The sequence below is a fragment of the Physeter macrocephalus genome, chromosome 4, assembly GCF_002837175.3.
Source record: "Physeter macrocephalus isolate SW-GA chromosome 4, ASM283717v5, whole genome shotgun sequence".
NCBI lineage: Eukaryota > Metazoa > Chordata > Mammalia > Artiodactyla > Physeteridae > Physeter > Physeter macrocephalus.
Genome location: NC_041217.1, coordinates 28,660,127 through 28,732,215, shown reverse-complemented (window position 1 = coordinate 28,732,215; position 72,089 = coordinate 28,660,127). Strand labels below are relative to the sequence as shown.

Genomic DNA, 72,089 nt, shown 5'->3' with positions numbered 1-72,089 from the left:
AAAAGGCATTGGTGGCCAAAAGATAAGGTCAGGAAAGGGGATTTGGAAGAGCCTTGGTTTGAGACAAAAGACAAAACAAAGTAGAAAGTGTATGCTCTGAAGTGAGTCAAGTCATATATGAGCCAGGCTGGCAGAATAAATCAAGTCTACACGAAGCTGAAAATGAATCAATTTCATTTGTAAGCACAGCTGCAAGGCTAACTCTTTCATATTTACTTATTTATTAAGCATATTAAATGCCCCCTTTTCTTTCTTCTTCTACTGTCCATAAGTGATTATAATAGAGTTTGTTGTAAGTTTTTAGGTTTAATTTCTAATAACGAACGACTATAGAGCTTCAGAAATAGTATAGCTGAAGGTCAACACGGCAGAATGAACCGAACAGCAAAATCACCTATCCCAATATCTGAGAAAACAAAAATCAAAAACATATATCAATAATAGTTACAATTTGAATAGTACTTAATATGTGCCAGGCATTATTCTTAGAACTTTATACATAATATCTCATTCAACAGTATAATGCATTTATGAAAAAATACTATTATTATCCCATTTTACAGATGTAGAAACTGAAGCACAGGTTTTAACTAGTAATTGGTAGGCCTCAGATATGACCCCAAGCAGTCAAAACCCAGAGCTTGTATCTTTAACCACCATACTATTCTGCTCACAAGCAGACAAAACAGGCAAACGAGCAACGTGAACAGCATGAAGAAAAAGAAGTCCTCAGTTACCATTCAAGGAAAGAGTCTAAGCTTAATGCCATAAACTTTAAAAAGAGGCATCTAAAAAAATAAGAAATAAATAAAAGGGATTGAGAACATCTATTAATCCTATTCTCACTTTCCAGAAACAATACTGAATTAACATTTTGAGTCAAACAAATCCAGAAAATTATTGCTAACACCACCACCACCCCCAAAAAACTTGGAGATAAGTGAAATAAAGGAGTGCATTGGCAACGTCAGGAGGAGTTAATACTCCAGACTTTACCATTTTCCAGGGCTTCGTGAAGAATGGAAAAATGAACAAAAGCCTGAGAGAATCTGTCCAAAAATAAAATACACTCCCAACTACTTTGATTGCTCTTTGTTATAGAATATTTCAGGTAATCTCAGATCAAAGCACAGAGCTCAGGTCTTCCAATAAAGACTGCATGTAGCTCCCATCTCAATATGCAGCCTATAAACCATACTGAATGGAAGAGAAACAAATCTCAGATAAGGTGGAAAGTGTCCAGAAGAATTTACCTGCATCAGAGCAAACTGAAGTTCAGTCCACATTAAAAATGAGCGAGATAAAAATGAAACACATAGCAATGGCAAACACACACACATACACAAACACGCACACACACACAGAGGATGAAACAATGAAAAAAGAATTTGCAGAGTTAAGAAAACTAATTGAGCACGAAAACCACACCACTGGCGTAGGGGGTCTACAAACTATGATCCCTGGGACAAATCCAGGACACCCCTTTTTTTTAAAAATTTTACTGGCACACAGTTACATCCATTCATTTATGTATTATCTGTGGTTGCTTTTGCACTGCAACAGCAAAGTTGAGTAGTTGCAACAAAAACCATATGGTCAAAAAGCCCCAAATATTTAGCAAAGGGCCTTTTACAGAAAAAGTTTGCCAATACCTGCATGAGAAAATTGATACATTATAAACAAGCTGGCCCTCCTGTCCTGGGCTCTACACCACCTCTGTGCTGCTGTTTTCTGGTTACACCCTGCAATTGAATGTGCACTAGTGTAAATGCTGTATGAGCTGGCAGGTCACACTTTGAACCACAGTATTATTATATGCCTTGAAAAATGTACACTTCTCACCCTCAACATAAGCCAAGCATCTTTGATAATATACAATTATAACTGCTAACATTTATTCAGCACTATGCTAGGTACTATTGCGCTTTTATAAGAATACAGAAAAAATGGTAAAAGTGGTATATAAATAAATAAATTGTAGGCAATATTACCTCAGTCAAAAATACTTCCCTGTTGTATAATAATTCTCCTTTATAGCTCAATCTAAACATGAAACAATGAGGAAGGAGAAAAATCAGGCTCAAAGTTTCCAACACTTTATTCTACTTCTATAAACATGTTTTATTGGAAGCATCTTTGTAGTAAACATTTTAGAGATTTATTTACTTTATTAATTTTCAGAAAAAATATCAGGCTGCAACCCTGATTATTGAGGATGTATAATTCTTTCAAAAGTTTACAAAGTACAGTGCAGAATTATACGCTACTACTTTAACCTTGGCTAGGAATAAAAAGAAAGCGCGTTTTATTCTCACTGGCCGTTGAATTGCATTTTATAACTTTGAGGAAAATATCCCACTGGATTAGCTTGCTACCAACTCCTCAAACCCCAAATGAAACTTCCACAGTTCCCTTGGGTGTTTCTCATTATTGAGCAGCTATTAAGTTTACATTTTTGAAAATAATTATAAAGTCTTGTATAAAAAGTAAGTTTTGTTCAGAAATAAAATTTCTCAAAATTTACATATCTCGGGGCTTCCCTGGTGGTTGAGAATCCACCTGCCAGTGCAGGGGACACGGGTTTTGAGCACTGGTCTGGGAAGATCCCACACGCTGCGGAGCAACTAGGCCCGTGAGCCACAACTACTGAGCCTGCGCGTCTGGAGCCTGTGCTCCGCAACAAGAAAGGCCGCGATAGTGAGAGGCCCGCGCACCGCGATAAAGAGTGGCCCCCGTTTGCCACAACTAGAGAAAGCCCTCGCACAGAAACGAAGACCCAACACAGCCAAAAATTAATTAATTGATTATTTTAAAAATGCACATACCTCGGGCTTGCCTGGTGCTTGAGAATCCACCTGCCAATGCAGGGGACACAGGTTCGAGCCCTGGTCTGGGAGGATCCCCCATGCCGCAGAGCAACTAGGCCCGTGAACCACAGCTACTGAGCCTGCGCGTCTGGAGCCTGTGCTCCGCAACAGGAAAGACCGCGATAGTGAGAGGCCCGGGCACCGCGATGAAGAGTGGCCCCCGCTCGCCGCAACTAGAGAAAGACGTCGCACAGAAACGAAGACCCAACACAGCCAAAAATGAATAAATAAATATTTTTAAAAATGTACATACCTCATTGTGATATTGTCACTATGTTGTATATACTCTAGGACCACTACATTTCAATTTTAATTATATTCAAGCACCCAAGACATGTCAGGACATACTTAGATATTGTTAGTTCATCGAACATTTTAACATCTGTGCTTCAAATATTTATCCAACCTAAACCATGCTCTGCAGGCACTATGCAAGGTTCTGAAAACACTAATGAGTAAGCCGCAGGATTTTTGGAATTTAAAGTCATGATTACAGATGAGCTCTTCCAAGATGGGTATGTAAAACAGGAGTGGAAAAAAAGTTTCTTCTCGTCTGCAAACTCTGATCATTTGATTGTTGCCTGAAACGTTTTTGAGAATTCTAAGATAGCATCGGGGATCAGAGAAAACTGCCAAAATCAAATACCAATGTCTGCTATGGGCATGCATGATTTGGTTCATATTGTATGTTCATAATTTTTTAGAGTACTAAAAGGAAAAAGGACTAAGTATGGAATATTGGACATCAATATTTAAGGAACAGGTGAAGAAAGGGGAGGAGCAACAGAAAACTTTTCAATGGCAACATCATGGAAGCTGAAAAGAAGAGAAGGTCCAGGAGGAAGTAGACAATAGTGTCAACTATCATATTCCTTGAGAAAGGAAATTTGGCAAATTGTAATTCTTTGGAGACTTTCCTGAAAGCAGTTTCAGCAGAATGGTGGAGAAGAAACTTAAGCACAGAGACTAAGGAAATAAGGAAGTAGATACAATCTACAGTTTTCTAGAAATCTAAGATTCCTCACACTTCACACTGCTCCCTAATATATAATAATGCATATTTGGTTCTGGGATTATTTCTTTGTATATTTATAAACACACTTATAAAAGGAAAACTAGTGAAGTAGTGAAGACCTGGAGCTTCACTGCTTGGGTTCAAATCCCAGCTCTCTGTTGCTCTCTATATGTATAACTTTGAGCAAGTTACGTAACTTCTCTGAGATTCTTTCCTTATCTGCCAAATGGAGAATGCTAATGTGACTAAACACACATGATCTTAGAACAGTGACCAGCACCTCATAAACGTCCAGCAACTACTAGCAATTTTAATTTTCATTGTAAAGAATACAGAGGAAAAAGCAAACGGTCATTTCCCCATGGTGCTCACTACTGCTTGGGGTATGTCCTCCTAGGGCATCAAATGTGTAGTTTTAACCAAGAGAGCAGTACTGCAACAGAAATGTGAATGCTACATTAGCAATGACTTGGTTCAACAAAACCTAAGTGTACACTCCACCAATAATTTTTCTAAGGAAATCTGCTTCAAAACTCTAGTTTCTATATTACTTGCTGGTTTTTCAGTAATGAGGAAGATACAAGATGATATAGTTACTTTAGAATTCATGGATCACATGTATTCGGAATTCACACACTGTCATTATGAATTCAATATTCATGACAAGCATTCTGGGTGAACAGCCAGACTGTGGGGCTGGGTTTCTCTTTAATTTTATATGTTACATATGTATATAATATTTTATAAATTAGCCTTCTATATATTCTATTTCTGGTCGTTGAGAGGAAAGCTGTTGCTTAGCAACCAGTCTTTTCTGCTTGACTGATGCTTAAAACGGAAAGTTGTGCAAATCAGAGGCAAATAATTGTGTCCATTAGGAGAGATGAGTTACATGTTTTAACGACTAAGTTGGCAACCAACTTAGTTTATGGTTCTCTGTGCGGAAAAGATAAAATATGAGACAGCTGTATCATGGTATTTACTAATTATTTTTAAGGAATAGATTAATTCACAAGAAGTAAATTAGTATATAAAAAGGGAATAATTCAAGGATATTAAAAAATTACCTAAGTTTTGAAGTATATGGTTAAATTTTCAGATAGAAAATATTTACATCTTAGAATGAAAAGCGAGAACACTAAAACCCATATGCTGAATTCTCAAGTTGTAGCCAACAAAAAACTATGTTTATACCCTGTAAAACTTTGAAACATGATTTTACATATATTTGCTTTGTCCATTTAGGTTTTAAGCAAAGATTATTCGCTAGGGAAAGAGAGGTTAGGTCATATGGTGGTAAGAGATTTTGTGGCAGTGAGAGTCCCTTGGCTGCTGCTAACAAAAACTGACCTGGCCAAGTGAAGCTAAAGCATATTTATTGGAGCAAAGGGTTTGGTGGTGCTGATGGTGTGCTCAGAACTGATGTGATATTGCAGAGCAGGGCTTGGAAACAGGCTGGGCACTCTGGAAAACTTCCTGTGGTCAGAGCCATTGCTGTTTCCTTGTGTCACTCAAGTTTCAAAAGCCCATGGGAAAGCAACTGCCTGGCTGATTCTTCATGTGCCTGCCCCTTGGCTGGGGTGAGTGGAGGGGCCAGGAAGGATCTGGTCTTCTCAACTTCCATGGAGGCATGCACCCGGATTTATAGGATGGTCACTGCTCAGTGAGCTTTTCCACAAGAGGAAATCCGGGTGCCACTCAGAAGAAAGAAATGGTTACTGGAGATGTATATATGGATACACACACACACACACACACACACACACACACACACACACACACACACACACACACACAGTATAAGACTTACAGTAAGTCTCTTGGGTCTTCACGAAACTCGTCTGTGACATAATTGCTTCTTTCTTCTCATGTTCCTTACCTCTAAAGTGGTTATAGAAATAATCAACTTCATGTATTTACTAGGTAATGTAAAATTTATTGTTTAGTTGGTGATCTCTAGATCATTTTAGAAAGGTAATATGTAAATACAGTTATAATTTATAAAACAGTGGTGTTTGCATATATTTATATGCAATTTACATGGAGTTAATTTTTATAATTTGAAGCTTTATTCATCTTTTTTTTCATCTTTATAAAATCCCTGAACATCAAGGAAGAAATCTATATATCACAAAGATTAAATAAAAATAAAATTAAAGCAAAGTCATTGAGTCTAACTTTTTATATAGTGTGGAAGCAAGCCAAAAAGACAATAAGCCAAATCATTCCTTTTACATAACTGGATTTTTTTTTTTTTTTTTTTTTTTTTTTTTTTTTGTAGTACACGGGCCTCTCACTGTTGCGGCCTCTCTGGTTGCGGAGCACAGGCTCCGGACCCGCAGGCTCAGCGGCCATGGCTCACGGGCCCAGCCGCTCCACAGCATGTGGGATCTTCTCAGACCGGGGCACGAACCCATGTCCCCTGCATTGGCAGGCAGACTCTCAACCACTGCGCCACCAGGGAAGCCCACATAACTGGATTTTTGACTCAGAGTAAAAGCTCATTAGATGTTGAAAGAGTTTGACATATTTCTATGGTAACATATCTTGGCTTCGACTTACTTGACTGTCAACATAGTCTTTGTCCTTTAACCTAAAAAAGTCTCTGTTACAATTTTAATCTGCCACTGGGACTATTTTATTAGTGGCCAGTGAAAATAAATGGCCAAGCTCCCCACATCTTCCCTCTGTGTTAGCTCCTGAAACAAAGGTCAAAATAACAGTCTTAAACAAGATAGAAGTTTCTTTCTTTCTCACAGAATAGTCAAGCTTAAGTAGACTGCGGCAGACTTGGCAGTTTCACGCTGAGAGGGACTAGGTTTTTCTATCTAGCTGCTCCGCCACCCTCAAAGTGAAGTTTCCATCTAGTGGTCTAATATGACTGCTCCTGCAGCAGCTACTGCCATGTCTGCATTCCAGCCAGTGGGAAGTTGAGAAGGGTAGAGGGGAGGGCATACATCCCTTCAGCTTACTTATCATTGGCCAGAAACTTGTCACATGGTCACACCTAGCTGCAAGAAAAGTGGGAAACATAGCTCTTAGTTGGGTGGCTGAGCTCTATTGTTATAGAAGGGTAGAGTGTAAGTTTTCTGTCATGCCATCTCATTCACAAACTCATTACTGTCTTGCGTTAAAACAGAAAATGTCTATATTGAAAAGTAACAATAGCAACCCAAATGTCTATCCAAAGAAACAAACCCTGGAGCAAATTAAATAATACTATAAAATGATGAATAAAATTCTTATAATGTACATTCTCTACATATAAATTAAACTGTTGTCTTTCAAACTATCAGGTTAATATATATTGTACTAAAGAAGTAATTAACCTACTAGCACCCCAGAGTTCTAATATCCTCAGAAGGTGGGTGATTAAGGGCAACTTTAGGTGTAGTTCTGCCACATTTAGACTCCTTATACCATTGGCACATTGCTGAAATCCTATACAAGTTTTCCAAATGATCCTCAGAAAAATATATGGTCTTATATCAAAACCCTTAAAACTATACATTCCCTTTGACTCAGGAATTTTGGGAGTTTGTTCTAAAGAGAACAATGAGGATGCAGAAAAAGATTCATCTATAAGGATACTTATTGCAAATTTTTTTGTTGTAGAGAAAGATTAGAAATAACCTAAATGTGCCAAAAAAGGGAAGCGTGTACATAAATTGTTATATCCATACAAGAGAATAGCACGCTGCCTTCAAAAATGATAGATGCAGAAATTTATTTATTGACATGGAAAGTTGCTCACAATATATTGTTAAATGAAATATGAAGATTAGAAAACAGTATGTACAGTGTTATCCAAAGTTTATAAATTAAAACTAAAATATTCTTTAAGAAGGCACACCAAAATATGAAAAGCGGTTAGGTGTTTCTGGGCGGTGGTATTAGAGGTCATTGTTATTTTATTCTTTTGCTTCTTTGTAGTTTTGAAATTAGAAAAAATAAAAAGAACACATATCATTTGTATAATCACAGGTTTTTGTTTGTTTTGTTTTGTTTTTTTAACAGAGGAAGAAATTAAAAGCTGTGTTCTCTTAACTCCCAGCCAGATTCAGAATGGCGCTGGAAGGGGCTTCCTTGGTGGTGCAGTGGTTAAGAACCCGCCTGCCAATGCAGGGGACATGGGTTCCAGCCCTGGGCCGGGAAGATCGCACATGCCGTGGAGCAACTAAGACTGTGAGCCACAACGACTGAAGCCCGCGTGCCACAGCTACTGAAGCCTGCACACCTAGAGCCCGTGCTCCACAACAAGAGAAGCCACCGCAATGAGAAGCCCGCGCACCACAACGAACCCCCACTTGCCGCAACTAGAGAAAGCCCGTGTGCAGCAATGAAGACCAAATGCAGTCAAAAATAAAAATAAATAAATAAATAAATTTATTTAAAAAAAGAAAAAGGAAAGAAAGTCATGGGAAGACAGAGATTCTCCTAGCCTGACTTCTGACTTCTAAGGAGGCTCTTGCTCTGGAAACAGTCCTTCCCCAAAGCCTCTTTGAAAGTTTCATCACCCCAGCAGCAGTCACATCTCCCACACACAGGGCCAGATTTTAGACCTTAAAGACTAACAGCATGGGTTTTATTCTGTAAGTAATGGGAAAGGCTGTAAGTTTTTAAGCCATGATAAAGGACAAGGATGTATTTCTTCCTTCAGTCCATCTCAAGATTTTCTATATTAATAGATGCTTAGAAAACCATTGTGGAATGAATACAAGAATGACCAGATGGATAAGATAATAAAGAGAAGAGAAACTTTTGTGATGCCCTAGAATGCAGATCTGTGGAAGTAAATTGACAGGATATGGCCAAAGATTGGGTGGAAGAGAGGTAGTGTCAAAGATAACGCTGGATTTTGTGCTCAGGGACGAGGAATGAATGACCAAGGGAAATTGGAAGTTGGAAGGATTAGCTTTTAGTTTTGAAAAGTAATGTTACTGTTTAGATGTTGGTTGTCCATGAATAAGGAGACATCTAACATGTAGGTGGAAACAAGAGTTTGGAAAACCAGAAAAAGGACAGATATATTTATAGAGAATTAAGAATTATGCCAGGGCTTCCCTGGTGGCGCAGTGGTTGAGAGTCTGCCTGCTGATGCAGGGGACACGGGTTCGTGCCCCGGTCCGGGAAGATCCCACATGCCGCGGAGCGGCTGGGCCCGTGAGCCATGGCCGCTGAGCCTGCGCCTCCGGAGCCTGGGCTCCGCAATGGGAGAGGCCACAACAGTGAGAGGCCTGCGTACCGCAAAAAAAAAAAAAAAAAAAAAAAAAAGAATTATGCCATAGTCTGTTTGAAATTTGGGGGCGGATGCTTAGGGAGAAGGATTAAGAGGATTAAACTGAGCTGCATCTAGGAGGAAGGAGCACAAAAGGAAGCTGGGGAAGCAAAGGGAGAGATCGGCTGTGAGGAGGAGACTTTGGCTCCTCCCTCATATGCTGGAGACGGCTCCCCTCAGGTGATTCCATAGCATCTTATACAGTCTCTATTGCCAAACTCTTCCATAGTGAATTTAAAATAAAGTACTAATGGGAAAAATTTCAAACATATCCAAAAAATTGAAAATAATATAAAGAGTATAATGTACCCATCACCCACTGTATCAGTCAGTGTTCAAAAAGTTAAGTGGAACCTACTAGGACATGTGTGAATATGTGTGTGTGTCTAAATATACATATATGTGTGTATGCTTTTACATATACAATTGTGCCTTTGTGGAACTTGGTTTAACAGTCGCTGTAAGGCTGTTGCCCTCGAATCGATTGCTGGAATTTGACGTGCACAGGGCAGGCAGTCAGGAGGGGAAGATGAGTATAAAGTGAGAGACAAGAAGAACATGCTGGAGTTGGAAACTTCGAGGACAGACTGAAACTCATCTTGCCTTAGACCTTGGTTTGTGGCTGTCTTACAGAAGTCAGGGCCCTTCATCACAGAGCTAGGCACACGTGCCTCGCTGTGGAGTTGGAGAGGCTGAAGGAAGTTCCAGGAGTAGGTGGAGCAGTTTCAGGCCTGTCCACTGTCTCATGCCAATGTGGGGAACCGACAGATAAAGACAATATGCATGGTTATAACAATGGCTGGAGCTTTACTTCCAGACCCCAAATTCCAAACAAGAATGTCTCTTATGGCCCACTCTCACCAGAAACATAGAGGCAACAGAATTCTGGGAAATGTAGCTCAGCCTAGCCAAGTTATCACATTGCAAAGCACTTATACCTAACTTCAACCATTTCTATCCCATGGCAAGCCTTGTTTCATCTATTCCTCCACCCACTTCCTGTCGCCCACTTTTTTTTTTTTGGAAAAATATCTTAGGCAGCATATCATTTTATCTTCTAACCATGTTGTACTTTAAAAGTTGAGGGGTTTTTTTGTGTCATTCTGTGAGCTTCTTGAGAAAAGAATCCTTACCTTATTTAACTTGCACCTCATATATATAGGTATCTCACAAATACTTGTTGACCTAATGATGTATGACTTTTATGCGAATGAGTAGAAGACTAGGAAGAGCTGACATTGTAAGGCAGTCTTTGCCCCAAGGAACTGGGTTCAAGAGTTGCCACCTCCCTAAAGTCATTTTTGAGTCCTTTCTCTCTCTTGCTTCTAGGTAGAAATACCCACTCCTTCTTTGTGGCGTACTCTTCCACTGGCGTATTGTGTGTATACTTCTACCACTGTACCTATACATTTTATTTTTAATTTATTTACATGTCTTTCCCCTTCCATTAGCTATTTTAAATGAGAGAACTGAGCTATTTGACCTTTCTGGGCTTTACCTTTTTGAACTATCAAAAGTAAAACTAAGAAGATTGGACTCCCACACCAAGACTCCTGTGAAAATTTCTCCTGAAGAGAAAGAGTTGGATTCTTCTGTTTTTCTTTTTCTACTGCCTTGGGTTCATAACAATGAGTTATATATAATTTTCCATTATACCCAGTGTCTTCAAGGACAGTGCATGGTCTAATATACACAGGGGGTTAGAAATTCTCATCAGGACAATGGAGGTGCCACTTTTCTTACAAGAGTTACTAAAGGATTATGAGTCATACCCTTCACATAGGTTATTAGTCGGGACTCTTGACTACAAGAGACAGAATCTGACCTGAAGCAGAGTAGGCAAAAATGGCAACCATATAAGCTCATATAATGAAACTGTCAGAAAGGCAGGAACCACAGAGTGTGGAAGTCTCCTACGTGGGAGAAATGTTCAGAGGGTGTTTGGGGAGCTGCAAAGAATCTGGCTGTGGACTGTAGGCATGATTTAAAGTCATATTTTGGAGGCCCTTGAATGCCAGGCTAAGGAATAGGCACTAATAAACCCTATATTTTCTCTTGCTGAAACCAACGGGAGCATCAAATGAGTCCATAGAAGAAACATTTTGATCTCTAGAAATGTCTAACTGCAGAGCTCTGATACAGAGAAGAAAGCACGGCAGAATCCACAGGAGAAAAAAAGTGTCAGTTGCACTGTTTCTGTCAACATCTCTGATGTTAGAACATGCACAAAAGACATATAAAAAGTTGATAAAAACATTGAGGTGGGAAAATTGACATGAATGTAATTTTTTTTTTTTTTTTTTTTTTTTTTTTGCGGTGCGCGGGCCTCTCACTGCTGTGGCCTTTCCCGTTGCGGAGCACAGGCTCCGGACGCGCAGGCTCAGCGGCCATGGCTCACGGGTCCAGCCGCTCCGCGGCATGTGGGATCTTCCCGGACCGGGGCACGAACCCGCGTTCCCTGCATCGGCAGGCGGACTCTCAACCACTGCGCCACCAGGGAAGCCCAATGAATGTAATTTTTAAAGCATTGGATAACGTAAGTTAGTGGTTCTTAAAGTGTGAACTTGGGACCAGCAGTACCAGCATCACCTGGGCATTTGTTAATAGTTCAAAATCTTGAAGCCCACTCCAGACTTACTGAATCTGAAACTCTGGGAGTGGGCGCCAGCGCTCTGTTTTAACAAACCTCCCAGGTGATTCTGATAAATGATTGAGAATTACTATGTGGTAGGCCGAAAATAGCACCCAAAGATATTCTTGTTCTAATCCCTGGAACCCAGAAGAGGAGGAGAAACATGACCACGAGGCAGAGATTCAAGCGATGCAGCCTTGAGCCAGGGAGTGCTGACAACTACACAGAAGCTGGAAGAGGCAAGGAATGGATTCTCCCTCAGAACCCATGGAAGGAGTGCAGGGTGGCCTGGCTGATACCTTGATTTCAGCCCAATGAAACTGATTTCAAAACATCTGCTCTCTGCAACTGTTGTTTTAAGTCAAGTTTGTGGTAATTTGTTAGAGCAGCCACAGGAAACTAATATACACTGAAATAAAGAAGAATTATAGGCTAAAGTACCTAAAAATTAATTAGATTCTTTTCATAAAAAAATATGCTTGCTATTATTTAACAACTCTAAAAATAGTCTTTTGTGTTAAGTAAAATTTGCCACATCTAAAAGCATTTTCCTAACATAGTTCACCATTGAGTGTTAAAGTGTAATAATTTTCATAATATTAGCATCAAAGATGGCTTTTATATACCTTGATTTTCCTATGATAGCTAATCCTGCAGGAAATGAAACAAATTATCTTGGGTAGAAGAGAAAAAATGAGAGACATTTTGCTTATAGCTAAGATTTGCATAGGTTAGAGAGCTGTCATACATCTTCCTTTATGGAGAAGAAAATGTTCTTGGAAAATAATAGTGGCGTTTATTTATAGGAAAATGCTTCATAATAAATACGAGAAGACTTTTAATCGATAATCTATGCTACTTGCTAAAATATTCAAGCTCTTTTTAAGATATCTGGAACACCTTAATAGTTATAATAATTTATTTCTCTTGTGCACAGTTCTCAGATCACTTTCATATGTATATATTTCCATTTAATCCTTACAACTGCTATGTGAGCTGAGCAGGTAGGTGTTTTTATTTTTCTTATTTTACAAATTTAAAAAAATGATGCTCAGAAAAGTTAAATGACTGGCCCAAGGTTACAAAAAAGGTAGATATTGGATTTGAGATTAGAAACTACCCAAATCTGCTGTACGACATCATTTCCAGGGATCCAAGTTTTCTTAGCTGCCCTCAAGAAGGTGTATTAGCGTGTGTGGTTAATTATGCTATGGATAATTACACTGGGGTTCAGAGGTCCTGTGATCTGTTTAATTCAACCCAGTAGGCAGTTGCTGAGCATCTATCACATGTCTTGAACTGTGCTAGTCAATGTGGGGAACACAAAGAAAGGGCCAGACACAGTCCTTGCACTCAAGAGAATTTACGTCTCTATTAGGGAGAAAATGTCTACGTAAATGAAATGAGTAAGGAGAAGAAAAGAATAAAATCAAATGCCACAATCTGGGTGACTTCATACAAAAAAAACTTTGAAGAATAGATCTGATTCAGAGCATTCTAGGTGGCAAAGGGTGTGTGTGGTGGTGTGCCGTGCAGAGAGAATGAACCAGAGCGCAGAGGCTGAAGCAGGCTGTGAAACCTACGGGGGCTTGGGCCGGTAGAGAGGGATCACCTGAGCTACCAGAAGCACCATGGATGTGGCCTGAGGAATAGAAGCTGGGCTTCTTGGTGCCATCTGGTTTCAGACAGTTAAACAGCAGTGAGCATCTTTAATATTTCTAGTGAACACTGTACCCTAGAAAAGTAAGGGAGAAGCAGTATTCATACGTTAAAAAAAAAAACAAACCAAAAAACCCACAACTTGAAAATCCTCCCATTCTCTCCAATTTTTCTATTCCAGTCCTATGGACACAGCTCCTGAGAACTTACAGCTCTGTCTGTGCAAGTGTTTTCTGACAGTCATAGGTGTGTGTGTGCACGCGTGCTCATCTATGTGTGTAGGTGTGTGTAAATGTAGTATATGAACACCTGGCATAAAGTTCCTCTTAGGAAAAGGGGTGTGTTTGTTTAGGAAAATATTTAGAGGGTATAAGGTGAGGATACTGTTTGCAAGGAAACAGGGAAATCAAAGCAACATTTACATAATAAAGTGGCAGGAATTTGGGAGAGGGGCTTAGCTGGAGAAAGAGGGGAGGGCATAGCCAGAGGAGGCCAGTGCTTGAGGAAAGGACAATGGGTAAGAAATTTCTGGGGTCAGGATGGATGAAGGATTTTTAAGAATAGGGATATTTAATTTTTCCTTTTTTTTGTAAATAAGTTAATTTGTTTTATTATTTATTTATTTATTATTTTATTTTATTTTTTTGGTCACGCCACACGGCATGTGGAATCTTAGTTCCTGGACCAGAGATCAAACCTGTGCCTGCTGCAGTGGAAGTGTGAAGTATTAACCACTGGACCACCAGGGAAGTCCCTGTATCATTTTTTTAGATTCCACATATAAGTGATATCATATGATGTTTGTCTTTCTCTGACTTACTTCACTTAGTATCCTAATCTCCAGGTCCATCCACATTGCTGCAAATGTCATTATTTCACCCTTTTTAATGGCTGAGTAACATTCCATTGTATATATGTACCACATCTTCTTATATTTGGTGCTTCCATGTAAACTTTCTCCATTGCCTTGACTCTTCCATAAAAGTAGTTAACACCCAGAGTCTTGAGTCAGTGGTATTTGGGGAAGTACATAAAGTGAGTGCAGAGAGCAGGGCTATGTCCAACAAGGGGCAACAGCAAGGGTAGCTTTCATGCACTGGCAAGATGATCACAGACCAAACTAAGTTAGAGCCGTAGGTGACAAAGAAAAATCTAGGTACATTGTCTTCCTTCCCCCCAGTCCCTGGAGAAATTGTGAAGGATACTGAGTTTTCCATTTCATGTAGCCTGGGGGTCTAGCCAATTTCATTTGAATAATCTAGGACATGGTAACCCCTGCATGTATCTGGGTTACACCAGCTTGTGGTCAGTCACTTACAGTGACATTTTAGTCTCTGCTTCACTGGGCTCCTCTGTCACCACAGAAAGGCCTTTCTGTTTGCTGAAAATCGCCAGCTCCTGGAGGAGGAGGTGGTAGAGTTAGATTGGCTGAGAGTAGAGTCTCCAGAGAGTGACTCAGGTTTGGCTTCTCCTGGCTCCAGAGCCTATTTTCTGTTTACCAGGGGATTAATCATGGTTTCCAAATTGGTCTGCCAAGACGCCAGCAGGACTGATTTAAAAAAAAAAACAGAGGTGCTGGGTTTGGGATTTTTTCCATGCCCTAGTCAGTGATTTTCAACAGGAAAAGGAAGGGATATGATTCCTTGTTTATAGTCTCGCAATAAATTATGGAGCGCCCTGTAACTAATCTGATTCTGATCACTTGTCCCTGTATAAACACACCAGATTTATAGCAGCTGAGGTGAGATGCCTCAATTCTTTCTTTTCTGGTCAGCAGAAGAGTGAATTCAATGTTTGATTAACCAGATTTGGTGGGCATTTGATTTAATTCAATCTAACAACTATTTAATGTGTAACCAACATGTGCTAGACTACAGAAACCTAAATGTGATATTTACAAGAAAATCAGGAAGGGTTTGGAAACATGTAGAAAACAAACAAATAAATAAATATTTGTTTTTAGTCCTTAAAACAGAGGTTTGAGCCTTTTTACTGGATTCATTACAACACTGTTAGGATATACATTATCCAATATATTCATATACAAGCAATGAATCAACACAGTATCTTCTTGAGCCTGACAGTGATATCATGGAGAAATCTTTTTAGAAGCTGAAGCAGTAATGGTTTTGCTGTCATTTGTTGGGTTGTTTACCATAGGAGGTGGTTTGATTATTTTGCATTGTAAATATTGATACTTCCACAGATACCCAGACAGCTCATATTTCCTCAGTGAGGGCAAAGAAGCTCTTGAAAGCATCACAGATCATTTTAGAATGGACAACTTGTTTTTCAATTAGGTGGAATTACTTTAAGTAACTTGTGATACTTTAGAGTTTAATATATGGGTATTTACCCTTATATTGATAAGAATAGTCTCTAGCTTGGGAAAGTTGTATTAATCACACAAAAAGATTTATTTTGTGAAGCAGATTGGTAAAAAGAAACATGTGACAGTTCTGTTATGGTTTTTTTTTTTTTTTTTTTTTTGTGGTAGGCGGGCCTCTCACTGCTGCGTCCCCTCCCGTTGCGGAGCACAGGCTCCGGACGCGCAGGCTCAGCGGCCATGGCTCACGGGCCCAGCCGCTCCTGCATCGGCAGGCGGATGCGCAACCGCTGCGCCACCAGGGAAGCCCTGTTATGGTATTTTTTGCTTTATCAATCTTTCTTTTAAAGTATCGATAGTAGAACAATTAGAATAGAGAAACAGCTTACCATATTATAACATAGCTGTCTTTAGGTCCTGGTTAATTTTCATCCCTTCAACTGTTTGCTCTACATAAATCTGCATTTACAACACATAGGAACTAGCATTATTATGATATATTTTGTGATTAGAAGATAGATAGATACATACATACATACATAGATTGATAGATAGATAGATAGGCAGGCAGAGAGACGGACAGACAACAATGAAACATTCTTCCTAACTTAGTCTCCAAACCCACTGGTGCCTGAAATCCCACTTACTCTGTAGAGTGTTAGGCATAGTCTGCTTCAGCAGTGTTTTGTTCCTGTGCTTCAGAGAGTGATGATGCTATCTCGAGGAACATCAATGATCAGGAAGTATGGCATGTTCAAGGGGCATGTTTTCAACTTTTCTGACCCTTTTTTTTTTTTCTGTGGCATTAATCTGGCACTTAAAATTATTGGGAAAGAATGGCAGTACCCCAAAGTCCATTCAGTGTTCCCCACTGATGACACAGAGAAGAAAGAGCAACACTGATGGGTATTCGAATAATCATTCTCAGACTCTCTTCTGGATCTGGGTTAGGCTTGGAGAGATCAAACACACAGAACAAGTGAGTACAAAGTGGGCACTTAAACTTGAACTTCTGAATCTGGGGTTGAGAGTTAAGAGTCCAGGTTCTAACTACTCTGTGGACCTCCTGAACCATGGGCCTCCATGATACCTAAGTAAAGTGAAGGTGGGATTACATCAAGGTTCGGAGGCGTCTATGATGCATTCCTTAGAAGCTGTAAACTGAGGTGTTTTAATCAGGTGGTTTGGAAAAAAAGCTTCTAGAGTTGCCTGCTGTAGGGGCAGTGTCCTTGGGGGCAATAGTGCAACAAGATTATTCACCTAAGGCAAACCCTTCTAAAAAGTCATTTTGAAATTTACAGTTGGAAAAAGCTTTAGAGGTCATATGATTTACCTCCTTACCTGCTATATAAATTCCTCTACAGCATCTCTTAAGTTTTATTATCCACTTTCTGCCTACACACCTGCAATGACATGGAATGCACTTAAATACCCATTTAGGTAGTAACCTTTCTAGGACTTTTTACGTAGCCCTGCACTTATCTATAATCTTCTAGGAACATTCCCTTCAGCGTGGTAGCCAAGTAACCTTTTATTTCTAGCTATAATTATTTGAGATTCCTCTATTTTTATACAAAAGTGCTATGTTGGGTACTATAGAGAGAGTATAGGATTGAGTGATACAGACTTAGAATACTGGGTTAGCTTTAAGGACATTTCAGTCTAATGGAGGAATGTAAACACAACACACACACACACACACACACACACACACACACACACACACACACTGCCTGGGAGGAATAATCAGGGAACTTTCAGCAAAGAGATTGTTTGTGAGCTTGACCTTAAATTGTGAGTAGAATTTGGAAAGACTTTTCCAGAATGGCCTAGAATATAAGCAAAGTTCTATCACATGGGAAAATAATTCAATAGAATTCAGGTCTCTTGCTTAAGGACCCTACTTCCCAGAAGGCAACAGTGGGGAACTTTCCATTAAAGGACTAAAGGACTTGCTTTGGGAATTTAGATTATTGTACTCTTTGATTTTTCAAAGATGATGTTAGTAGTTCTCTTTTTCAACAGAACGTTCCTATTAAACCATATTTTCTGTCCCGGGAATAATCTTATACTGAACAGAAGAAAGGAAGTAAATAGAGTTCCAGAAAGCAATCTTAAACCATACCCACTTTGCAAATAATATCCAAAGGAGATATTTTTAAAGGTACTTTTATTCAGAAAATTTTAAAAAGCAATGGGCAAAAAGGCAAGCAACCCAGATTTTGTCATATAGAACACAAATGCTCTCTAAGAGGGAAAACCTTGGCATACCGGAAGAGCAGAGGTCTGAAATCTGAGATTTTTTGATTCGCATTTCCTGGTTGTGCCATACGTGTTACTCCCTGCCTGAATGTAAGCTCTCTTGTTCCTCTCCCCCTACGCTGGGCTCAACCAGACCCAGATCCGCTCTGTCTCTCCGGGTTTGCTTACCAGGCACAGAGGAGGCATATAGTTCGGTGGCTAAACCACAGGATAGAATGCAGCCTCTTCCACCACTGACTCACAAGATGACAGGGCCAGCTCACTTCCCCTTCTGATGTTTCTGTTCCTTTGTGTATAGTGGAGCCCTAGCAATCCTCAGCACCTTTCTTCATTCCACAGAAATAAACGAGTATATTTGCGAGTGTGCTTTGAGACAGGGATCAAAAGAGATTAGTTCTTGTTCCCTGCAGGCAAAGCACAGAATCACTTTCCCTCCTATTACTGTTGCACCAACAATACCCATGGGATATTTCATCAGGGATAAATAGCGGCTTTTTTCAATGTTGGCTTGTTTATTACAGGGTAAGAACAAAATCTTGGGCTACCCAAGTTACATCCCCATGTTGACTCACTTCCTTACCTTCCTCCTAGCTGCTAGAGCACCAGGGTCAGTTGCTTATTTTACCTTCCCTTGGTGTTTCATCCTTGCATTTAGTACACAGGATTGAATCTTATTCTTCTGCAGATACCGAGGTGCATTGCTTTATGCTACAGGCTGTCTATAGGATGAGTTTTGTGGATATCAAATATTTGTAAACAAATCAAAATTCTCCCCCAACTGAAATCATTATCTCAGAAGAGTTTTTTGTTTTGAGTTGACTTCTCAGCGTGATAAAGTGGAAAGAGCATCAAAATAAGAAATAGAAGATTAAGCTTCCTATTCTGGCTATGCCCCTAATTCGCCATGTGACTTTGGGCAAATGACACTCTGAAGTCCCACTAGTCTATGCCCTGGCCATGTGGGGCCTCAATTTTGTCATCTCTAATATTTTGGATTCAGATTAGATGATGTTTATGGTCCAATTATGGAATTCTTTAAACAATCCCAGTAATCCATGATACCATTACTTTAAATACCTTATTTTTAGCCTTTCCTTAAGGAATTTGTAGTAATAATTATCAACTCTTGAGAATTAATGTGAAAGATGAATATATGAAGGTTAAACAGCAGTAATACATTTTATAAGCAGGTTTCCAATTTATAATTATAACTGGTTTTTTCTAGCAAAGTATTTGATGATATATTTTCAGCAGTTTGATAAATATTCTACACATTCTGGACCCACCCTGCTTAGCTTTCGAGTCCTGAGACACACTTCTTAGTGAGTTTTACACCTGTGGCTTTAGATATCATCTGTTGTTGTTGTTGTTGTTTAATTTTCAGATTTAAAAAAAAATTTTATTTATTTTTTGTCTGCGTTGGGTCTTCGTTGCTGCGCACAGGCTTTCTCTAGTTGCGGCGAGCGGGGGCTACTCTTCATTGCGGCGCGTGGGCTTCTCATTGTGGTGGCTTCTCTTGTTGCGGAGCACAGGCTCCAGGCACTCAGGCTTCAGTAGTTGCAGCACACGGGCTCAGTAGTTGCGGCACGCGGGCCCTAGAGTACGCGGGCTTCAGTAGTTGTGGCACACGGGCTTAGTTGCTCCGTGGCATGTGGGATCTTCCCGGGCCAGGGATCGAACCTGTGTCCCCTGCATTGGCAGGTGGATTCTTAACCACTGAGCCACCAGGCAAGTCCTGATACCATCTACTGTTGACTTTAATAAATTTATATATTTAGCCCAGACTTCTCTCCTAAACCCCAGACTCATATTCTGCAGTCTGTGACATCTCCATTTGGATTTCTAGTAGATGTCTCAAACTCAGCAGGTCCAACATGGAATGCCTGATCTCCACTGCCTCCCAAACTGCTTCCCCCATTGTTCTCCCATCTCCGTGCACCGCAACTCAGACCTTCCGTTGCTCACGCCAGGAGCTTGGTTGTCATCCTCACTGCCTCTCTTGCTCTCCCCATCCACTTAATGCCACCTAATTGGTCTCCCTGCTTTCTGCCCTCATTCTTTTATGAATCATTTCCCAAACAACAGCCAGAGCGATCCCTTTAAAAATGAAGTCAGAAATCATGTCTGAACAAACCTCCTTAATTGATCTGAGTTAGTAATTAATTCCTCCTCACTCAGAGCACAAGCCAAAACTCAGAGCCCTTGTAACCTTGTCATTTTTTTTTTTTTTTTTTTTTTTGTTACGCGGGCCTCTCACTGTTGTGGCCTCTCCCGTTGCGGAGCACAGGCTCCGGACGCGCAGGCTCAGTGGCCACGGCTCACGGGCCCCGCCGCTCCGCGGCACATGGGATCTTCCCGGCCCGGGGCACGAACCCGCGTCCCCTGCATCGGCAGGCGGACTCTCAACCACGGCGCCACCAGGGAAGCCCCGACCTTGTCATTTTTATCTCTGCTCCTCTCCCTTTTTCTCACTCTGCCCTTGCCACATTGATCTCCTTGCTCTCCTGGGTCTTGCCAAACATGGTCATTCCTGAGGCCTTTGCATTTGCTATTCCCTGTCCTACAATGATCTTCCTGTAGATATCCACATGACTCATTCCCTTGCCTCCTTCTGGTTTTTGTTCAAATGTCATATTCCTACTGTGTTCTTCCCTGAACAGCTTCCTGCCCTCCTATGCCCTGCCCCTGGTATTCCCTATCATCTTTCTTTTTTTTTTCTCTATAACTTTTATCATCTAATACAGGGTTTCTTGACTTTGGCATGATTGACATTTGGGGATAATTCTTTGTTTTGGGGGATTGCCCTGGGCAGTGCAGGATGTTTAGCAACGTAGGGATGTTGCTACCTTCTACCCACTAAATACTAAAAACCCACCTCCTCCTCCCCAGTGTGACAACCAAAAATAGCTCCAGACACTGCCAAATGTCTCCTGAGGGGCAAAGTCATCCCTGGTGGAGAATCATGATCTAATATCTGTTTTACCTATTTATTTGTTTATTGTTCCTCTCTTCCCCACCACCAGAATATAACCTCCAGGAGAACAGGAATTTTTTGTCTCTATCATTCACTGCTGTAGTGCAAGCACCCAGAACAGAGCCTGGTGCATAGTAAGTGCTCAATAAATATTTAATGAGTGAATAAATGAAATGGACTCCTACCTTTGTTCCTCTGAGCTCATCACGCTCTAGTCACACAGGCCTTTTTTCTGCCTGTACATCCTGAGCTCATTCTCACCTTTCTGCCTCTTTCTTTTAGCTCCCGCTCCTGTAAAGTTCTAACCACAGGTCATCACATGGTGGACCCCAGCTTTTTACTCAGGTCACTACTTAAATGTCACTTCCTCCCTGATCACACTATCCAATATGACCCTCCCTGCCTGCCAGAGTTACTCTCTATCATTTACTCTGATTTCCTTTCTTCATTACATCCATCTCTGACATGAGCTTATTTGTTTACATGGTGAGTTTCTGTCTTTCCCTCTTAAATGAATGTTCTCTGAGCACTTGACATATGTTTATTTATCATGGCAACCCCACAGTCTAGAACACTTCCAGGCCCAAGTTTGTGTACTGACTGAACAAATAAGCCTACCTCCTAGTTGATTTCAGAGTGGAAGAGATTTCAATGGTTAGGAATTAAAGGTGTGTCTGTCAAGGTTCAGTTGCAAAGAAGAGAATCCATTTTAGCTAGTTTAAGCTGAAAGGGCTTAATCACAGCATTAATTCTGTGGCTCACAGAATCATTGAGAAGGCTGAAGAAACAGCCTCCACACTGAGCTCTCACGGACCACTTTGAAAGCCACACACTGACTGTCCCACCATGGGAGAGAATGCTCTTCAATCAGGAAACCTCTAGCTGAACCGGAAGCTGAGGTTCCAGCGGCTGGCTCTGAGACCAGACCACCACTGTCAGGATCAGGCAGCTAGCATGAGAAGGAGGTCAGCACTTTTCAGGAGCTGTCAAGATCAGAAAACCACCCCCAGAAAAACCAGATACCACCATGCCAGTGTTGGCCAGCAGAAAGAGCAAAACAGCGAAGCTTGCCCTCCAGCGAGCTTGATCTTCCAGCTCTCGTGGCAGTACTTCTGATTAATGGAACAAATTCAAATGAACACCATGGCTTCTAGGAAGTCTGGGATGATGTGGCTTTTAGCTTTCCAGTCTCTGCAGCACAGGCAGGCACATTGGAAGGAGATTAGAATGAATGTGGAGGGCCAGTTTACCATATGCAGGTGTGGTGGTAAGACAGGATGGAGAGATAAGAGATAAAGAAAAACAAATGAATCTTCAACTTCATATCTGCAAGGCAAAAAGTTTGCCCCCAATACAAGTCAAATAGTCAAGAGTCTCTTATACACAGTACTGATGGGTAGCATTCATACAATTTCAGGAAATGATTACTTTTTCTCAAAGATGCAACAGCATATGATGAATAGTTGTCACCATTCCTAAAGATCAGTCCCAGTAAAACAAGCTCAATAAAGCCATGATCTGAGCTCTCCTGCATAGTGGAACTGTTTATACCTTATAGCCCTACAAGAAAAGTGTGAGTTCCGTCAGCCTGAGCACTGTTTTTCATAGCTGGTCATGTACATTTATTTCCAACTTAGGGCAGTGTTCAAACTCAAGTCTTTGGAAAGGCTTAAATTGGACAGAATCTCAGATTTGTACTGGCTAAGAAAGAAATTCATTACTAGATTTCATTTTTATTATTTGAAATCTATGAAAGGTTATTTGAATGAATCTATTTTCATAAAATATACTGTCTACACTTACATCAGTCACATAATGCAGTGTGTATATGTATTTTACTTAATTCATTTTTTGCAAGGATAAAATTCACAGTCTTTTTATTCTTAACCTTATATTTGCATGCTTTTCAATATTTAAAAAGTTCATTGCAATTATAGATGCTGTTGGTTTATCTGTTTTACACACTTAAAATCTAACTTTAAATAGAATCAATATGAAATGATAATTGGGGAGCCCCTGCTCAACTAAAAATATAGAGATAGAGAAAAACCTAAACAAAATTTTAGAATGTACTTTTAAGAATGCGATTTTATCAAATTTAGGAAATGCAAAACTCTCTACAACTTTTAAATTCTTCCTTTTAAGTACTTCATGCTTAAAATAGCTTAAGGATTTCTTCCATTCTTTCTCTCCGATATTCTTTGCAAAGGACTTTTTAAATAGCTACTCTTTTTTGAGTACCTTCTGTGTGCTAGACCTGGAACATTCTCTCTTTTAATCCTCATAGCTTCCCTCTTAGGTATAGGTATTATTTCTGCTATGCTGATGCAGACACTGAAGCTCAGAGAAATTGCTCGTAAGAGGCAGAACTGGGGTTAGAAATTGGGATTTGACCTCAAGTCCTCTCAACTTCAGAGCTTACTCTTTCTCCTGTAACGTTTAGTTATTCACTCACTCATTCATTCATTTATTCAGTTAACGCTACTCAAGGACTCCCTATGGGCTAGGTGTGTATTGTTTTCTGGAATTAAAACAATGAGTCCAAAAGAGGGCATCATCCCTGCCTGTATGGAGCTGAGAATCTCTACACCCTCCAGCTGGTTGCTTATTCAGGATTTATAGATGAGGATTAACTTCCTGCAAACACAGACAAGAATGTGAAGATTGCCATTTTTTTTAAACGTCAGAGGTGGCCATTTTACAAATATTCCCATGTGAGAGAATATTAAAATTGACTACCTGCCCTAGGTTACATGTGTTTGCTTAGAGTCCTTGATGACTTCAAGATTAATGAAGCCCAGAAGTTAATTAGAGAGGCTGAAACTCAAGAAATCCCTGGTGAGGAAAATAAGGGTTATCTAATTTTTACATAAGGCAGAAGCAATGACAGAAATTGAGCTCCTGTCAGGAAGGATCAAGCATTTAAGACATAGTTTAATAATGTTTTGGGGTGCTAGTAGTTTTGGCACATTGGCTAACACTGCCAAATTCCTGAGTCAAGGTACTAACCAGTCATCAACTATAAATGACAGAACCCATTATGTGTACCAGGACTTCAATGCCTGGAGGGGCCAGTAGGCTGTGTACCAGGTGTGGAGGGTCAGGTCTATTAACAGATAGGAATATTCTTCACTTCCACACCCAAAAATATGTTTTCGCCTATTGGTAGATCTTTCATTTTTTGCCCCTTCTGATAGAGATATAGATATAGGAACTATTTCACTTTCCACTTTACCATAGGAAAAACAACAGCCTGAGGGCATTGATGAGTATCTGGCATTCAGCCTCACTCTGGGGGAGTCCTATGGAGTGGCAGGGCCTATGGGACCCTGGAAATAACATGCCTTGTCTATTGGGGCAGCAGTTATTATAACAACAATCAGTTATTCCTGCTGATTGTTGCTGTGAAAGAGGGCCCAGTAGTGCCAGATATTTCATTTTTTAAAGAGAAGCCAGAAATCAGGATTTTTCTGTGAAATCATCTGATATTTAAATCTTGGCAACTAATTCAAAAATTTTAAAAAAAGAACAAAAAACTCTTGCACCAACATTTTTAATAGGGTGATCAATCATCCTTGGTTGGTCCAGGACCAAGGTGTTTCCTAGGGCATGGGTCTTTCAGTACTAAAACAGAGAGAGTCCCAGGAAAACTGAGATGGTTGGCCCTTCTAGAATGTGGAGGATAAGGAAAATATCTCTATAAGCCACAGAAAGCCTGTAGGTGGTCAGTTTGTAACCGCTGATGATTAGGACAGCAAACTAGAATAGGATTCACAATGTCACATTTTCAAAGGAGAGGGAAGATATTTGATGAACAGAGAATGACTATGTATATCCAATTACTCACTTCTGCTCTCCCCACAGTCCACATCTGATGGCCACAGTCAGGTTAGAAACTACTGTAGTAAACTGATTGCAGTCCTATACTGTTCTTTTTTTTCAACTGCTTATCCAAAATTTGTTCAACCAAGGAACATACTTAGAGAGAGGGAGATCCAGAGGGTAAAAGAAAAGGCTGACTTCTCTGAAAAGATACAAATAATCAAAGAAAATGTTTAGAAGTGTATTGGGAAGTATCTTGGGCCAGACTATTTTTATTCTACCTAAATTTTATAACTAAAAATAAATGTTAATTTGTCACAAGTTTTTCTTAAAAAAATTTTTTTTTGATTTACAGAATATTATCATGGGAAAGCAACTTTAACACCATGTAGTCCAGGACTTCCAATATAAAGTTGGGGAAATTGAGGCCCAGCATCCCATAGCTAGTTAGTAGCAAAATGGTTCAACCTGCACCTGTTTGGAATGGTGTAGATGGGTGTCAATGACGTGATAAGGGAAGGCAACAGGGCTCCTCTAAGATCCAGTTCTAGCAATTAAGAAAGTTTTATGGCAAAAAGAAAAATAACCATTAAAATGTAAAAACAACAGAAGTTATTTCAAACTCTGACTTTTGTTTATGAAATTAAAAGATAATGAATCACTAAATGCTCATATTGTTGAAACTCAATGCAAATTGCATAAAATGAAGGACAGTGAAATGGAAAAAGGAGAATTCTCTATCAAAAAGACTACTATATTGTATCTGGGTCATTTCATGTGCACAGTACACATTTCAAACTAAAAACCGATGATTTGCAAAACAGACAAGAAAGTTTAAAAAAATTCTTTCCAACCATCATTATATACTGGCATAGTTTAGTTTCATTAAGTTCTAAATGCATCACTTCTTCACAAAAGAATTCTCTTTGAAGTCAGAGAATGAACTCTGCGGTGAGGATATGCCCCCAGGCCCATATGAGCAAGTAAAAACAAGGCTGATCTTTATCTTATTACATTGGCATGCTGCCCCAGCCAAAGAACTTGCTGGTATTATTTACAGTCACAAAGAGGTATCATTAGGGTCCAAAGATTCACAAATCCCTTGTTTGAATAAGTAGAATCCCCCTCGCTTCTTTTTGAGACAATATGAAATACACAGTTCATCTCTGACACCTGTTTGTATTAATTCCTAGGAATCTCACAGAATAGAATACAGACAATGGCCCAGTAGCTTGAATGTCACACCAAAAGACCACAAGGCCAACCTATGTTTCTTGCAGCCTCTAAGAAGCTCCTACAGCCCGGAGGTCAGTGGTCACAATGTCTTTATTGTGGGTAGAGTGCATGTAGCTGTAGCCCACTTAAGCACAAGCTTGGTGAATAGTTCAAGGTCAGAATGATCCTGGTCAGAGTGAAAGGCCAACACTTGATGAGTTTATGGTTAATGACCAGACCCACAGCTGGCCCAACACTTACCATTCCCCTCCTGATTAGATCCAGGAATGCAGTGAGAAGGGAGGGGTATGTTAATTCTTGATAACCATTTGGAGGTTGACATATAGGAAGAGGAATCAACAAAACACAATTATAAAACATTGTTTTGGTGTTCAGGCCAGACTCCCTTCCAGGATAAATCTCTAAGGGGGTGATTTAGGCACTCTATTTCAGAGGCGCATCCTAGGAGCGTTGTTGCTGTGTGTGTGTGTGTGTGTGTGTGTGTGTGTGTGTGTGTGTGTGTGTTTAAGCTTAAAAAAACAAATATTTATTATCATACATAATTTCTGAGGGTCAGGAATCTGGAAGTGGCTTAGCTGGGTGGTTTTCTCCTATGGTCTCTCATGAGCTTGCAGTCAAAATGTCTGCCAGGACTGCAGTCACCTGAAGGCTTGACTGGGGCTCAAGGGTCTACTTCCAAGATGGTGTACCATTGGCTCAAGATGGCTCATTCACATGGCAACTGGCTGGAGGCCTCAGTTCCTTCCATTTTGCCTTCAACCTGTCTGTGGGCCTGCTTGAGTGACATGACAAGACAGATAGCTTCTCTCGAAGTAAGTGGTCTAAGAGAGGAAGTAGGACTGTAATTAACGTGGCTTTTGGAAATAGGTTTTTGAGTTTATACAGTCTTGGTACTACTAAGTTGCTTCGTTTCTTCATGCCTGTATCAGCCACTATCGTTGGCAGTAGTGTGGACTTCACAAGAGTGACTAACTTGCTTTAACGTGGGAAGCAGATGAGTCCAAGTTGGAAGATGTGGAAGGTGGGAGATGGCTCTGGCACTGAAACCAGGAGAAGCCTTAAATAAATGACTGTTATACATTGCTGAAAGCAGTGGTAAATTATCGTTTTTTAACATTTGGGATAGAAGGATTTGAGCACGTGTTTAGCCCAAACCTTCCATTTCAAAGATGGCAGTTGAGGGCATGAGAAGGGTAATTTTATGTAAATATTTCAGAGTATTTGTATTTAAAAGAGTCATCTATCTTTAATTAACCTTTGTTTGTGGGTAGATTATTACAGTAGAGTATAGATAAGCCATCTCTGGACTTTCCAAGCTCATTGTGAACAAAGCCAAGGTAGTAGCTGGCAACAAGATAACCAGAAATATGATTCTTAGCAACCTTTGAGTCATGTGAATCTGAATGCAGAAAGAGATCAAGATTATAAACCTAATTCTCCCACACATGAGTGGGACAATGGATTGTTGGGAAATTATAAAGAAAGTTTCTTCTCCTGAGCCTCAAAGCTTTTAGAAAAATTAATGGAAAATCTTGGGTAACTTACTTAACCTTGCTAAGACCCATTTCCTCTTCTATCATGAGGCTGATGATAGCAACCCTGTAGGATTATTGTGATGATTAGAAATAATCTATACTAAGTGGGTGTTCAATAAATGGTAGCTGATTTTAAAACTATTATTATTACCATCATATTTTTTCTTCAAGGCATTAAGCTCATAACCAATAGGCTAGGAGAACCTTTAACCCTTTGGTTCTCGAAACTGCATCAAGGTATCTGAAAAGTGATGGTGGGAGAAGGGGGAGAAGCTCCACTTTACTGCAGCCTTGTGAGGTAGTGTTTCCCTTGAGACCACTCGCAGCAGAATTACCTGGTTGTTTGTAAAAAATTCAGATTCTTGGATTCTGCCACAGATCTACTGAGTCAGTATATCTGGGGTTGGAACCATGTAGTGTGCTTTTTAAACAAGCAACCCAAATGATTCCTATGCACACTAAAATTTGAGAACCACAGCAAAAGATGTTTTGAAACCCTTATGGGGCTCACAGAAGGCAAAGCAACTGAATTGATCTTAACCAGAAATTTCCAACTTTTAAAAAATTATGTACCCCCATCAATAAAACCTTTTGTATAATGTAATCTTAATGTTTGTATCTTTGTATTTATACTTTTATTCATAAATTATTTACATGTACCACTATGCTAAATATCCTATACATTATAAAACAAAATAGAAATTTTTAAAAAGATGATATAAAAAATTTTTGTATAAATTTTAATATTTTCATCCCATATCTTAGTGGATCATATGGTATATCCTCTGGGATTCATACTCCCTAACCTGGAGACCAGCAGCTAAACCAGCAGTGGTCCCTATGGTTGTGTTTATTCAATCACTTATTAAGCACACATTTACAAATGCCAAGCCTGTTCTAGGCTCAAGGGCTCACTGTGAGTGACCATTTCCTTCTGTCATATTGAAGCACTAATAACATCACTACCTCACCGTGTCTAAACACTTTGTTATTTCCAGATTCTGTGGGTCAGAGCGTTCAGCTCATCTCCTCCAGTAGAGGAGATGCTGAGTGGTAGAGTGGTGCTGCACCTAGTTCAAGCCTATATTCAAGGTCACAGATATATAACTTAACAGAATATTTGGGATTGGGGGAAAGTCCAAGACAGTCATGGTAAGGTGCAAGTAAAGGGGGTAAAGCCCTCCCTGAATTAAACAGAGCACCATCTTTGGGAAGGTTGTGTGGCACTGTGGAAAGAATACTTCATTTAGTTCTGGAAGAGCTATATGTCTGGGCTTCATTCCTTACTGGCTGCAGGACCTTCTGTAAATTACTTACCCATTGAGCTTCTGTTTGCTCCTTTGTAAAACAAGGATAATAAAAGCTTTTCTGCTTACTTAACACAATTGCTATCACAACCAAACTCTTCTCATCTTTGATAACAATCCTGTTGAATGCCAGGCTTGATCAATCAGTTGTCAAACACTATGTTTTACTGAGTGCCTGATGGATATTCCAAAGCATCACCAAGTAAGTAGAATTTCACTTTTCCTGATTTTACTAGAACAAGCAAGTTCTTATTCTTCTGAATTTAATAACTATTCACCTTCCATCTGTCACCCTTCCACTTCCACAGAGGTTAAGAGAAGTGACTTCAAAGCCTGGCTTTGTCACTTTCACATCCCATTTCCTTAAACATAGTTCCCTCATCTGTAAAATGAGGATAATGATCTTAACCCCCTAAATTATTGTGAGGGTTAAATGGGATAATTTATGTAAATGTTTGGTACAGTTGGAACATAGTACAAATTGAATAAATGATTGTTATTTAAATGGAAAATATGAAGAGGTACTCTTTCAACATTTTGGTAAATGCAAACTACAACTTGATATAACCATTCAGAAATGGATTTCACTTGGTGATTCTGAAAAAACAAGTGATTTGACCTTACATCTTTTATATGATTAACCTTCTTACCCTGGTTATTGAGGATGAAGTTAAAAGATAGATTTCTTTTAAGATTCAGTTGGAGAATGAATAATGACTAGCTTGACAGAATGGAACTTTTTACTATGTTTTAGACTGGTCTAGATTTAAGAACTGCCCCAAACATGAAGACTTAATATTTACTAGAAATAAAAATAAAAGGAAAAAATATTGCTAATAATCTTATTACAGTGAGATGTGATCATGAAGTAATGAGCTGGTAGTCTATAATATGTGCCACAACAAAGCTTTGATCTTGACTTTTAAATTAGTGATACAAATCTTTCCCTATTATTTAATAATGGTGGATTTTTTTCTTGTTACACAAGCTATTGACATAGCTTAAATCACTTACTTAATGACTTATGATGTAATAGACTGGCATTTCCTTCATCCTTACTTATACAAAGATGATTTGATTATACAGGCACACTTAGCTGGTCATAACTTACCTTCATAATAGGCCTGCAGTTTAAAAAATGCCTAAGGGACAGACAAGTATTTGTTCCTAAGTGAATTTATATGCCAGTTTCCCTTAAATGGCCTAAGTATAAACCTAATCTTTAAAACAAGTGTTCTTCTCCTCTTGCCTGAGTTTGAGGTTGATCTTCTGTTTATAATTTCTCTTGATATCTTAGTCTGCTTTCCTGATCATTGTAGACTCACAGGAGCATAGGGTATTTGAACAGTGAAGAACCATAAAGATTTTCTGACTATTTCCTCATTTTTTAGAAGTGAAAACCATGACCCAGGCAAGTCATTCATTTTCATCAGCTTCAGAGTAGAGAAGAGACTCCAAGTCAGGACTCTCAGTTCTGTTCCTGGTTTATTTCTCCTCAACTCAGCTTCTTTCAGTTTCCCTGACTCCTGATTTGACTGTTTTGTTCAAATGTATAAAAGTGTGGTAAAATCAGATTAATCTGAAACATGGTGTTCATTTCTTTCCCTAGAACAAGCCTTGATGTGTGAGTGGAAGCACTGGTATTTCCAAGTTCTAACCAGTGAGGTGTGGCAAACTGGGACATGGATGAGTCCCGGGTTCTGGCTGTACTCATCCCAGTATATCTTTAGTATTGTGATTCTTATAAATTGGGTATAAAATTATCTACATTGTTAGTGAATATTCACATTGAGAAATCATGTTTATTTCTCCTTTTCCACTGCAGTGTGACTTAGATGAAGTATTCCTTAGTGAATTAATTACACTGGAGTCCCCCAACCAACTTCAGGATTTTACATATTCTAAATAGATTTTTTAAAACCTAAAGTATTGATTAATAAATTAGATACTGAAGAACCAAAACTCATTATTGAACTTTAATTGAAGAGAGCTACTACAAATGCTAATCTGATATCCTGGGAGTTGTAAATATTGTATAGTAATAGTATATTTTATATTATTGAAACAAAATCTATTTAACACAAGTAAAAGTAATAGATTTAGCAAAAAAAGAAAAGTAGGTGTATGAGTGCGGCATCAGAATAATGGAAGACAGGCTCCCAGAATTATCTGTGTTATAATTTACTGGTGCATGTTCATGTATTGCTTAAATACCTTTCTTTAAAAAAAAAATCACACTGTTTCAGGACACAGAGAACTACAATTATATCTGGGTCCTCAATTCATTAGCATCTTTTCACCACTGGCCTTAATCGGTTTTACATCAGTAGGAGTTAAGAGCATAACAGAAATGTAACAAGTGTATGAAGATCAGCATGTGGCCTGATTTTAGTCAAAAGAGAACTGAAATTGTGCCAATTCAACTGAACCTGTGGCCACATTCTGTGCTTACTCAAAATAGATCATGCATTTGTAGTAGTTTCTAAGGAATTGTTTTAAATAAATAACACTTTTGGGAATTGATTCTCTTCTCAAATGCATATTGAGTGATATTTTTCAACTGACTTAGTATAAGAAAAAAAAGTAAGAATGAAAGACAAATTATTTTTATTTAGAGCCCTTGATAACAAACATCCTTTCAAAGTAATTTTATCCTCCCTTTGTTCTGTGACTTAAATTTCTAAAATGGTGTATGTTGATAAAAAGCCATGTTCTGGTGTATGTTTCTCTTTTCCTTCCTCACTTTTGAGCTCAGTGTAGCAATGCATTTACCAGCAATACAGGCAGAAATTATTTTCTCCTTCAATTATTCCCACCCCAAGGAGGTAGACAAGGTATTCAAAGTAAAGAAAAATATAAACCAGACCAGGAAAGGACCACTGAAAACTTTGCTGAATAAAATTGGTTTAGGAAAGAAAAAATATCCCAAATGTATTTGTTTTGGGGTTAAAACGTTTTCTTTTCTGTGTATTCATTCATTCATTCTGTGTGAGGAAACTACCCTGGAGGCCAGAGACACAGAAATGGAATGCACACATCTAATGTTCATATTCAAGAAGAGGAAGCAGATGCATACACCCAAAATCATAGGTTAATATAAAAGTGCTGGAATGGAGGTAGGAAGAGAGTTAATGGGGACCCATGGGATTGACCACCCCAGAAAATGAGAGGCAGGAAGGCTTCTATGAAAGGGTCCATGGGACCCTTGAAGCACGAGCAGAAATTTGCCAAAAAAGAAAAGGAGTTGGAATTCCAGAGTTAGAGTTAATAAAGTGTGCAAAGTCCCAGAGAGATAAAAAGCTATGGTACCTTGAGGACAGTGAGAACTGCAGATTAGGAGATAGGATGAGACCGGGTGGTTAAGGATTTTATTCACTATAGTAGAGAATTAGGACTTTATCCTGAGGGCAATCAGGGGCTGATAAGGATGTTATCAGGCAAAGAAGCATGTTATAAACCATGGCCATTTAAAAATAAAAACATAACTAAGGAAAATTGGGAGGAAAAAAGTAGAAAATGAGTACCTGTGCTAATTTCCTCAACTTTCATAGGAAAGGAGTCAATAGGTATATCTAAAAGTCAGTCAGAAAACAGAGGCCATCTATATTGTTTAGTCATTACAGGCAACCTCTAGAACTGAATATAATGCTAGAGGTAACACATATCAGGAGACAAAAGACAGTAATTTAGATAGAAGGTTCTATGAGAATTCTTCTCATCCTTTACAGCAAGAAGTCAGTACATATGGCCCAGAATTGATAAATCAAGAAATAGAAATTACCAGCAGAACTTAAAATAGTTGCCTCTGCAAAAGGAGGCTTGTCTGGAAAATACTTTCTGTTGGTTCTGATACCTGGAATCCCTTGTATTAGGTAAAAAAGGCAAAAGGAGCATAGTTGCTCTTTCTTTCTCTTTCATCACTTTCTCCAACAGGGTATTTATTGGAGAAAATAAAGGGTATGACCTTTACAAGGCAGCTTCTTACCTCCTCTCTCGGGAGAAAGTCTCCAAGGGGATGTTTATTACTTTTCTATTCTAGGGTCAGTCAGTCTTCAACCCTACAAAGAGAAAAACAGCCTTTAGCCCATGCACTAACGATAAAATATAGGCTCTTAAAGATTTCAATAAGCTTAAAATAATTAGTACTATTGTCGCTTCTCTACTTTAGATACAGAAAACCTAGGGAATAAGAAAGGTAAAGTCGGGGCTTCCCTGGTGGCGCAGTGGTTAAGACTCCGCCTGCCAATGCAGGGGATACGGGTTTGAGCCCTGGTCCGGGAAGATCCCACATGTCGCGAAGCAACTAAGCCCGTGCGCCACAACTACTGAGTCTGCGCTCGACCTTGAGCCACAACTACTGAAGCCCACGCGCCTAGAGCCCGTGCTCCGCAACAAGAGGAGACACCGCAGTGAGAAGCCCGCGCACCGCAACAAAGAGTAGACCCCGCTCACCGCAACTAGACAAAGCCTGCATGCAGCAACAAAAACCCAACGCAGTCAAAAATAAAATAAATAATATAAATAATTTTTTAAAATGTAAAGCCTTTAATCATAAGTTAATTGAGAAAAGACTATTAGTCATACCATAGGTACCAAATTAACAACTTAATTGTTTTCTATTTCTTCACCACTTTTCATGAATATTATGGAAGGTTCAAACCTTATTAAAACTGTCTTAATGGCTTAGGATAGAAAAAATGTCAGAAAGGTTTTAACTTTCTCTTAGAAACAAAATCTTTGTGACAAAAATTCAAGCTAATTTTTTTAAAGCCACATTTTAAAAGAATCAACAACAACCTGCTAGAAGATTATGCTACAAAGAAAAGAGTCAGTATCCCTAAAAAGGAAAAGGTCGTGGCATCCATCATTCCTCAGACAAAAAGAATGGAATCAATTGCACTATATGCAAAGCCAGTTTTTAAATATTCCTCATGGCAAGATCATCTACGAAAAAACATCAAGGCATAACCAATAGGCCTTTCTTCTTCTCATGCAAAAAATTATATATATTTATGAGGCCATATTCTATAATACTTAAGTGTATAAGGTTGACTCTATAAGATCTGGGTTAGAAGCTCAGCTCTGACACTAACTGAGTGACCTTGGAGAAGTTATTTGCTCTAAGCTTCGGTTTCTTAACAATACTTGTTTCACAGGGTTGTGGTGAGGATTACCCTGAAGAACTGATGTAAAGTGCTTTAATACAGTGGATGGCACAATGTTAGCTATTCTAAGTAGTATTTTATTTATTTAACAGAAATATTTCCTATTTTTAAAAGTACCCTTTAACAGAAATATCCCAGGCTGGCAGTTAACATTGAATAAGTGAAAAATCAGAATTTTGTTTAGTTAGATGCTATGGATCCAACAAGGGATACCTAAACAGTGTCCTAGAGAAGGACATCTAGAACCCAGGAGGCAGGCTATGACATCACCCAGCCCCTCGCTGACGGCACGGTCTTTATTGGGTCCATCTCCTTCTGAAGGTGAACCTCTTCCCAGGAGTGCCTTTTCATTGAGAAGCTGTTTTCTGACAGCAAGAAATGATTTGGTTGTCATCCATTAGAGTGAAAAGAGTGGTTATGTGATCAAGGGTAAGTCCTACAAAATACATTATAAATCCAAATGCCAAACGCCAACAAGATTTTTCTTTGACGGCTTTATCCTAACATGTTGACAATTCCAGGGTCAGGCAGTTTTCTCTGGGCAGAAAATGGAGGTGGTGGGGCAGAGGAGGTATGGAAAATAACACACTCACATGCAGACAAGACATGCGATGTGCAAAGTTGAAAATATCTGCTATTTGTCCCTTTATCAGGAAAAAGTTTGCCGACCTCTGCTGTAGAGTCTAAACACTAACTTTGAGAAACTCTGCCTTAAGGATTTCAAATTAGAAGCAATAAATGAAAACCTTGATTTCTGCACAACTAATGATGTGACCATGTTCTTTCAGTCATGGTTCTGGGATATTGAATAGAAAAGGACATTTTCCTTCTTGCATCTATTTGCTTGAATTATTTATATTTATAGATTAAATCATTCAAAATTAAATGATCGATTTATTGGGTGACACTGAGTTGTCATTCAATCAGAATCATGTATCATTTGTTCTATCATTGGGGTTGGAACTCCGAACAGGAACAGGAACTTTCCTGAAGTCAAAAGCCTTCTGGGTCATGCAGCACTTGAGTGTTACCACCCAGCAACAATAGCACCCCCAGGCGAGGAGAACAGCTCAAAATCTCTGAAAACCAACTTTTCCCATGCTTTTGGCGTCAAACTTATTTTTGTGGAAAAACCTGAATGGAACCTATGTGGGCTATTCATGGCCCGTATCCTACCCAGCGTGATTATTCAGACTTCTCTCTGCAGAAGTATTGACATGGTTGGTCAAGTCTGCCCGAGACTGCTGACTATGTAATGAATAAGGAAGCACATTCTACTTTCTAAAACCTGGGGTGAAAATTCTGAATCCTGAACCCAGCTTCCTAAAGGTTTTCAATAAAGAACTGTGGACCTATGTTCTATTTGATTATGATTAAAGCAAAAATAGGAACTGTGTGCAGGAAAGTGTCACTACTTTGAAACCAACAGAATTCTTTTCCCACAATGCTCCCATATAATATGTCCCTCCAATTTTTTAGTGTTTACAAACAGTGTAAGCCAAACATTTGTTCCAGTAAACAAGTGAATACAGTGACTGGTAGTTTTCTCTTTTAAGGATTGTGTACAGAGTAGTAATGTCAGGGTTATAAACACGATGAATAAAAACATAAGTATTCTTAAAGTGACACACACTCTTCCCTCTCCATTGTTACCACTCCCAACTTAAATGAACTTAATTTTAAAAAATCACTTGTTGAATCTCTACTATGTGCCAGGCAATAAGGTGGGTACATTGATGCACAGAACAGGCATCTTCTCCTATAAGACAATGAGATTTGAAAGTGGATATACAGATGTACGTATTGACTTATTCATTTATTTAGCAAATAAATTTATTGAGAACCTACTACAAACCAAGCACTATTGCAGGTGCTGGGAATTTAGCAGTGAAAAAAATCCCTACCATAAAAAGCTTACCTCCTAGGAGAGAGAGATAGATAATACGGAATATAAATAAGCAAAATTAAGTAATATAAAGCAGAGAAGAAAATAAGGATTGTCAGAGTTGGGGATGCAATTTTAAATAAGGTGATCAGAGAAGGTCTCACTGATAAGGTGTCATTTGATAAAACTGGTAGAAATGAGAGTGCCATGTAAATATTGGAGGTGGGAGGTGTTCCAGGTACAGAAACTAGCAAGTGCAAAGGTCCTGAGGTAGGAGGGAACTTGGTCAACCTAGAGGAATAACCAGGAGGCCAGTGTGACTGGAGAAAGGGAATGATCCAGGGCAGTTCAGGAACTGGATGGATGGTGGCAACACTGTTGAAATTGAGAACATGGATAGGGAAGATAATGAGTTTAGATTTCCACTTGTCTGCAAGCCATCACAATGAAGATACTCAGTTTAGAGCAGGGGTCCCCAACGCCCCGGCCACGGACCGGTACCAGTCCCCGGCTTGTTAGGAACCGGGCTGCACAGCAGGAGGTGAGCAGCGGGCGAGGGAAGCTTCATCTGCCACTCCCCATCGCTCCCCATCGCTTGCATTACTGCCTGAACCATGCCCCCCCCACCATCCATGGAAAAATTGTCTTCCACGAAACCGGTCCCTGGGGCCGAAAAGGTTGGGAACTGCTGGTTTAGAGCACATGATGAGGCTGGGTACTGAGATTTGGAAATGGTCAGCACTGATAGATGGAAAGAATTTTTTAAAGATTGCATGATAAGTCATTCCATCATATATTACAGTCATCCTATGTAATATTTGGGGGCAAAATATACTAAATATTTTGGGACAAATTTATACTAACAATTTCTTTTGTTTTTCTGGAATTTACATTTAATTTGGCATTCTGTATTTTATCTGGCAATTCTAATCAGTATTCAACTGCCCTGAGAAAAGAGGCAGATACACCAGTTAGGACACAATGACAACAATCCAGGCAAGAGGTGAGGAATCCCTAAAATTAATGTTTCATAAAGGATCCTTTGCTTCACTAGTATAAATGCAAATTTTAAACTGTAAAATTGAATCAATTAATTTGAATTGATTAGAAGCATAATGATTTCCTACAGAGGTACTGCTCCCTCAGGGTCAGGATTATACCTGTGTGCTTTGATTCTTGAGGGGCCCCAACATCTGCTGTGGCTCAGCTGGGGGCTGCAGTAGCTCACAGAACACTTACCCCTGGAGAGGGAGTGAAGAGCTAACACCCTGCTATGCTGTCCTAAAGGGACTTATCTGTAAGAGGAAAGTTCTATGTGCATCTTCTACTGTTGAACTTGACATGAATAAGAAAACTGAAAGTCCCTATTGACAGCTGATACAGCTTTCCTTCAGGAAACTTTTTTAAACCACACAAATTTTCAATATAGACTCATGATTTGGCTTTAAAAATAAGCTAAAACAAAATAAAAATAAATCCAACAGGGACTTCCGTGGTGACACAGTGGTTAAGAATCTGCCTGCCAATGCAGGGGACACGGGTTGGAGCCCTGATCTGGGAAGATCCCACATGCCGCAGAGCAACTAAGCCCGCGAGCCACAACTCCTGAGCCCGCATGCCACAGAACTACTGAAGCCCGCGAGCTTAGAGCCCGTGCTCCGCAGCAAGAGAAGCCACCGCAACGAGAAGCCCGCGCACCACAATGAAGAGGAGCCCCAGCTCGCCGCAACTAGAGAAAGCCCGCGCACAGCAGCGAAGACCCAATGCAGCCATAAATAAATAAATAAATAAATAAATCCAACATATCAAAACTATTTCAAAATACAAAATATTTTCTTCTTTCAGGGCAGCTGTATTTCTCATGCATTATACATTATAAACTGAATTCCATAGGCCTTGATCTATCTTCAGCAAACACTGAAGACCCCATTGTCCCACGGCTCTGACTCAAGAGGGCTCCCAGGAGACGAAGGAGCAAAAGCAACTGCATATGCACATACACATTCTCCAAGTGGATTGGTAGACCCTACACTGAAAGTTGCTTGGTTTTTCTTCAGGCTCAAGTTCCATGATCAGATATATCTTTAACGGCAAATAAATACTCTAAAGCCTGTAAAGAGATGTATAATAGAAATATGACTAAAGAAACATGAGTGACATCCGTGCCATTTAACTATAGGACATTTTCAACACCCAGATTTGAATGTAACTTGAGTGAGGGTAGTAATCTGTGCTCTGTTTGCCAGTGTGGTTCGCAAAAAGGGGGCAAGATGAAGAATCCACAGCAGCCAATCATTATGTTCAAGGGGATGTTGAAATCCTTTAAAGCTTTTCATTTCTAAGCTTGTTCAAGAGCAGTTCAGTAACCAAAGGCAGACATTTCATTCTTTCATTCACTCAATAAATGTCTGTTGAGGACCAATAAATTGCCAGGCACTGTGCTGGGCTTTGTGCTTCAAGAACAGAAAAGCCATTCATTTGTAAACTGGAAGAACTACAGTGTAGAAATCTGCCCTTTAAAAAGGTGACCTTAGATGCTATCTAAAAAGAAAGTTAGTATACTAAAAACTACTGAACTGTACACTTTATAAGGGTTAAGACTATGTGAGTTATATCTCAATTTTTGAGTGGAAAAAATAAACAATTGAAAGTAAAAAAAAAAAGTGGGAAATTAGAGTATAATTAGATATTATTCCTTTTATACCCAACAGGATAGAGGCAGTAAATTTAATAATTTTTAATTAATAAAACTCTAGAAATTGCCAAGTTAGCCTAAGACATTATCAAAAAAATAAGAAATATAGTTAAAAAAATTTAAAGGCAAAAATGAGTGTCTTTCATTTCAAAGTAAAAACTGACTTCTTACTGTCCACGATAAATAAAATGACTGATATAAGAGAAAAGAAAAGCAAAAGGTAGGGAGAGTCTCTAAAGTGAAGAGTTTTTCTGGATTCTTGGCCAGTTATTTTTAAAGGGGAATGATTTTTATAATGTTTAGGAGTAATTCGGATACAATTTATCTTTTTTTCAATAAAAGCTATTTAAGAGCTGTCGAATTTTTTATTCTACTACATAGTAAATGTGAAAAAGACATTAGAAAATTGTTCTATGAGTTATCATATGTAATTAATATAATATTATGACGATTTCTCTAAGTAAATCAAACTGCTTCACAAGATTATCTAAAGCCCTACCGGAATGTTAAAGAAAAAATTATTCATGAAACTTGTTAAAGACAGTAAGGAAGACTTCATTCAAGGTGGGCTACTACAATGGGGTTTTTTTAGTAGGGAAGAGACATGGGCTCCCAACACAAGGAAAAGCCAAGGAGAGTAGGGGCTGGGAGTAGGGAGTGGGGGAGGACTGGTGAATGGAAAGGTACTAAGAGGAAACATGAAGGGTTCAGGATTCTTGCTGAAGGCAGGCCAAAGTGACGAGATTTATGTGGGGTTGACGGAAGATGAGGAAAATAATCAGAAATAGTTTATAAAGGCTGAGGTTTCCTTTTTAATCCTTCCCTTAATTCACATACTCAGCTGACCAAGTCTTGTACAACTAAGAATGCCTTTGTGGTAAGGGGAAAAAAAACCAACACTAAGAGAACTTCACTCTGGTTCCTGAGTCTTTTGCTACTGTGACTTTGGATGGCACAGTTAATTATCTGTAACAAGATCTTCAGGAAGATAAACTTAGGTAGCTAAGTTGAACGGTACATTGCAAATATTCAATATTCAAATTTCCAGGCCTAAGTTAAAAAGAGCAATCAAACCTACCAACTGGGGTGAATAAGGGGGTGTAAGGCAGTGGTCTTCAAAGTGGGGTGCCCATAACTTAACTGGGGTATGTGTGAACACATACACACACACACACACACACACACACACACACACACACATATTTTGGAGGGTTTCACAGGCAGAGATTGTTTGAACAGAATCAATGTTCAAATCCTGAACTCCCACGTGTCGTCTCATAACACTGGTTTACTGAAGAGAACACTGTGGTGGCATGGCCCATGTTTCCTTTTTCCACATCCCCTTTTCCAACCAGAGGCCCTGAAACCACTTTACAAAAGAAAGTGAAAGCAAAGTCCCACTGGGCATATAACCTTTGTGTGTTTGCTCCAGGGGTAAACAACTCCAGGCCACAAACGGAGGGACCATGAGGGAATGGAGATTTCCTGAGGAGATTTCTGGAGAGAGAGAGCAAAGCAAAGAAAGACACCAGAAAGCTCCAAGCCTTCTCTCTCTCAACTTAATCTCAACTTGAATTAGGGAGTAACATTGCACAGACATGCATTTAGCCACACTTACTTGCAATAAAAAAGATAAAAATGAAGTCAGCCTTCTCCTGACCAAAAAAAGAATCATTCTACTTTGGCCAGATATTTTGCTCTCTCATTTTACAATGAATAACGTCTGACCTGAATGAGGCAAACCTGCAGCTCCAAGACTTTGAGGAAAAGTATTTAAAGAATGAAGATGTTATAAAATAGATTCTTTGTACAACATGTTCAGACGTTGACTTGACGCATAAAGAGATACAGAGTTTTACAAAAAGTCTTTTAAAGCTTTTGAGAGCAGAAAGTTTGAAGGCCAGTGGTCCAAGGAACTTAAGGAAAGAAGTTCTATGCCAGTCTATACCCATGCTTAGAAACAGGTCTTCTGACAGAAAAGGTGATTTTGAATGCAGTTGGATTGTTTCCAGCCTGATCCTCAGAAGCTTTTGTCCATCCTCAGGAAAGGACACCTGCAGTAGTACCGGTAAACAATAACCTGGGGCCACATTACCCAGACCTCTGTGGGTACTGTTGTAAGGTGGACTAGGACACAGTGAGGAGTGAGGTACTACCCTCATGACGGTGTACATCTCAGGAGTCTCAGGGCACTGGCAATATCTGAAACCACAAGGCAGCCAGAGAGACCACAGAAATTCCAAATCACTCGTTTGACAAACCTTGGGGACTTCCTGCAGCAGTTGCGAGGGGATTCGGGGGGGTCTCTCTATTTCATCCAGTTTGTGGGATGATCATCTCACTGCTGGTCTCATGAGCCCATTGGGTGTTGTCTGGGGAAAGCAGGGAATTGTTTAGATAAATTATCTAGAATTTATGAAATATGAAATCCCTTTCTTCACTGTCGCCACCTCCAGCCTTCCTCTCATCCCAGTTAAAACTATGAGGACACTGGGCTTCCTTGGTGGCGCAGTGGTTGAGAATCTGCCTGCCAATGCAGGGGACACGGGTTCGAGCCCTGGTCTGGGAGGATCCCACATGCCGCGGAGCAACTAGGCCCGTGAGCCACAACTGCTGAGCCTGCACGTCTGGAGCCTGTGCTTCGCAAGAAGAGAAGCCGCGATAGTGAGAGGCCGCGATAGTGAGAGGCCCGCGCACGGCGATGAAGAGCGGACCCCGCTTGCCACAACTAGAGAAAGCCCTCGCACAGAAATGAAGACCCAACACAGCAAAAATAAATAAATTAATTAATTAAGGAAAACCAAAAACAAACACAAAAAAACAACTCTTCTAAAGAACATTCTTTAGGAAATCTCAGCATATGTAACCTCTTGCCTCAAACCAGACACATATTTTAAAATGTGAAAGATGACCATCCTTTATAAAACATCTTCAGGTCTTCACAACCTCTGTCTAACCATCCACAGGGTCAAGTTCTTTGTCTTATAGAACTCTCTCTTGCAATGATTCAATCCTTTTATCTCATCTTTTTCCTTCTTATTCTCTCTCTTGTGGATATGGGGAACTCATTAGCTTTCTCCTTATGAAAACACTCCACAAAGCTTTTTTTAATGCAAATATGATAATGTTCCTCCCTAGATTAATATCCTTCGGCCACTCTCCATTGCCTTTAAGACAATTCCAAAACTCTAAAGGATAAGGAGTAAGGTAACTGCTTCTCTTCCTACCTTCATTTCGCTGTCCAGTCTTCTCCCATCTTACTCTTTCCCTATCATAATCTACCCGGGAATCCTCAGATTTTTATTTTGCATATGCTTTTTAAAATGCCCTTCCCTATCCACCAGAAAAACTCATACCCATCCTTCAAGTCTCAGGTCAAACCGCACCTCATGAGGTTTCTCTGATTGCCGCCTTCACAGGCTCACCTGCTCTTCTTCCAGACTCCCATAGGGCCTGGAACCTCCCTCACTCCCTCAGCGTTATTACAGTGATTATAGTCACTTATTTCATTGTCTGTCTCCTACTCTACAGGATGAAAACTCACCATAGCGCCTGGTATACAGTAAACATGTAATACACATTTGTTTAATGAATTAATTTATAAACAAGCAGACATAAGAATTTGAGATCAGCTTTTCTTTTTCAGTAAAGAACCACTGGATCTTACTTTACCCATCCTATCCCACAATCTTTTCCTGTTTTTCTTAGGAACCTCTCTATTATCTCCACATCCCTGTCAGAAGGAGGAATCCAAAACTAGACCCCGTGTAGTATTTTATGTTATCTGGAGCTCAAAGTTCTTTCTTTGGGGTGAATCTACAATGAATTTGATTTCAAATTTCCTCTCAATTTTTGGTACTTCTTCCCATAAACATTTTCTTTTCAGAGTAAAAACAGGAAATGAAAGTTAGAACTTTGGTGGGTATATAAAATCACACCCTGGTTTTTATCACACTCTGAATTATGGTTAAAATCTGAAATTAGCAATAATTTCAGATTTCTTCCAGAAAGTTAATTCTCCCAACAGTAACAATGCTAAAAATTCTCAAAGATGTAAACCACATTGACTGGGTTATATATTACTTTATAAATCTCTTTATTAGAGGAATATGTCACTAGGGAGAATGAATGAATGTTAAAGGACTTTAAGTTCCTTAAAGGATTATAGTACCTTTGGAGTTAGGTATATAACTCATATTTGAATATAAAAGATTAATAACCTAAAGATATTAGTATGTTTTATCTAAAGACTAACTAATGCAAATGATGATTACCAAGAATATGAGCCTACTTTGTTGGATTATTATGGAAAATGAATAAGAAAATATTTTCTTCAGCCATATGTAGAGCAGTATAATTCAGAACTGCAAACACAACCGTGCATCCAAACATAGCACTACTGAATTTGTCAAAACAATTACTAACAATATTTCTTCTATTGTGCTCTGTGGTCAGAAGAATTTGAGAGTGGGACATTAATAAATCCTTTCAATTATCAGCACTCCCTGGGAAAAGTCCAACTTGAGAAAATATGCCAGGAATGTAGCAACTCTGATGACAATACACAGGCAAGCAGTTTAAGTCAAGAAATGGCATGGGGACAGCCAGGACTGTTGGGTGGCAAGTGATGAAAAGCCAAGTCACCTGGCTTAAGAAAAAAAGAGAAATTGATTCATATAAAAAGTCCAGGCATTGACTTTAGCATGGCTGGATCTAGTGGCAATATCACTGCATAACCAGTTTTAATTGCTTTTGAACTGTGTAAATGCCTAGGTTCCTATTTCCTAAAAATTGTACATCCTGAATCCATGGGGCCACTTGCTCATATCACAACGGTTACCTCAAATTCAAATGTTCTCTTTGTGTCAATCAGAACACACTAGATTGTGAGAATGTTCTTATTTAACAGCATGTTGAATGAAGTTTTACTTTTCATCTCTATATTCGAGCTGAAGTCCCAAAGCTGAGAATAATAAGAGACAATTGCCCCCATGTTCTAAAGAGAGTGCCTGACACATCCATGGCAGGCTTAGTAAAAGAAGACAGATCAGTCCAGTATCTATGAAACTCTCACTTCCAGCTTCTATATGACAAGACCGAATTGTGAAAGTTGGGAAGAAAGTCAAGGAGAACAGGAATTCAAAGGAGTAGAGAGCGTTTGGGCTTTTCTTCCTCCTCTTCTCACAAAGAGAGAAAGGTACGCTACCTCCTGACCTGCCTCATAAAGACAGCAGAAGGGGAGACAGGCGCCTTGCTTCCCAGCAGAAGTGTAATTTATCAGATGGTGAGATGAGAAACATAAAGCAGAGTAAGGAAGTGATGGCTGTGGGTGTGTGTCACTTGAGATAGAGTAGTCAGGGAAGCCTCACTGATAAGGGGACATTTGAGCAGAGGCTTAAAAGTGAGGGAGCAAGCCATGCAGATGGCTGGGGAAAGAAAGAAGAAGAGAAACAGGAAACTTAAGGGCCCTTGGAAGAAACATGTTTAATATGTTCTGGGAATGCAAAGGAGGCCAATGGGACTGGAGAGAATTGAGCAAGAGGGCACACGACAGGAAAAAAGGGCAGGGCTTCCCTGGTGGCGCAGTGGCTGAGAGTCTGCCTGCCGATGCAGGGAACACGGGTTCGTGCCCCGGTCCGGGAGGATCCCACATGCCGCGGAGCGGCTGGGCCCGTGAGCCGTGGCCGCTGAGCCTGCGCGTCCGGAGCCTGTGCTCCGCAACGTGAGAGGCCACGGCAGTGAGAGGCCCGTGTACCGAAAAAAAAAAAAAAAAAAAAAAAAAAAAAAGGGCAGAGATTACTCTCTATGCAATGGCTAGAGAGTAAAGGCAGAGTGAGAAAAAGATCACACCCCCTCCTCATGCCCACTGTGGGTGCCTGAGCCTTGGATCAGGCCTGGGCTGGGGGTGGGGAAGGCCAGGGGAAACTGAGTTACATGTGAGATTAGATGTAATTGGATTAGAGAATTCAATGTAAGGTTTTGATTTAGACTGAAATGTATTTATCTTTTAATACCTGAAAGTAAGCCTTAAATACTAAAAAGTGACTAAAAAACTATAGGATCTATCTGAAGGGTTACCTATAATGAGAGAATCCATGTTTGAAGGTTAGAGAAAAATAAATCCATTCCTTATTTATAACCCCACAGAGTTTAACCCCCATTCAGTAAACTGATTACTTGATTAAAGAATCAAAACCTTTACAATCCATCTGTGAACTCACTGTATACAGCACATGTTTTACACTTTATTATGTGTAAACTCAGTAAACATTTGCAGTTAACCATCAAGTAGGCTAATATGCCATTTGGGAGAATAAAAATGATGTGGTATTAGATCAATGGTCAGATAAGAGAAAGCTGAGGTAGGGCCTAAACTTCTAAATTGTATAATTCAAAACTTGAGGTTATTTGTAGAGTTTACACGTGGCCTCCTGACCTTTCATCAGGGTCACCTACAAAGGACTTTCTGGGAACTTGTTAGATAGAATCAATAACCAAACTAGTCTATGACATAGAAATGATGTTTGCTGCTTGCTAGTTTCAAATGTGCAGTGTAGGTTCCAGGAAATATAAACATCTGCAGTATTGTAAAATGAAATACATTGGACAGAAACAGAATAACACGTAGGAGGGACACTGTTGCAAATGATGGAAATCACTAAACTGGCTATTTCCACTTCCACTTTTGGCTTAAACAAGATGAAAGTTTGTTATTCTTTCACACAGAGTAATTCTAGAGTTTGGCAGACCAGAGAAGGATGGCAGCTCAAAGGTCATCAAAAGCTAGACTCTTCCTATGGCACACTGCTCTGGTCATCCTCGACTGATCCGAAATGGCTACTTGACTTCAACCCATCACATCTACATCCCAGCCAGCAGGAAAAGGAAAGGCAGAAAGGTACTCCTTTTTCCTTTGAAGAGCACTTTTATGAAGTCCTCACATTTCAGTTTACCATAAGTAGCTGCAAGGGAGACTAGGAACTGTGGCCTTTAGCACCGTGTTTCGAAGGAGGAAAAGGAGAATGGATGGGCAACATAGGCAACCAGCCATGTTTGCCTCCCCTTGTTTCTCTTAGAGACCTGTTCACGGAGTTAGGTTAATGCTGTTTATCAAGAAGTGTTACTCAATTTCTTAGGTCTGCCTGCCAAATTGGTGTGTTTGCAGCTCTATGTACTGGTTATATTGTGCTTCTGATTATTCTTAGTGGCTAATTCCACTAACACCAAAGACAAAATTTCAGTTATATAACCTATCAATATCCTCTCTGTTGACCCTTCCCCTAGATGAATTAGTTGTGCTAACTGATTCATTTGTCTCCTATGGAAATTAGTAATAAATCAATTTAGTAAACATGTGCTGAAAGGCAGGGTGTGGTGGTAGAACAGGGGTGGGCTTCAGATCAGACTCTCCTGGATTGAACTCCTGGCACCAACATTCAAGTAACACGACTTCAGGCAAGCATCCCAACTTCTCTAAATTCCCATTTCCTTACCCATAAGATAAGAATGATAATATATCTTCTTGAGGCTGTTGTGAGAAGTGAATAAAATAACATCAGAAGTGACCATATGCCCCTATAACAGTCAAAATTGCTATTCCGTAATTCCCTCAAGCATCTGCTATGTGCCCGGCATCATGCTTGGCACTGTGGCTGTTAAAATCTGGACAAGACATGCAAGAAGCTTGTCATATAATGGAGGAGCTTAAGAAACCCAGAAACAGGCTCTGCAGAGTAGGAGAGGCTTCTCGTATATGCAACATTAGAATAGCGAGAACTCCCTCGACTGATATCAAAATTGTGGATACATTCATTACCTTCCAGAAAATGAAATGACTCAAACTGTTAAGAATTTGTGTGCCTGACTTGCTGTTTGGTGACTAATGTTGACATGTGTGCCATAACATGTAGGTAAACAGAGTCACATCAAAGGCTTGCAGGGGCCCCACTGATGCATTTCCTTTCCTGAGAAAGGAAATCAGCCAAGGAGATCCAACGTCCTTGTTCTGCCATTTGAGATGCCTTTATTCCCTCTGGTTCCTGATATGCCTCAATAACCACTTCCATCCTTATTTCCCTAGTCCTCTATCATTCCAGCTTCCTCTAGCACTTATCTTCACTATTTGGAAACATCAGTCTGACAGAAAGAGGCACGAGAGGCACATGTGGTTTAGACATTCATTCATCCAACACTTGAAGGTGTCTGAGGGCAGAGGAACAACCTGCTTAAGAGCCTGGGTTGCTGCTATGCTTCAGACCACTCATCTCTTAACTCTGCGAGCATAAAAGTACCCCAAGGTAGATTAAGAGACAAATGAATTTTATAAGTGATGTGCCAGCGTTCAGGGAGATGGGAGAAAAGTCATGTATGCTGGAGTAATTGGAGGAGGCTTTTAAGTAAAGAAATATTTACTCATTGCCCACCATGTGCCAAGTATAGAATTCTGTGAGGCAAATATTATTGTTCCCATCTTGAACATTAGAAAACAGAGTCACCAAGAAGACAAGAGATTTTCCTTAGTTAAGTAACAAAGCCAAGATTTGGACCTAGACCTCCAAGTGCAGCACTCTTTCCATTTATCTGAGCCCACTTCTTAGAAGTGGCAAAGTGCTGATTGGGTCTTGAAGGATTGGTGGGAGCATGGTACTGAGAGAGAGAAAGTTCGAAGAGGAAGGGTATCTGACACATAGTCACCTTTAAGGGCACTGCTAGAATATGTCACCACCAAAGTTTTTCTTTCACATTTTTCTCTCTAGTAAGACATTAGAGATGACTGGGAAAGATAACATTTCACTTGATAATTCTGTTACCTAGGGTACCAATTTTGGAGAATTGTGGCCAGGAGGGATTACTCTCAGGGTAGGAATTCTTAGATAACAATTTTATGACTTTCCGTCTTCAGTAGTTTCGAAAGCCCAGTTCACAAGAATCTTGTAAAATTTCATCATTTTCTCACTGTACTTCACTCTGGTCTCCTTCAGACAGTAGAAGGCATTATAGAAGGGAGAACTGATGTTACAACCCCACTGCTTTATCCTTGCTGATTTTTTTGAAGTAGTCTCTTGACTTCATATGTTAAGTGATCAGTTTACAAGCAACAGTTGGCTGGCTAGTCCAGCTGAACTGTATTGTGTAACTTTCCTCCATCAGGTGTCAAATTTTGGATGCAAATACTACAAAAGATCTCTTTCTGGATCGAACTGTACAGACTGTGCTATATGTTACCACACTTTTGTTTATACGTTTGATTTTAATATTTATATTAAAAACTCAGTTTAGTATAAAGGCTGCTTATTCCATGCCTTGTTTATTCTCAGCAATCGATTTAAAGAAAAAAAAAGAAAAGGCTTTTTGGATGAAGGCTTTTGGAAAGGTTAGGTTGCATTTTAGAATTCAAGAGCTGAATATATGATTGCTGGCCACAAAGAGGTAGCTGGCTTAAAGGCCATATAACGTCACAGAAAGTATGTTTGAATGACATGAGAAGTTTTAATTCCTAAGAAATTGTTGAAAGAGAAAGAAACTATTAGGGGATTCTGGCTGTTGGAACAGGAGGCTAGAGTTGTTCTCAAAATTTTAGCAGTGATGACTTTAGAAAACTAGCAAAAGGTCATTAGTAAAATAGCTTGGATAATGCAATACCCAGTAAGGATAATGCAGGACCAAAATGATCTGATTTTATAATCTCTGGATTAAATATATATATATATAATTTCTGAACAGCTTGCCTGTTCTCTATGCAAGTTTTATCAGGAAAATGGAAGATTCTCTCTAAAAGGGAATATTTAAAGCAATTTTTTAGAGAGGCATCAAGTTCTCAATTTGTCATACATTGAAATACATAACAGTGTCCAATGACCTATTTTAATGGAAGTTTTAAGATTTTTTTCCCTGTGCTTCTTGTGTCTTTTATGACTCTACATTTTCTTGTTTCTGCTTCTAAGGCACCACTAATGTATCCTAAAAATATTTTCAAATGCCAGAAGTAAAGAAGAGAAAGAAATTGAGAGAAGAGCAGCATGACTGCAAGAGATGAGAGAAATATATGAAACAGACAAGGCAGGCACTCTGAGTACAGGAGAAACTAGTGGACTGGAGGAGGTGCAGCATTGCTTTGCCAAAGCCAGAGATTGGCAACAATTTTCATCAGACAAAGGGCATCCAGAGGATGTAGACAGTTGACCCAAAATAATATGGTATAGAAATTTTAAAATAGAAACAAGTTTCCAGTACAGGAAGACATATAAATTGTGTGAACAGCTAAATTGTAATGCTTAATTAGATTATCTTATCATAATTAGCATGGCTAACAAATAAGAGAGGTAACTAATAACTGGAACAAAACGGAGCATGCACATACGCCTAGAAAAGGTTTTTGTATCTGCAGTGTTTCTCAAACTTTAGTGTGGGTAAAAGTAGTTGAGATGCTTGTCAAAATGTACGTTTCAAGGCCTCTTTTCCAGAGATTCTGATTCAGCAGTTCTAGGGTACAGTTTCTTAACCTTGGCCCTGTTGACATTGGAGGTGGGATCATTTTCTTGTTGTGGAGGACTGTCCTGTGCATTGTAGGGTGTTTAGCAGTAATACCAGTAGCACCTCTCCCCAGTCCTGTTTCCAGACATTGCCAAATGTCCCCTGGGGGCAAAAAAAATCACTCCCCTCCTTTGAGAATCACTTGTTTAGGGTGAAGCCTGGGAACCTTCATTTCTAATAAGAACATCCACGTTATTTTGATAAATGTGGTCCGTAGACCAAACTTGGAGAAACACTGAACTAAAGTGGTATGAGTTGAATTATGTGCCCTCCAAATTCATGCTAAAGTCCTAACCCTCAGTACCTCAAAATGTGACCTTATTTGGAAATGGAGATTTGGTTAAGATGAGGTCATACTGGGTTAGGGTGGGCATCGAACCCAGTACAACTGGTGTCCTTATAAAAAGGGAACATTTGGACACACAGACAGGCACATAGGGAAAATGCCATGCAAAGACTGGAGCTATGGTGCCACAAACCAAGGAACTACCAGAAGCCAGGAGAAAGGCTTGGAACAGATCCTTGTCAAGTGCCTACAGGGGAATCAGGACCCTTACAGACATCTTGATTTTAGAAGTAGAAACTGTGAGACCATAAATTTCTGTTGTTTAAGCCACTCAGTTTGTGGTACTTTATTACAGCAGCCCTAGCAAACTAATACATAAAGAATAAAACACAAGCCAGAGTTTAGGACTGGGACAACATTTAAAGCAGGATCAGAGAGGAAAACAGGCAGATTGCAGGTTGGCCTCAATCCCTAATTTATCTTCCTCAGTGCCTGACATAAAATAGAAGTTGATAGTTTTTATTTTTATTAAACACTGTCCAAATATATCTTCTGTAATTAAAATATTGAGTGAAATCTTATAATTTGTTACTTTACTGGGTTGAAATTGTCCATGATGTTCCATTGTTAAATTTTCATCTGGATTATATAGTAATTGGAAAGATAGGCTTAAATCTGGAGTTGCCTGGAAGACAAATGGAATGCATAAATTGTCATTATTCATAGAGAAGGTAATATGCAAATGTGAAATTCCATACAAGGCAAAAATGCATTGCCTGATCACACTGTAGCTTTAAGAAAGTGGTGACTGTTTCAGGTCACAGAGGCACTATTTAGAGTACAACGAGTGGGACCATGTGTCCAGCAGGCCACAAAGTCATGTGCCTACCTGAAGCGGGCAGTTCATACTCTCTCTCTGGAAAGATGAAATCTATGGTATTAAAGGAATGTAAAAGGTATGTACTCGAATAGTTTCATTTGCAATAAAAGTGAACACCGCTGTCAATTATTATCAGAAGACAAAAACAAGAGGCCAGTGGCAAATGTCAGTCTTTTTCTCCTTAAGAAAGGTATAAGAATTATACTAATAGATATCTTAGATCCTGTTTCATTCCACAATTGAATTGGAAACAAAACAAAAATCTCCTTGCCTCAATATTTTAGAATAAAAAGTTGTAAAGCTTCTATTGCAGATGAAGGGCCCCAACATTTTTCCTGCTCCCATAAGCATATATGAAATAGTTAATGATAAAGAATGGTAAGAAGTGATGACAAAGAGCTCCTAGAAATATGTCTACTAATTAAGCGGAGGGATCAGATACAAACAAGGTTAGGTGTAGATGGCTTAAGCGCCCTCACCAAGTCAGGATAGGCTAACAGGACATTAACCTGGAAGCCTTTGCCAAACTCTAAACAAGTTTACCTCACGAAATCCCCTCACCTTCAATCTAGGAAGCTTTCCAGTGTGCCCTTCAGAGTCCCATGAAGTCGCTGTCAGCCTGCTATACCCCACGCTCCCTCTGAACAGGTTTGTCTTCCGGGGGCAAGGTGGGTGAGTGCGTGGGGATAATTAAGGTTGCTATCTGGTCTCAAGGTTATTTTCTTTTTCCAAGAGGGCAAGTCCAGCAAAGAGCTGACTCCGTGTCGCCGAGAGGAGAGCTGCACTCAGACAAAACAAATCCCGGGGACGGAAAGTAGAAGTAAACCGGTTTTCGTAGCAACACTGATATAATATTAGGCCTTCTATGACCTCTCCAATTGTTTTCTCCAAGTTACTGAATCCTCTCACCCCTTTTCGTCAGCGTGCCTCTGCTCTTCCTCACAATCACCACGCTTTCTCCTCGCACCACCCTCCTACAAAGGTGAGGGCAGACGGGCAGCTACAGACTCTTAGGTCCACTGCGGCCAGCTCCAGTCCTAGGGCTGTTGCCTAGATGTACATTTGACGCCGAAAAATCTAATCTCTTACGTCTAATCTGTCTGGTTATTTTGTGCCTCCAGGGGATGGCAGAACAGGTGAGGGCGGCTGGAGGGAACCAGTTCCTGGACTGTCTGAAAGGGCGAGGGCCGACGGCCCAAGTGACGGGCCCCGAACACCCGCTCTTCCAAAGATCACCTTGCTTTGACCTAGTTGAGCTGCGCAGGACGGAACCAAACAGGGCGGGGGAGATGGGTGGGGGTGGGCGGGGCCAGAGGTGGGCGGGGCCGCGAGCGCTATATTGCTGTGCTCGCCCGTCATTTGCCGATACTTTCCAGACGGAAGCGTCGGGGAGGCGTTGGCGGCGGCTACGGCAGCGGCGCACGTGGTGACGTGCGAGGGGGTGAGGCGCTAGCGGGCGGCGGCGGCGGGGGCAGTGTCTCCGGGACGCGCGTGGAGGTCGGTCGCTCGGAACTGCTGGGCACAGTTTCGCCGCCTGCGGCTTGAGCGCCGCTGTGCCAGCGAGCGAGCGAGTCCCCGCGAATTTCCGGTGCGCTCCCCTTCCTCGCAGCCTCCGCGGGCTGTCTGCTCGTCTTCCCGCTCGGTCGCTCCCTCCTCGGTGGCCTCGAGGCGCTTTCCGTTGGGCCGATTCCCGCCCGCTTCCTCCTGCTCCCCTTTGAAGCTCCAGAGATGAGTTTTTCCATCTCTTCAGAGATGAACCAGGTAATACGCGCTGGTCCCATCGACGGTGGAGGAGGAAGAGGGCGCAGCCAGACTGCGAACTGGGGGATGGCGCGGAGCGGTGCCGGGTGCCGGGAGGAGGACGCCCCAAGCCGCGGCCGCTGCCGCCGCCGCTCTTTGGGGGCGAGGAGCCGCAGCCGAGCGGCCCTCGCGCTCCCGGTGTTGCTGTGGTTGCCGAATCGCGTTAGCGGTCAAGGGCGGGCGCGGGCCGCCTCGGAGAGCGCTGGAGTCGAGGAAGCAGGGCGTGAGGAACGAGAAGTTTTTGCACGAGGGGTCCTCGGGGGCCTGGGTCAAGACGCCGCGCGCGGGCCAGGGATGACCTCCCGGAAGGAGGGCGCGGAAATCTCCGTTCCTGCTGTCAGGAACCGATGCCTAGTGTTGGGGTCGGCCCGTGGTCTGGACTCTCTTCCGTGAGCCTTCCCAGGACCCGGCGAGTGTGGGCGGGGAGCTGGCCCAGGTCCCCATCGGTACCCCGGGCCTGGGGTAGGGTGGCACCGCGCCCCTGATCGCCGTGGGCCCCGGGTCCTTTGTTCCCGCTCCACGTTGCCCGCTTTTCTTGCCAAGCGCGGGGAGAAAGGGGCGGGAGGAGGGAGGAAGGGAGCGGCTGCCCTGACGTGTCGCGCTGAATGACTGCGGGGCTGGCCAATCACGGGCGGGGGTGTGCAGACGCTGGGCGCTCTGCCTCCCAGGCTTCGGAGTGGGCTCCCGCCCCGCCGCGCGGGGATGAAGGCCTGGGACTGCAGGACTCTCCAGTCACTCTGGGGCGCTCGCCACTTTGTTTTTGCCAAAGAAAATCGGCAGAGAGGTTTGCTCTTTTTCCGTCCTTCTGCGCATCTTGCAAAGGGACTCTGGTTGTAAGCTCATGATGGCAGGAAGGTAGCAGGCAGTGTCAGGTTGAGGATTGACCGTAGGGAAACTTGAACCACAAATACTTTAGAAATAGATTTACTTTTTCCCCAATACAAAGTAGACAGATCTATTGTTTGAGGCCGCTGACGTTTCAAAAACTAGATAAGTAGAAATCAGAGGCCTAAAGGGTTTATTTTTGTTTCCTTAATGTCTGTTGTCAGTCATGGAGGATTAGAGCACCCTGGCATCAAGATGTTCTTTGAGAACTTGCGTGTGGTGATCTTCTGTCTAGTAGTAAATAACAACCCTGTAAGCATAGTACTGCTCTAAACAGTTCAACAAGTACAGCATGGACTAGACTACCAGAGACAATACTTTCTTTTAATAATTCTAGCACTGGTGGTTGTTTAAGGATAACAATATACTGATGAGTAGCTTTAGGCATAATCATGCCAAAACTTCTGTCTGAAAGATGCTGAAGGAGCAGTTATTCTTTGTATATCTGGAGATTAAGTGTACACTGACTGTTTCGAATTGGATTGAGAATACTATAATTTAATACCAGCTGGCAGGCTACTTGTCAAAAGTCTATAATTTGGTAGTGAGAGGTAAAACTGGACTAGCATCACTGATCTAAAGGAGACCCAGAATGGTTTTTCCTCTGTTTTCCTAATAGATGAAATCTCTATCATTAGTTAATATTAATTTCTTAATTATCTTAATTAGTATTTCTGTTTTTCTGACTTTTCCCCCCAAAACAAAGTGTTCCAGGTTTTGGTTTTAGGTTTAAATTAGTGTTTTTTTGGCTACTTCTTGGGTTGGCCAAAAAGTTCGTACGGATTTTCCTGCAAGAAGTTACAGCAAAATCTGAACGAACTTTTTGGCCACCCCAATACTTTGGAGTGGGGTTTTGTTTTTTCTTGATTGAAGGATATTTTAGGTGGCAATTGAATGTGTTTTGCAAATAAGTGTTGTGGTTTTTTTTTAATGCAAAATGTTTTCCTGTTGGGGAACTGTCTTAATCATTGATATTAAGATGAAGTACCCCTAAAAATCATTTCATTGACTTTTCAACAGTATGATTGTATAGTCAAATCTACAAGAAGGTTGGGGAGCCTCCTACCTTGTGCTAGAGAGTGTAAATGGAGGAATAAATGAATAAGGGAGTATTTCTGAGTTTTTGTTAGAACCACAGAAAGTACATGATTATATTTACTTGTAAACTTCAATTACGACCTTGTAAATGATTTATAAACCGATACCTCGCTCACTATCCGTACACTTTTGGTATCAACCTGGATGCCCAACAGGTACCTCAGCCTTATAATGTTCCAAAGCAAACTCCTCTTTTCCTTCCCAACTTTAAGCATGCAGCAAACTAAAAATGTCTTTATTATGCTTTTTGGAATTCTAATTTTGATTTTGATGCCACATATCTACTCTAAAATATCCTTATTACCTTAGTTAGGATAAGCAAGGGTTATAAATAATTTCCCTGCATCCGTGTTTTACCCATTCCTCCAGACCATCCCCTATATTTCTGCTAGTGTCCTATGCCTCTGTGCTAAAAATTCTGCTCTGTTTAAACCTTAATGTTGATCTCTTTTACTTCCTCTCCTACTGTTTGCCATATGCATCCTGCAAACTACAGTCTATTTAAACAGAGATCGCCGCAGTTTCTGGAATATGTGTGCTTTCATACCTTTTTCCCCTTTTGTTTGAACTGTTTTCGCTGCTTGGTTTGTCTTTCTGATTGGTCTGTGGAGTGTTCAAGGCTGGGGAATGGAGCTAACTGCATTGTGTTATGAGCATCCCATTCCAAACTGTGCCTGCCATACGTTTGGAGCCATAAATGTTTGTGGCATATAAGAATTACAGAACAATGAGGTTAAAAGCATGGAGTGAGTGAGTGAGTTTGGTGAGTTTTGATATAGATGGATCGTTTCAGACATTGGGAATCTATAACTTCTGGTTTTTAAAAGATTCATTGACTTACCTTGTATTATAAAGTCTGTCCTTTAAAAATGGAGTTAGTTACTATTTTGTGAGTTGGCTACCCACAAAAGATTGCCTCGAAGCTTAAATAATACTTGTAATTTGCCTTGAGGTTTTAAGGATTCTTTGAAAGTTTGATAACATTTTATCTTGCTCTTACTGAAGGCCCAAGAAGAATTTGGGGGCAGGTCATATTGTGCCTACGTTTTTTACAGCTCCTTGATAAGGCTTACTGAATTGTATTTGGGTTCAGCTGATCTTTTGGGGGGCTGTGGTAACATGTGAACTTCTGGGTTTTACTAAAGCAATTTAATTACTCATTTATAAGTCGTCTGTATCCCTTTTCTTGCATTGGCCATATTAAGAAACTGAAGACTGTTTACCAGAATGTATTTCATTTGATCTCAGTTTTAATTTTAAAAGTGGATTAGTCTAATGTGTTTTTAAAATATCAAATAAAATTCTAAATTTTATAATTTTATGTAAGCCTGCAATGTTGGGGCTTTTGGTTTGGCTTTTCAAAGATAAAAAATTCTCCCCACATTTTTATTCCATCAGTTATTGAGCTTGAGTTTCATAGACCAAACTGAGATCTATGACTCTTTGGAATGGCTTAAAACTCAATTTGTCCACACTAACTTTAGTGAAAGTGAATGTGAACTTTGAAAGACATGGTTTTGCAGGCAGAAGTTGTGACCTCCTCCAACTTGGGGGTGGGTGAGAGTAGGGGCATATAGTATATGAGGACGGTAATTAAATGAAGTTTGTTGCATTAACTTAAATGTCGAGTGGACTTGGGCTAGCTTTTAAAATCAAGTAGGGTTATACGGATTAGCAGACGTTAAAGAGATGAGGTTCATGTTAAGACCTTGCTGTACGAGAAAATCATCGAGTACTAATGTAGTAGCACTCGCTCTATTGCAAAACTAATAATATTGTACAAATTTGTATGGCAAGTGTTGCTCCAAAAATTCTCCAGTATTTTCTCCCAAAGGACTGAAGTGATTTTAACCATCCAGGTTTTTGTTGTTCTTGTTGTTTTCCAAAATAAATTTAAGGTAGAACTTTCGATTTATCAAATACACCCACAGAGATACTGTGAGTTTGGTTCTGGGCCACTGTGGTAAAGCGAGTCACGCCAATTTTTTTGTTTCTCAGTGCACATAAAAGTTATGTTTACACTCTACTGGAGTCTATTAAGTTTCCAAAGCATTATGTCTTTAAAAATAACATACATACCTTAATTTAAAAATACTTCATTGCTAAAAAATGCTGACCATCAGCTGGCAACTCAGGGTTGCCATAGACCTTCAATTTGCAAAAAAAAAAAAAAAAAAAAAAAAAAAAAGTATTTGTGAAGCACAAAAAGTGAAGTGCAGTAAAACGAGGTATGTCTATTTATAGATGCCATTTTTATTCTTTGTAAGATCAAGGCTAGTTTACAAATAAATACTGAATAAAACTGGTCAAAGTTTAAAATACTTATGAATCTCCCTTTGTTTTTGGTTTTTCAGAGGGCATACATTTTAATCATATCCAACATAACTTGCATGGAGAGGTCCCCCCCTTTCACCCTTGCATAGATTTTCCCAACTTGAGCTAGGTCTTGGCTGAAAATGTTTGAAGGTTTCTTTTGGATAGTGTGTTCTCTCTGTACATAGAATTGTGTGTTACTTGGAAAACATTTGTTTTGTTAGAACTGGTTTCTTAAGAAAAGCTGAATTAACTAATCTGGATGCAAGTGTAGAGCAGAGGAAATCAATATTACATGAAGGTATGAAATAGTTTCATTGCAGGAGTAAGCATTGACAACAGTCCCAACCTGAGTCAGAATACTCAGGTTTCCTTGAAATAAAACCTAAGCTATGGAGAAACCAGTGAAGGCATACGGGGTACAGATTGTGCATGTGTTGCACTTAATACAATAGTTTGTTGAAATGGAACTGGACTAGCCTTCAAGTGGGTTCTGGGGTAAGGGACCATTCACATTAACATAATTGTTAGATTTAGAATTGTGGGCTTGATTGATATATAAGGAAAATACAGGTGATTTGAAGATGTCCATTTTAAAAAGTATGCACATCTTTCAAATTTCTTATTTAGTTCTGGTTTGCTGAATTAGTGGTGTAATAGCAGTTCAGATGATTAAAAAATAAGTACCATCTGACTTTGACACTTTTAATTAATGACATGTGAAAATGGGGGGAGGACTGAATGTGATTTCCCTGAAGATTTGATTTGAACCAGAATTGTTCCGTTGGTAGTTTATTACTGTATATGAGAAAAATGATCATACTAAGCACAGACATCAATATTTTCCTTTTTGTTTATTTAGTTCATTTCAACAAATTACTCATCTTTATATTCAGGTTTCTAGGCTAGTTGTTTTGGTGGGGGGAGATGGGAAGGATACAAAGATAAAGAAAACAGAGGCTCTGCCTTCAAGAGGCCTTGAATCAAGGAGGAAAAGCCAGAACAGACCAGCTGGAAGATCACACATACACACTTTCAGAGAGGGTTTAGTATGTGGAGGATGGGGAGAAACTACTCAGCTGAAGGGATTTGGCAGGGGCTCTGGAGGTAAGATTTCAGTGGGCAGAGGTTGGGTTAAGGGTATTCCAAGAAAAGGAAACTTGAAGTTACAGAGGTGGGTAAGTACAGAGCACATTTTGGGAAACAGTATATCTGGTTTGACTGTAACATTGTATACATGTCGGGGAATAATGATGGTTGCTTGCTGGCTGGTAACACAGACAGAACACGTTTGTATATTAGTTGGAATCTAATAGTAAAGAATATTAGAATTAAGAACACGTTTGTATGTTAGTTGGAATCTAATAGTAAAGAATATTAGAATTAACCAATATTTATATTTTCCTCTAATTTTGTGCTTGTGTATCTCACTTAAATGGTAAAAGTTACTAGCTCCTTCTGGGGAGGGATTTTATTTTTTTAAATCACCTGAGTGGTTGCAGGTTAAATGAAAATGCTTATGTATATAGCTGCATTCGTGTTATTTTCTGTATTGTGCCATTTACCTCAAAATGTCTTCAAGATCAGGACTTTGCATGATCTGATCTACCTAGATCAATGGCAGTCTTTGATCATTCTGAATATCCAACAATTGTCATTATTACAGATTATGATGCATGATTATCACAGAAGAAGTTCGTGTCTATAGCTTTAAAGGACTTGATTACATCATTTTCAAGCCTGATAGTTTTGGAATCACCATTAGAGCTTCAGACACTTCTGCCTTCACTTCAGCCACCTGTCTTCATACCTCAACAAAGCGCTGAGTTTCCTTTGTCCTTGGATTATTTAAAACACCCCGGAAATACATTTCTCACCAGTATAGTAGGTAAGTGGATAGTCAGTGCCCAGTGCACACATTTTTTTTTTTTCTGAAGACTGTGCCAAGTACACTAACAGCCTTTCATAATTGTTTTAAAAGGCGAAGTCAGTAATATTCGTAGAAAAAATTTTTTTCCTATTTTTTCCTTTCTATAAACTATTTTGAATTTAAATAAATCAGTTACTTCAAACTGAAATCTTCTATTACCACTTTTTAATGATACATTTTGTGTAGCCATTAGTCACTTGTTCACAGGAAACGGTGAAATGGAAAATTTTTTAAAGAACACACATTTCTATCTTGTATGTTTATGAGATAAGTGATTTAAAATATATGAAACCTGCAAAGGGAACAGAATTTTTTTAATATTTTTATTTTATTGACATATAGTTGATTTACAATGTTGTGTTAGTTTCAGGTGTACAGCAAAGTGATTCAGTTATCCATATACAGTTATACATATATTGATTCTTTTTTAGCTTCTTTTCTCACATAGGTTATCACAGAATATTGAGTAGAGCAAAGGAAACAGAATGTAAGTTAGTCTTATATATCAGTGAGTAAGGGAATGACTGCAGCCCCAACCAAGGAATCTGTATGTGATGACCACTTCACATCCTTCCAGGCTTTTCAGTTGCTTGTTATATGGGTTTGGGCAGGGCTGGGTTTACATTTTTTTCCCCCTTCACAACGAGTGTACTAATAGGAATAGAAACCTGGCCAAAATTGCTGGGACACCATAACACTACTGTATGAATCCTTGAAAAGACTTAGGACCAAAGTATAGGGGTACAAAGGCTTAGACGTTCAGTGCCAGTGGTGTTTTAGCAATGTTTTTGTATGATAAAATTTTTATGTGTTGTTGATAGGATGAAATTTGAAAATTAAAGATACTGCATTACTCTTTAAAATGTTATAAAAATCACCATTCATAAGTAAAAGTAACTTGGCTTTCTTTCTGCCCTTTAGCCAAATTATAAGGAAAAATGATTCCCAATGGATATTTAATGTTCGAAGACGAAAATTTCATTGAGTCTTCTGTTGCCAAATTAAATGCCCTGAGGAAAAGTGGCCAGTTCTGTGATGTTCGACTTCAGGTATTTAAAACGTAATTGGAAACTTACAGAATTGATCTTTCATTACTAAAAACCATATGTTCTTGGATTGGCTTGTTTTGTTTTTCATAGGAGGCATTTAATGAAATGAGTTTAAAAAAGAATGATTTACCCAGAAATGTAAGATGAAGGATACGATGTAGTAATTAGCTAGAGAAATACATAGTCCACAATGCTTCTAATGTTATTTCCTCACTTTGCAGGTCTGTGGCCATGAGATGTTAGCACACAGAGCAGTCCTGGCTTGCTGCAGTCCCTATTTATTTGAAATCTTTAATAATGACAGTGATCCTCACCGAGTTTCTCATGTTAAGTTTGACGATCTCAATCCGGAAGCTGTTGAAGTCTTGTTGAATTATGCCTACACTGCTCAGTAAGTCCTCTGAAGTACAGCATATAACTAGGGAATGGAATCCCAAGTCGCTCTAAATGTATTTAAATTAAGTATCTGTGTTTCAAGGCCTTGGTATGATAAATGATAGAGAACCTTTTTTCTAATAGGTTGAAAGCTGATAAGGAATTAGTCAAAGACGTTTATTCTGCAGCAAAAAAGCTGAAGATGGACCGAGTAAAGCAGGTAGGGTAACAGAAGTAATATACAGGAGTACTGTTACTCGGGGGTCTTATTTTATATGATTAGTGTGTACAATTTGTTATAAGACATCTGTTGGACTCAAGAACTTGAAAATGTCCCTTTTTTTCCCCTAGAGAACCGAATATGTATGTAATTTTAACTGTTTAGCCAATGTAACACAGCAGGGTCACACTTCCTCTCAGATAATTCAAGCTGCAATCTTGCTCTTTCAATAGTCTTCTCTGGCAGGGTAAGTTTTGATTTTCTCAGTTAATCATATAACTCATATCCTTAATTCTCCATTCTTCTGCACTTCTCGGTTGTTCTTTAGAAGTATTTTCTAGAATTTAATGCCACTGAGAAGTGCTTAATAATTTACAGGAAAAAAGGCATTTAATCCTCTAATGTGGGAGTCAGAAAACTGCAGGCCTGAGGTCAGCTGCCTGTTTTTATAACATCTTATTGTAATATAGCTTTCATTTACATACGGTCTATGGCTGCTTTCCACCTGCTGTGACAGAGTTGAGTAGTTGTGAGAAAGTACGGCCCACAAGCCTAAAAACGTACAGTCTGGCCCTTTGAGAAGAAGTTTGCTAACCCCCTCACTCTGCTTAAAAATCCTTTTGTGGTCATAGCACGCGTCCCTCAGGTTAGAATTCCGGCTCTCCCTAATATAGTTGCTATTCTTCCAAAACTATTTCCTGATTGTCTTATCTTTTGTTCTGGCCAAACTAAATTGTTGCAGCATCTTCCCTAGTTTCTGTGTGCATTCAACGTCATCTCCCCTGTAGAGGCCCATTCAGATTACTGCCTTTATGAAGCTTTATCTATCATTCAGTTGGAAATACTTGTCCGAACATTTCATGTGCATTTTCATAGCATTTCAGTTTGTTGCATTTTTCCTTAAACATCGTGTATATTTGAATGGCATTCTTTGATGTTTATCGTTTGTATACATGTATTCTTCCTACTGTTAAACTTGTTCTAAGGCAGTGATTTTTGGTTAATCTTTATATATTCACATAGTACTTACACACTGAGTATTAAATATTTGTTAAATAAAATGTATGTAAATGTTGGCACTCGTGTATTTCTTTTCCAAGGTTTGTGGTGATTATTTACTATCCAGAATGGATGTTACCAGCTGCATCTCTTACCGAAATTTTGCAAGTTGTATGGGAGACTCCCGTTTGTTGAATAAGGTTGATGCTTATATTCAGGAGCATTTGTTACAAATTTCAGAAGAGGAAGAGTTTCTTAAACTTCCACGGCTAAAGGTAAAATCTATAAAGATGAAAAATGTAAAGGTTAAATAAAGAGATACATACTACTTAGTTCCAGGAATGTAATCTTTCTCCATGTTTCAAGCAAGTGAGTAATGGTTATGAAAAAGACAATACATTGAAACCGTACGGTTATTTTTAGCAGTGTAATGGTTTTCTGCCTACCAGTTTGTTTACTTTCTTTTCTTTTTCTTCTCTCTTTTTTTTTTTGGCTACTGGTTTCCTTAAAAATTAGAGTAAATGTATGGAGTGCAGTTGGACATCTATGACTGCTTTATTATGAAATTGAGAATTAGAGGCTCAACACTGATCCATGTGTCTTTGTTTTTTCCCAACTCTAGTTGGAGGTAATGCTTGAAGATAATGTTTGCTTGCCCAGCAATGGCAAATTGTACACAAAGGTAATCAACTGGGTGCAGCGTAGCATCTGGGAGAATGGAGACAGTCTGGAAGAGCTGATGGAAGAGGTTAGTTTTAAAGTAAATGGGATTCAACAATTATTAAAAATTATTTTGCTATAACATGAAGGATTCCCTTTCACTTTTATTTTATAACCATGACCCTAAAGAATTTAAATTTTGCTATAGGTACCCCTAAGCTGAGAAACAGGGGGGGTGTCCAGGTGAGCTGAATGAACTGTTCAGTTTGGTCTTCTGCTTTTCTTTTTTTATTTCTTTGCTTATTATGTGCTGTTAACTTTCTTTAAAGTAGCATGTAATTTGCTTTAGAAATGGGAGGTGGTACTGAAATTTTCTGTAGATTCTTAATTTTTCTTCACAGGTTTTTGCTTTAAATTGACAAGTAGGTAAAAGCTTCTAATGGTTGTTCCTCCCCATTGATTTATCTCCCCATAGGTTTATTAACAAAACTAGGATACCCAAGACTGAAGAAACAAGAAGAATCCTCAAGTGTATTGACACGTAAAGAAGCAGCAGTCCTGCCCCAGTTCTCCTAAGAAAAATCCGCTGTGGGCAGAGAACGATGATGATTTAATGGTGTTTACTCCTTTACAGGATTCTTATCTTTAAAGCTTTGTGTTTTTCAATGGTGTTGTTCATACATATAGTCACTCACTTAACTTGGGCCACTTTTTGAAAAATACACAAGAAAAAATTGACGGAGAAATGGTGGGAATTAAACATGCAGATGGAACAGTGGAGTGACCTTGAGTTTATCCCTCCACTTAAGCCTTTCGGATTCACTAAAGGCTTACCAAACCTGTTAGGCCTTTAAAAACACAGTTATCATTATGCTCTAAAAAGGCTAACAGGTGATTTTAAAATTCTATATGGTTTCCCACTTGAAAATCAGATGCATTAGCCATATGTTTGCATCTGTTAAGGGAGGTGTCTCTGTAGCTTGTTTGAATTTTTGCACTTGTTTTTTATCTGTTTTTCTTGACATTGCTTGCGCAGGACAGAAATATGTTTATGCACATTAGACCACTTACTCTTCAAAGGTGTAAACCATATTCAGTATTTTATTATAAATATGTATATTCTTTAAGAGCCTATATATTGTACTAGTGCCTTTTTTTCTTAATGCTGTATCATAGAAGCTATGAAAAAACGAAGATTTCTTTCAAGCCAACCAAGCCAAGGACTCTTCAGCCAGTATTAGAAGATTCTGTATCTTATTTTTGTTTTTTAAATTTTTACCACCATGACATGTATTTTCTTTACTTTGGGATCCTGCCAGAGTAAGATGTCAAGAAGCTCAAGAAGCACACTGGAGGTTACCTTGAGGCGTTTGTGTGATCTGCATACTAGTGGAGTAGCCATGGAGACAGTAGCCACATGGGTGTTCTGTTGCTGTTTTGCAGGTTCAAACCTTGTACTACTCAGCTGATCACAAGCTGCTTGATGGGAACCTACTAGATGGACAGGCTGAGGTGTTTGGCAGTGATGATGACCACATTCAGTTTGTGCAGGTACACATTGCACATCTGAGGTAACCTCAGGTTAAAATTTGATTAGAGCATTTTATAGTATACTGAAATTTTCCTTTAATAAAGGAAAGTGGAAGAACTTCATTGGTATAACTGGACAGAAACATTTGTGGGAGAAAACAAGCATACCTTTCATACCATTACTACCATTTTTGCCACATAAAAAGAAATTAACAGAACAAAGTAGGAAACCCCACTTAGATTAGATTTTTTTCTCAATCAAATAGGATTTACAAGTAGTAAGAAAAAGGGCCAATAAGATGAAGCAAAATAGAAATTATTTGTTATTTTGGTCAGATTATAAAAAATAGTTGTTTGTGATGGGAATGACTGTTAGACCCAATTAAAAAAAATCTCAGGTATAAACTTTTTTTAGTTTATGGATAAATAACATAGAGAAAAGAATACAAACCATAAATGTCACATAGTGAACCCACTGGTTTAAACACTACCTGGGTCAAGAAGAGACTTCTAGCATCTGGAAGCCTTCCTCTTGCTTCCTTCCCAGTCACTGCCCTACACTACCCCAAAGGAAGCCATTATATCCCAACTTCTGAAGCATTAGATTAGTTTGCCTGTGTTTGAAATTTATGTAAATGGTTATACAATATGTATTCTTTTTGTTTGGCCTTTAGCTTAACATTGTATTTGTGAGGGATAACTATAAAGTAGGCTGAGTCGACCCAAGTTAATGGGTGTTTTCCTTTAATAATTAGAAGGTAAACGATAGACTCAGAAATAACGTGTATGGTGATACTATCAGGTGTTCTGTGTCAATAGTGGCTGAATATTTTTATTTTCACAAAAAGCTTTTGGGGCTGAGTTAGTTGAGAATTTTGTTCATGTTTGTGCATTTTGAACATTGAGGATATTTTCCCTCTTATCTCTAAACATCTCTAAACTGTAAGTTAATGGTTTTTTAAAGTACTCTTTCAACAAGCAGTGGTTGAGTGCCTGTTAAGTGGCAGGCCGTGATGGTAGGTAAGAGGGCCCAAAAACGTGTAAGAGATAGTTCCTGCTTCCGGGAGTAGATAAAACAGAGCAGACTGATACGAATTACCTACAGAAGACATTCAGGGGAGGGTGGAACCAAAAGGAGAAAAACTAGGGAAATTTCACAAAGGAGGCAACATTGGAGCCATCTGAGGATGTGGAAGAGTTTGCATAGCAGATAGAGGTGTGTCAGATAGCAAAGGATACCTGTGAAGAAGGACGATACTCTTGGAATTGCAGGTCACATGACTGGGAGAGTAGGTAAATAACATCTGATCGGGGATCATACTTTATTCTACAAGTAGTGTGGGACTTTCAAAGAATTTTAGACAAGGGAGTAGAGTGATCTGAACAGATGTATTTCACAACTTTAATAATAGTGAAAAACTGGACAAGAGTCCAACAATAGGGGGATTGGTTAAATTATGGTATTTCCATACAGCGGAGATCTGTATGTTCATTATCATATTTTAGACAGATAGTTAACTATCAGGTGGCAGTCTCTGGGTCGTGGGATTCCAGCTGATTTGAGGGGTTGTTTTTGTTTGTTTGTTTGTTTGTTTTACTTTACTAAATGCATCGAACCCTTCTATTGTTATGACCAGGTACAGAGGGTAGATTAAAGCTTGTGAGACCAATTTGTAGACTGTTACAAGCAGTAGTTTGGGTGATGAGGGCTTGATCTAAGGATGAGAAGGGGAAAGGGTGGACTCTAGACATTTATAGTTACAAAGGTCCTTAGTGATTGTTTAGATTAGGAAAATTAAGGAAACGAAGAATTTGAGGGTGAGTAGGATTCTGACCTGTGTGACTTATTCCAGGGAAGTGCCACGAATAGAGATGATGAAGTAAAAAGGATGAGGAAACACACTAAGCTTCAGGAAGAGAAAAAGTTGAGAAGCCGTCATTGGAATCAAATTGTGTTGTACAAGCTAGCTAACATAGGAGAAGAAAGTTTGAAGGAGGACTAGATTGTTAACTGTGTCAAATCATCCTCTGGGAGGTCATGTAAAAGAAGATTAGGGATATCTCTTCTACATTGGTTTTAGGAAGCCACTTTGTAACCTTTAGTGGGTATAATTTCCAGAGAGTATTAAGGTTAAGAAACGCTTAGCTTGAGAAGTGATGGTGGCTGAAAAAGAAAGAGCTACCAGGGACCACCCCTTGGGGAGGTCAGAGGCAAAGAAAGTGGGGGCCAGTGGGTGGGCTGAGTGGGACGAGTTGATAGGGTAAAGTTTGAAAATAAAGGAGAGTAAAGAATTAGGTTTGAAAATGTTCTGGAAGGAACATAAAAGAGTTAACCAGCATTTCTATATAAGGCTTGTTAGTTACATAACACTAAGTAGTCTTCATTGTTACTGTTTTTTCACATTTGATTTTCTCTCAATTAAAGCCATACATTAGAACAGTTCTCTTACGACAGTAAAAGCTCTTAATCAAGCATCATCCACTTGAGTTACTTTGGATCCCTTCTTCCCACAGATTGGGATAGGGTTTTATGTACCTTGTAATTCCTAGTAGCACAGGACACACAGACTATCATAGTATAAAAGAGTGGCTTTATACTCAGAATTCCTAATCCTTTTTTTTCTTGCATTGCCTTAGGCAATGCATATTTTCTTTCTTATTTTCAGTATTTTTACCTATAAAATGGAGAGATATATTGCCCTTACTGGATTAAAAGAGACAGTGAATAGAGTGCCTAATAACACCTAGGTACATAATAAACGTCTAAATGGAATGTAATTATAACCATTAGCATGGTACATTCTCCGCCTTTTCTCAAAATAGCCTACTTAAGCTATAACCACATTTGCTGAATTGCTTACACCAAACTTGATGGTTTTTTCACAGCTTCAAGTAGCTACCAAAATCTTTTTCTCTATTGTTTCATGGCCTTTTTCTTCCACTCGAAACAGAAATTTCCATTAGAGATTCTATCTACCCATGAGGCTGTGGCCCTGGGGATCAAAAGAAGTGGATGAGCAAACTTGGCCAGGTACTGAAGGTGGTACCTATTCATTCAGCAGGCAGTTCCTACCAGGGTAATCTTGACTCTTCTAATGCCATGTGATCATATCCTTTGGAAGTGTCAAGAGCTAAAGTAATTGGAATAAAACCATCAAAGGGAACTCATACACGAGGGCACAATGTAATCTTACAGTCATTTGAAAATTTGCAGCTTTGCCCATTTCTCCCTCTTTTATGTTCTCATGTATTCCTTTAAAAATGTTTGGTTCTTTTAGTATTATTGCTTCATTAATTTCTGATTACCATTTTTACTTCTGTGTTTTGATGTAGTTTTACTTGTCTAGAAAACCACTCTATAATACCTTTAAGGTAATCCTAAAGAAATATACTTGTAAATATTTCTTGTAATTGCCACTTTTTTTTCCTGTAAAATAACTTTCAGAGAGATTGGATGGATATATGTCTGCTAATATGAAGGATACCAGTACATATGATTTAGTTAAGTTTCACAGTTTCATGGTGATAGTGGGTTAAATGTATTCTCTCAGTTAATTCATGCTGTTTTAGATTTATAACATTTTGGAAGATTCTATACTTAATCTAAAGACTATGGATTATGAAGGAGGAGGTTCCATTTTTTTCCTCCCTTGACTATTCTGATACTTGACCCACAACATGTTTTTTTAATTGTTGAACTTGAACTTTTTCTTGACCAGTGTAGGTGTAGTTGTTTCCTTATTAAGTGGAGATGGAAGAATGCCAGTGATGTGTGTCAGAAAGTGTTGTTTTGTGTTAAATCTAGGTGTGCTATAAATGTCATGCATAAGTGGAGGGTACTAAGGGTTTCCTCAGTTTCCTAGCTCAGGAGCAAAGGTACACCAGGTATGGTCTTTGGCTAGGTTTCTGTAGCTGCCTTTTGATTTTGCAGAAAAAGCCACCACGTGAGAATGGCCATAAGCAGATAAGTAGCAGTTCCATTGGATGTCTCTCTTCTCCAAATGCTACAATACAAAGCCCTAAGCACGAGTGGAAAATCGTTGCTTCGGAAAAGACTTCAAGTAAGTGTATTACACTTGTCAGATTGCCTTCAATTTATTTCTTTTTTAAGAAGGAGTTTTAAGTGGAACCATATAATACTTCTAAAGTGATTGAGGAAAAAACTCAGAAGCAACTAAATTTGGAAAAGAGTAGCAGGTCATCCCCTGTCTGGAATCTGGAGTCCAATTCAGGATCACACAGCAACCAAAAGTAATAAAAATTGCATCTTTAAACATGGAACTCTTGTGCTTACAGATAACACTTACTTGTGCCTGGCTGTGCTGGATGGTATTTTCTGTGTCATTTTCCTTCATGGGCGAAACAGCCCACAGAGCTCACCAACAAGTACTCCAAAACTCATTAAAAGTTTAAGCTTTGAGATGAAACCAGATGAGTTAATAGAAAAGCCCATGTCTCCTATGCAGTACGCACGATCTGGTCTGGGGACAGCAGAGATGAATGGCAAACTCATAGCTGCAGGTAAGAATAGAAGGATGAGTGACTTATCAGAAACCTTCAACTGGCTAAGCCTCTATAAGTGGACGTTTATGCTTGCTTGTGACATGCAAACTTTGGAAGACAGGGTTTGTTTAATATGCCTTCTTCTGTGGCATTCCACTATACCACATTCTAAGAAGACAAATAAAAAGTCAATACTGTAGTATTGCCTAGCCTTCAAGTTAATGTCTGTCTCTAATTCTTAACTGAAGTGGGTAATTGTTCTCTCCTAATTTTCAAGTCAGGACTAAGCAATTTACTTACACATAATTTTGTCATTCAGCTATTACAAGCACTTAGTTAAAACATCCACTAATGTGGCCTTATTAAGTTTGTGGACAAAGATTCTTTTTCTCATTTGTACAGATTACTTAAACCATTCTAGACCAGAAACCCTGGTTCAGTTTAATATTTTAAACATAACTCTTTGTGGTTCTTGTACCAGGTGGCTATAACAGAGAGGAGTGTCTTCGAACAGTTGAATGCTATGATCCACATACAGATCATTGGTCCTTTCTTGCTCCCATGAGGACACCAAGAGCCCGATTTCAAATGGCCGTACTCATGGTAAGTGCACTATATTGCAGGAAGAAGCAGCCCACATTTAGCTTTTTCTAAGAATTTGAGAATGGCGGAAATATTAATCTCTCGCTTTTGGCATAGGGCCAGCTCTATGTGGTAGGTGGATCAAATGGCCACTCAGATGACCTGAGATGTGGAGAGATGTATGATCCAAACATAGATGACTGGACTCCTATTCCAGAATTGAGAACTAACCGTTGTAATGCAGGTAATACTTTTCTGCTGAGATCATCAGTATTTAAGTATGATAATTATCAATTTATAACCTTATTTTATACTCACATAGGAGTGTGTGCTCTGAACGGGAAATTATACATCGTTGGTGGCTCAGATCCATATGGTCAAAAAGGACTGAAAAATTGTGATGTATTTGATCCTGTAACAAAGTCATGGACAAGCTGTGCTCCTCTTAACATTCGTAAGTTGATTTTTTGTTTTTAAGTTGTTTTTTTATTTTTAAAGACCTCTGAATCAACGGTATGTGTAGTGCACACTTACAGTTTGGGGAGATAGAATAATAATTTTGGTTTGACTTGATTTTATAGGTAGACACCAGTCTGCAGTCTGTGAGCTTGGTGGTTATTTGTACATAATTGGAGGCGCAGAGTCTTGGAATTGTCTGAACACAGTAGAACGTTATAATCCTGAAAATAACACCTGGACTTTAATTGCATCCATGAACGTGGCTAGGCGAGGAGCTGGAGTGGCTGTTCTTGGCGGTGAGTGTAGGGATTTGGAGAGTTGAGGAGTAGGTAGCAGCAAGAGCTTGTTCTAAAATTCCAAGAGAATGTCAGTGATAACTATCCACTTGTATAATTAAGAATTCACAACTAGCCTTCTTTTCTGACGCAGTGGGGATTGGTGGTTTGTCTTTTAGAAATGTCTTTTCTAATCACTCAGTACTGGATATATAACAAATATATTAATTCGTCTTCTTCCATAAATCATACGCATAATGCATCATCTTGGAATTTGAGTTTGTTTCTTTAGAGCAAGAATTTTTAAAAATTTGATTTGTAAAACAGAAGAAATGCAAATCATCTAAATCTAGTCTTTTCTGTCTACTCCATGCCTAATTGGAAGCAATATTTTTAGATTATTTTTAACAAGTGTTTCCAAATCATCATATATAGACACAGCTTTCTTTTCACATCCATTTTATGGATTTACATAATGTTTAATTACATAATTACAATAATGAATTCAGTTAGAATTGTTTTTAGAACAAAGCTTGTGGCTCAACTGGCAAGAGCCTAAGTGTGTAGGCACGCCAGTAAGTAGCCTACTGGCCTGTAACCTCTGGCCTACTATGAGCCTTGTCGGTTCTCTTATGGGTAAGTACATGGATGCAGGTAGGCTAAGTGACAATCAGATGAGAAAATAATGAATTCGAGAATCACTAATAAGGTTTTTCCTTAAGCTCCAGAGAATATTTAATGCTAACATTTTATTTGTCTGAAAATAATTTAACTATAAACTGCCCTGCATGTATATTTGAAAATAGCAGTCTGTTTCCAAGAAGAAATTTCTATGCCAAAATCATTTTATATAGTTGGAGAGCTCTAGAAAATGTTCAGTTATCTGAAACCTGCTTTCCTATAACTTATTTTGAATCTTAGTTCTTATGCTCTGGACTAATAACAAAACTTCCAGTGCACAGAACTACTCTGGTTTGCCACTTACTAGTTGCATCTCTAGGCAAGTTGTCCAACTTCTTTGTTCATTATTTCTTCATCTGTGAAATGGCAGTAATAGAAACAACCACATAGAATTGTTGTGAGAATTGCACTGTAGTTAGATGGTGCCTCTCTTCCTTTAAATTGCCTGACTTACACGTACCAACGGGTTCTTTTCAATGCTATTCCATTTGGATCCCCAGCTTCTAGGGAGTGCTTGCCACATTAGTAGGCATTCAATAAATACTTTCTGACAGAATGAACAGGCTTTTCTACCAAGAACCACTGTTTTAGCAAAAGATCAATTTAAGGGTTTCTTTCTTAGCCTCTCTAGATTAACCTTGTCTCTTTTCTCTTTTAGGAAAACTGTTTGTAGGTGGTGGCTTTGATGGTTCTCATGCCATCAGTTGTGTGGAGATGTATGATCCAACTAGAAATGAATGGAAGATGATGGGAAACATGACTTCACCACGGAGCAATGCTGGGATTACAACTGTAGGGAACACCATTTATGCAGTGGGAGGGTTTGATGGCAATGAGTTTCTGAATACGGTGGAAGTCTATAACCTTGAGTCAAATGAGTGGAGCCCCTATACCAAGATTTTCCAGTTTTAACAAATTGAAGACCCTTTCAAACTAACAGGCTTAGTGATGTAATTGTGTTAGGTAGAGGTACACTTGTGAATAAGGAGGGTGGGTGGGTATAGATGTTGCTAACAGCAACACAAAGCTTTTGCATATTGCATATTATTAAACATGCTGTACATACTTTTTGTGTTTATTGGGAAAGGAATGCAAAGATGAAGGTCTGTTTTGTGTATTTTTAGGGCTACTTTGGTTATTTTAGTTTTTTGGAAGTTGATATTGTAAAAGAATAAACCAAGAATTGATTGGGCACGTCATTTCAAGAAGTCCCCTCTCCTCCACATTTGTTTGCCAATTTGCACATTAAATGACTCTTCCCTCAAATGTGTATTATGGGGCAAGAGAGGTAGGGTTTTAAGATATAGGCAGTTGGGTTTTTTAAGGGCCCTTTTTCAATAACTGGAACCTCTATAACAAAGAGACTTATTTAACTAGATGACAATGACTATTTTTGTTTTTATTAAAAGAAAGCTTACATGCCTACCGAGGTTTAATCTTTTATGATGGCCTTTTTATAACTTTTTGTATTCTCAGCAGAGTGCTTTACCTGTTGAAGTAAAATGTGGCAGGTTCAAATTACTGAAGCAGAGTGACAGTCTTAAAAGTATGCAGTGAGGTGTTTTATACGCCCAGAATGCAAGCTTCAGAGAGCTCTTGCCTCAGCTACAATTTTTGTTGTTGTTGTTGTTGAGAATGCAATACCAATGTTTATTGGAATGGAGTTGCTGAACAGTAACATGGCTGTGATTTTTATTTGATGATACACTGTTTTTAAATACTTTGACTTCTTGGGAGTATATTTTATATAGCAAAACACTCAATATTATATTAATAACAGTAAAGAACAGTGAAGTATTTTATCTTCTAAATAATTCCTATTTTTTATTTATCATTAAAAAAAACAATCCTAAATGGCAGCCCTTGATTGTAAAAAAAAAAAAAAAATTACCTTAAACTGTATTGGGTTTACGAATGCAGCCTTTATCAGAACTATGTTTTTGTTCAGTTTTCCTATTCATATGGATAAATACTGGTTGGGGTGGTGACTTGGTATCTAATGTGTAATGCTACACATATAACTTACGGTGCCAAAATTAGAACATCCTAATGCTTGCTGCTGATGCAAACATATTAAAGGTACTTTGCAGGAAATCCTTGCACCATGGGATTACTATCCAAATGTTGTTGTGTACTCATTCATTACTAATGAATAGTTAACTGGCATCTTACATCTGAAATAAGGACTGATGTAAAGGGGGTTTTTTGGTTTTGTTTTGTTTTGTTTTCTCTGGGAAGACAAAGAGGCACACAAGAATCTAATGAGCCAACTGGGGACAACATGACTATCCACTGGCTAACCTGGGTGAGAAGAAAATTAGGTATTTTTTTACAAATGTTCCACTGGGACTTTGACACCTTATTTCACTCATC

General features: G+C 39.3%; 1 protein-coding gene across 1 annotated transcript; it reads left to right on the top strand.

Moving 5' to 3' along the window:
- The first annotated feature begins 52,028 nt into the window (after positions 1–52,028).
- On the top strand, positions 52,029–70,781 carry IVNS1ABP (influenza virus NS1A binding protein). The gene is made up of 15 exons (XM_007123102.3): positions 52,029–52,118; positions 58,120–58,341; positions 59,305–59,432; positions 59,654–59,823; positions 59,952–60,027; positions 61,128–61,301; positions 61,649–61,774; positions 63,130–63,237; positions 67,148–67,277; positions 67,513–67,737; positions 68,201–68,322; positions 68,419–68,545; positions 68,624–68,755; positions 68,883–69,056; positions 70,375–70,781. The coding sequence occupies exons 3-15, from the start codon at positions 59,322–59,324 to the stop codon at positions 70,626–70,628; spliced, it is 1,929 nt and encodes a 642-aa protein (XP_007123164.1). The 5' UTR covers positions 52,029–52,118; positions 58,120–58,341; positions 59,305–59,321; the 3' UTR covers positions 70,629–70,781.
- The last annotated feature ends 1,308 nt before the right edge of the window (positions 70,782–72,089 follow it).

Excerpts from the sequence above, each read along its gene's own strand:
- IVNS1ABP (XM_007123102.3), top strand. The coding sequence starts at position 59,322 with ATGATTCCCAATGGATATTTAATGTTCGAAGACGAAAATTTCATTGAG. Across the intron at positions 59,433-59,653 it reads TCTGTGATGTTCGACTTCAG|GTCTGTGGCCATGAGATGTT; the intron begins GTATTTAAAACG and ends CTCACTTTGCAG. Across the intron at positions 68,756-68,882 it reads CTGTGCTCCTCTTAACATTC|GTAGACACCAGTCTGCAGTC; the intron begins GTAAGTTGATTT and ends TTGATTTTATAG.